The 61278-nt window shown below is 52.3% G+C and overlaps 2 protein-coding genes across 4 annotated transcripts; one reads left to right on the top strand and one right to left on the bottom strand.

The window, feature by feature from the left end:
• Positions 1–1280: 1280 nt before the first annotated feature.
• Positions 1281–9781, bottom strand: TMIE (transmembrane inner ear). The gene is made up of 4 exons (XM_052646130.1): positions 9686–9781; positions 6364–6481; positions 2690–2839; positions 1281–2386 (listed from the first exon to the last, which is right to left on the bottom strand). Exons 1-4 carry the CDS (start codon positions 9779–9781, stop codon positions 2289–2291), a joined length of 462 nt encoding a protein of 153 aa, XP_052502090.1. The 3' UTR covers positions 1281–2288.
• A 4753-nt stretch (positions 9782–14534) lies between these two features.
• On the top strand, positions 14535–37825 carry ALS2CL (ALS2 C-terminal like). Of its 3 annotated transcripts, none has more exons than XM_052658005.1 (27): positions 14535–14591; positions 18667–18791; positions 19857–20055; positions 20387–20452; positions 20907–21072; positions 21574–21705; positions 22408–22527; positions 22966–23024; positions 23168–23234; positions 23677–23873; positions 24867–24932; positions 25348–25446; positions 25535–25696; positions 26632–26743; positions 28041–28118; positions 28987–29117; positions 30259–30432; positions 30585–30681; positions 30810–30967; positions 31500–31568; positions 32461–32634; positions 34030–34072; positions 34871–34932; positions 35038–35187; positions 35480–35576; positions 35994–36479; positions 36876–37825. In XM_052658005.1, exons 2-26 carry the CDS (start codon positions 18689–18691, stop codon positions 36063–36065), a joined length of 2853 nt encoding a protein of 950 aa, XP_052513965.1. In that variant the 5' UTR covers positions 14535–14591; positions 18667–18688; the 3' UTR covers positions 36066–36479; positions 36876–37825. The 3 variants fall into 3 exon arrangements, with proteins under 3 accessions (XP_052513965.1, XP_052514046.1, XP_052514127.1); XM_052658086.1 differs by having other exon boundaries at positions 14545–14658; XM_052658167.1 differs by lacking the exons at positions 14535–14591; positions 18667–18791; positions 20907–21072 and having other exon boundaries at positions 19917–20055.
• The last annotated feature ends 23453 nt before the right edge of the window (positions 37826–61278 follow it).

Below are 61278 nucleotides of genomic sequence, written 5' to 3'. Positions count from 1 at the left end.
CCCAGCAGTTGACACTGCAAAGTGCAGAGCCCCAGCTCCATCCACGAGCTCGGGATGGCTCCCGCAGAAGGTGGAGGGAATGTGTGGGGATCATACTGGGGTCAGATGATTCAGGGCCTAGAATGTACTGCCCAGGCTGACGCTGGGGCTGCCAGGACCCAGTGTGAGGCTGGGCCTCAGGGTGCAGCTCTGGGCTGCAGAGGTGAGTGTGTTCTCCTCGGCTTTGGCTCATCTTCTCGCCTGTGGCTGGAACATACTCTGTCATTGCCCTGAAGCACTGTAGTAAACTTTGACCTTCCAACCCTGTCCCCTGCCTGGACTTGGGGCAGATGCCCACTGGGATCAGACATTATCCCCATGATCAGCAGATATGCCTGTCCTTAAATGGCTAGTGGAGACGCAAGTCAGAGGTCAGGGAGGCAGCTGGGGGGCGAGATGTGGCCCGGGCCTGGACTTACCCCAGGCATTACCAGCTGCTTCTCTGACTTCTAGTGGCCCCCGCTCCCCTGGGCCTCTGCTGCCCAGCCAACAGAAGGGTTCTGGCTTGTATCGGTAGAATGGTCTTTGCCAAAACCATATGTATGAGAAGCCCACAGGCTGGGCCCCTGGGCAGAGCCAGGGTTTCCACTTGGTGGCGCAGTGAGTACTCAGCTTCCACAGCAGGGCCTTCTGTAATCTCTGCCCCACCCCCCGCCGTGGCTCTAAGACCCTGTGCTCCTTCCTCCATGTCAGCCTGGTTCTCTCGCCTCGTGTAATAATGATTTGTGTCCAGGCTGGAATCCAGGCTTGACTCCTCTGTGTCTCAAGCACCCATCTATTGACACCAGGAAGTGGAGCAGAGCAAGCAGCTTCCTTCTTGGTCCTCTGATGCCCTGCCTCAGGGCTGAGCCCCACTGGCCACAGCTGACCCTCTGCCCCTCGGCCCACCACCTCTTCCTTCAGCTCATCTGAATTCAGAACGGGAGAAAAGTCAGGAAAGGGAACGACAGCCTGGCCTTCACCGCCTATCACTGATCACTGCATTGCCCTCCACTAAATGCTTCAGGGACGGGGTACCTGAGTGGTCATCTCAGGTCGCTCAAGTATGAGAAGGCATTCAGCTTTATTTACAAATCTCTGCAGGCTGCAGAGTCAGTGTTAGCTTTGCCAGCAGCTCCCCCCGGCTCGGAAACCTCCAGTATCTCCTAAGTCTCCAGGCCCAGGTCTGAGTTCTTCAGGTGATGTTGGCTGCCATCTAGATACCCCTCTCTGCATGTCCCCTCCCCAGGGATCCAGTCCGCAGGTCAAGTTTGAGCCTTCACTTCTGGTCACCAGTGCTGTTTCAAGAATCGTGGTTGAGAGCAGAAGAGGAAGCTGTGCTGTTATATTCAGCAGGTGGAAGGTTGGCTGCTACCTCCACCCTAACTGGCCCCTGTGGTGGTCTCCTGGGGCCCTGCCACCACAGCTAAGCCTAGAAAGGGCCCCAGAACAGCCTCAAGTCCCTGTTGGCTTCTCAAATATTCCCTGGATTCCCAAGTTGGGTCCCAGGTGCCAGCTGTCTTCTCTTCTCTCTCTGGTCCACTGGCCTCAGCCTTTTGTACCCCTGGAGCCCCCAATCCTGAGCCCTTGGGCCTCATGCTAGGCCCTCCAGCAGCCTCAGCTACATCACAGTAAGTAAGACAAGTGCGTCCACTGCCTGGAGCTTGGTATCTGCTAGGCTGGGGGTTCTGCCTCTGGTCCTTCTCTGCTCACTGCTCTGGGCCAGAACCCATGCCAGGCTTGGGACAGCCCCTCACCAGCAGGGCTACTATCCAGCCAAGTCTGAGAGCCTCCTGCTGCCCCTGCTTCCTCCAGTGACCCTCTCCCTCCTTGTGGACAGCTTAGTGTGGCCTCACATTGGCCCATCCAGGCTGGCCATCCCCTTCCAGAAGAAAACCCACATCCCGTCACCCCTTAGCCACAGCTGTTCCTGGCAGAAGAGGAGACAGAGGCATGTCTGGGTGGGTTGAGGCCACTTTGGATCTACAGAGGGACAGGGTCTACAGACCACCTCTGCTGGGTGGCCATGTGGACGGGGTGCAGGGAGTTGGCATCCAGGCCAGGAGGTGGCACACCTGGTAGTTTTGTCCTTGTTCCTATAGGCTCTAGGACAGGCTCCTGGGCCCCTGCAACTCCCTCTCTACAGGGACAGGGCTCTCTGCAACCTCTGGGGTCCATGTGTGAGCTTGGAGTCTAAGATGTCTGGACTCTGGCAGGACCATGAGCCCCAGGGCTGGCCAGCCCCAGCCGCCACCTCCAGAAAGCTCTCCTCATTTCTCTCCTTTCTTCTTCTTGGCCTCATTCTTCTCATCCTCCTCTACCTTGATGGCCACGGTATCCACACTGTCCTTCTTCTTCTTCTTATCCTCTGTGGAATAGAAGGAAGAGGGTTCAACAGGAGTGAAACAGCGTCCTGTGACCCACACCAGAGCCTCCCAGTCCAACCCTTCATTCCTTTTTCCTTCCAAACCACTCCTACCTGCAAAATAGCTTCTTGTTTTCCCTGCCTCACTCTGACCCATTCCTTTGCTCTGGTCTCCAGAAACAGGGATGAGTCCCCTCCCTGAACCAGGTGGAGGGGAGGAACAGGGCATTCTGGGTGGAAGGATCAAGGAAATGGCCAGCTTGGCAGGGTAGGGGGTTGGCGGGACTGGGGGCCAAGCCTGCTCACCTCCAGGGATTTCTGTGAGCTCGTTGAGGGGCGGCACAGTCTCCAGTTTGTCTGTGTACATCTTGGCTGCCTTTCGCTGCAGATACCGGGCTTCAATCTCCTTCCGGGTCCGTGGCACGCGACAGTTGAAGACACAGCAAAGGGTGATAACTACAGGGAGGACAGAGCAGGCTTGGCAAGGGCCAGAGCCCAGACTCCCCGGAATGGCGCCCGAGTTCCAGGCCTGGCTTCATCTGTCTATGTGTGTCTCACCCAAGAGTCTCTTTCAGGAGGTTCCACATTTTGACAAAACCTCTGTAGGCTCTGAGATTTTCAAAATGTCTTTGCAGGGCTGGCTTTAGGTAGTAGGCCTATTCTCAGAAAGGCCTTGTGCTTGGCGTAATACTCTGCCATCACTTTCTTGAAATTCTTAATAGTCTTTGGACAGGGATCTCATATTTTCATTTTCACTGGTCCCATAAATTATGTCAGTGGTCCTGGCTTGGCGGGGGGTGTCTCTCTGACTAGATTGAGAGGTCCTGGAGGGTAGGAAGTGGGCTACACCATGACTCAAGCTACAGCCTCCTGGAGGGTGTCCTGTACTTGCAGCCCAGGCCTCAGGGCTCCTGGTTCATCCTAGGTGTTCCTCCCCAGGCTCTTGAGAGGACCTCAGACACCAGAGGACAGGCTGCATCCTCCTCAACCTCCTTGAGGACAAGCTGAGGCTCCTTCAGGAGGACACAGACCTTGCCCTGGGGTGTTCACCTCAGACAGAGTTATTCCAGGAGTGGTTTTCTGGCTCAGGGCAGCTGTGCCCACGCAAGCTGGGCCAAGGCATGGAGCTGGCCTGTCCAGGGACGGGCAGGGCAGGGCTGCCAGGACCCGGCTGGACTGAGTTTATTTTTCTAAGGCCCCCAGTCTGACCACCTTGGCCCCAGCCTCAGGGGGAGGGGACAGAGCTGCTTCCTATTATAAATCAGATGACCAGACATAACTTCCTGACAGACTCCTAGAGGCAGGAGGGCCAGGCAGGACAAGCCAGGCCTCTTTTTGGGGAAGATAGATCAGACCTATATGGCCTGGGCAGGATCACTCCTTGGGGTCATCTTGTGCAACCTCGTCAGCCAGTATTGTGGCCCCATTGAGTCTTCCCCAGACTCACAGAATGAAAGAAAAAATGAATGAGATGGTTTCAAAGCTTTTGTGACTCAGGACAGGACTCCTGAATGCATGGACAGGGTGTCAATAGCATCCAGGAACACATGGTGGGGGACAGTCGTGTGAAGGCCCTAATAGTAGGTCTGACTGTGCACTGCTGCCCAGGGATGGGCCTGGGAAGACCTTTCTTACCCAAAGAGCTGGGCTCTGGTTGCCTCCAGACTCTTGTATGCCAGAGGTCCAGGGTCGGTCCCCCACCCCCACTCTACTGGCTTGAACCACCTCTTCCAGTTACCCCATCAGGTACCTTCTCAGGACCATGCCTGGGCTCTTAGCAAAGGCTGGTCCCAGTCCCTGGGAGGCCTGGACTTTAAAGGGAGCTCAACCACAGCTATTGGCAGCCAGAGCAGGATGGAGGCACTGCCCCTCACTCTGGACCTGTCCCATCCAGCCTGGCCTGCTTACTTCTCTTCAAAGAAGAGAAACAAAGTTTCTTGGATGGAGTTCCAAGCCCAGGAAGAGGCTGGGGATAGAAGTCCCCAGTCTGGCAGGGAACCAAAGAGGCACCCCATCCAACTCCATCCTCTCCACAAGGTTCTGGGGATGATGCTCCACTAACAGCTGTACCACCAAGACCCAAGCAGACAGAGAAGTGGGAAAAATGTTTCCTCGCCAGGACTCAGGGTCCCCAACTCCCTAGAGCCCTGCATAGAAGGTAACAAGTGCTGGCTTGTTGCTCAGAGGCCTTTGGGACTATCCTTTCTTTTTCAGGAAATAGGGTTAGGAATAGAAGTCAGTCTGTGTAGTTGAGGTCCAAGTGCCTCTTTGGGCCTGACACTGCAGCTTTCCCTATGTGGCCCTAGGCACTTCTACCATCTTGGGCCAAGCAGAGCCTGGGAGAAACCATTGTGTGTCTTAAGGCCCCATGGTGCCCTCAACCCTGCTCCTCGGGGTGCCCCTGAGCTGCTCTTTGGACCTGTACCCTGGACTTATCCTGTGGCCCCTGCAGGCAGATACCTCCCCTAAACCTGCTTCTTGGTACTGGGGAGTTGCTCTACCTTCTGAACACCTGGCTGGGGCTGCAGCCACACCTGTCTGTCCGTGGGGCCTCCACTCAGAAGCCTGACTGATAACAGCCTTGGAGCCTTGGCTAGGAAGAGAAGGCGGCCTCTTGCTCACCTCCTCCTCCCACTCTGTGAAAGTTGCTCAGTCGTTTCTGACTCTTTGCGACCCCATGGACTGTAGCCTGTGAGGCTCCTCTGTCCATGGAATTCTCCAGGCCAGGCTACTGGAGTGGGTAGCCGTTTCCTTCTCCAGGGGATCTTCCCAACCCAGGGATCGAACCCAGCTCTCCCGCATTGCAGGTGGATTCTTTACCGTCTGAGCCGCCAGCGAAGCTCTCCCACTCTAGCTGTGAAGAGAGTGGGGGTGGGGGTGGGGTGGAAGGGCACTTCCGGTGCTAGGAGAAGCACATGCAAGACTGATGTCCTTGTCTCCCTTGGAGCCCCTATATCTGGGCGGGCCCTTGTGGTCAGCCCCGACCCCTGGGGGACCTCAGCCCCGGATAGCTCCTGCTAGAACTTAAATGCCCTTGTAGCCTCTGAGCCAGGGTGCACTCAGCAAACGTCTTAGAAGGGTTATCTGAGACCTGTATGGAGGCCGTTTTCTCCCATTCCCACCCCCACTGTACCTCTCTCCAGAATGCCTTGCTAGCTGCCTGACACAAACCGTCATCCATCCTACCCATCTACAGCTTAGAGGACTCCTTCTCCACGAAGCCTTTACTGGGGGAGTGTGTTCTTTCCCTTTACTGCTGCGCCCCTCTCCTCCCTTTGGCCCGTGGGAACCTCTTTGTACCCTGGTGGCCTCTCCCATCCATTCGGCATTTCTCAGCCCCTCTTTTCTCAACTCTAGACCCCAACTCTGGAAGGACAGCTGAGAGGAGCATCCCAAACTGGCTTCTGTTGCAACTTCGCATCAAGCAACTCCCAGATCCAAGAGAGGAAGGGGGTGGGTCTCCTGTTCTTAACTGAGGTGGGTGTGAAGCATTCCAAGGAAATGGTATTTGACGATGCTGGGTTTGCAGCCTGGGAGCCACATCTGCTGGGCGTCTGGGGAGCTCTGGTGCTGAGCTGCAGCCAAGGGTGGCCTTGCTGGGGCCCCTGGGTGTGGGTGTTTTAAGCTGGCCAAGCTGCAGGAAAAGCACGAGGAGGCCAGCGATAGGGAAAAATGACACGTCTTCGTCCTGGTTCAGTGGAGTCCCCTGTAATTACTGTAATTGCCATGTGGCTGCATCCCCCGTCGGGCAGAATACTTCAGGTCACCACCAGCCTGTCAGCCCTCCACAGGGACTTTGTGTGGATTAGGAGGTGCCAGAAACCACAGAGGGCCTCCTGTGGGCGCCGGGCCTGCTTGCAGTGCCCGGAATTGCTGCTCTGAGCCCCTGGGGGGTGGTGCTGGGGGGGTAACGGGGTGCTGTGCTCCCGCTGTGGTGTGGCAGTGGCAGGGGGTAGTAGAGGCGGGCAGCTGCTACTTACTGATGGACAACACGAAAAGCGAGAAGATGCCCACCACGTGCCATAGACGCATGTCCCAGAACACCACCGTCTCCTTGGTCAGCGGGGGCGGCTTGGGCTTGGGCGGGGCTGTGCTGGGCTGTGGGTCGGGAGAGAGCAGAGTGAGCCAGGCAGAAGCCAAGGACTGGGACTGGGCTGAGGCAGGCCCAGGTCTCAGCGAGGACTCACTAAGTCCGAGCATTTCAGAATCTCCCAGGATCAAGGGTCTTAGACATTCATAACCAATGCCTAAGACCTTGGGACGTTCCAGCCTTTGAGCCAGAGAAGAGGGCAGAACCCAGAACCATGGAGCTGGGAACTTGGGAGTGTGAGGGTGGTTAGTGTTTGGGGAAACCGAACCCAAGGGGCAAATGTCGATGGTTTGTTTCAGTCAGGTTCAAGGCCCTTTCTCCTCCTGCTCCAGGCTTGGGCCCCACACAGGCAGATGGGGTCTCAGGACCAAGGCCAGAGACAAGGCGAGTCCTGTACTGCCTCATGGTATTTTTTTTTCATGTCCCCCCTGCGTGGGATAGGGTGTGGAACTGCAGTCAGGGCTTCATGACCCTCTTACTTGACCAGGATCCCCACCAAGTGGCTTCAGCAGTTGCCTGTCCTACCTGAGTCACCTCCTCTGACCAGAAAGCAAGGCCAGAATCCTCACCAAGAAAAGGGACTAGCTAATTTGTCTGAAATGCAGTAGCGACACCTGGAGGCCAAAAGTTGTAAGCACGGCTGGAGCGATCATGAGCACCGCACGCCACTTCCCACCTTCCCAGTGCCACACCTCCCTGTCCTGGGGTTCTGAGGAAGGAGACAGAGTCATATCCCTCTCAGCCCCCCAGGTCAGGGACACGGCCCTGCTCTGGAGGGTAGCAGCGAGACCTGTCCCTGACCTGTGGGGCTGAGAGGGATATGACCCTATCTCTGTCACCGAGCTTGGCTGAGGGGTATGGAAGGGTACTTGGAGGGAGAGGGGACCCCTCTGGGGCATCAGTGCAATGCCTTGCCCCTCGATTAACCAAGTAAGGACAGATGAGAGGAGTCTCTTCCAGGTCTCTGGAAAGGAAAGGCAACCTATAGCTCAACCGTCTGTCCAGTCTTTCCCCTGGTCTCTAAGCCTGGATGGAGCACCTACCAAAAGCCAGGTGCTTCTTCACCTTATAGACGCCACCCCTCAGCCTGTACTGGGGACACTTGGAAAGGACCAGCAACCTGTCCCAGGTAACCAAGAAGGTCTATGTGCCCAGGGCTGGTACATGAATCCCGGCTCCCTTCTCTTAACCAAGGTGAACTGGGGTAGGAGCCTTCTTTTCTTTAGTCCTCAGTTTCTCCATCTGTAACTTGAGTGGAATGGTTCCAGGGGTCTCTGAGAGGCTTCCTACACAACCTGAGTGGTAAAATGGACAAGTAGACACCCTTCCTCAGCATCATCCCGGGGGCCTGGACCCATCTGTGGGGTCAGACACGTGTGTGTGGGGTCTGGCATGTGTGTGTGGGGTTGGGGCTGGGCACTGTGGGTATAGTGCCCATGTGGCTGGAGGATGTGTGCATGTGGTCGGGCATGCATCTGTAGAGTCAGGGCCGAGGTCTGGGCAGTGGCAGGGTTCCGTGGTTCTGAGGTTCAGTGTGTTGACCCAACTGGTTGTAAGACTGGGATATTCTGGGGGCCATGGTAAAGATCTCAGACTCAGAGCTTGGGTAGCCAGGAGCTCACTTCTGACACATTCTTGTTCCAGCTTTGTTCAAGACACCCTGATAGGGCCTTGGGTAGGGGGAAACAGGTAATAGTCGGGCATCTGTTTGTGGTGGACACTACTGGGAGTCTGAACTCTGAAGCTTGGGGGCCTGGTCTCTATCAGAATTTCACAGGCTGATCGGAGGGTGATGCCTGTGGGTAGGGTGGGTGGTACCATGGACCCCAGCCCGGCTCATCTTTCTGGTACTTCCTTGGATCGCCTGGGCTCAGCCAGACCCTTGTTCAGGCTATAGGCGGATGGTAGGCAGAGGGACTCAAAATGCAATTTCCCTTGATGAACTGGGAGAAGACGTTTTCCTGGGGACTGAGGGAAGAGTCCTTGACTCAGACCTGAGTTGACCCCCTCTGTCAGGCTTCTCCTACACCCAGACCAGCTCAGTTTCTGCACCTGAGGCCTCAGGACAGCTGGCGGGGGCCTAAGTGCACTCCATGAGGCTCAAGCCAGCCCGACTCCCCTTACAGAGACACCAGAGCTGACATCTGACTCCAGCCCAGCCTTCTGATCACACCCCCTGGTCAGCAGCAGGCACAGACCAGCATGGGGGTGGCAGGGCTCTGTCCCCACATACATCACCCACTAGTTCAGGGGTGTGTCTCCTCAGGCCCCAGAGATAAGGCCTTGCCCTCCCCCTCCCATCCTGCTGCCCAGCACCTGCCTCTTGAGGGTCCTCCGCGGCGCTTGACTGTCTCGTGCACTCTGCTCTCTCCACTCTGCCCCTGCCTACACAGGCTCCTACCCTACTCTTCCCTGGCCCTACCTCTGGCCTTCTCCCTCTGGCTTGCTGCTCTAGAATCCTGGGTCCGGTCAGCCTCATCAGCTCCCCTTCCTGGCTCAGCAGGGACGGGGTACAGAGAGGCCAGCCAAGGGGGCTGCAGATGGCCCCCACCCTTCCCTTTCTGGTCAGCCCGTCAGCCATCCTTTTCACCTCGTCCTGGACCATCTCAGCAACTCCTTCCAGTTCTCCCAAGTATGGGCCCTCGTTTAATTTATTCTCCTTCCAGTCCAGGACTCATCCTGATTCTCCTCTGCTCAGACACCTGTGCTAGCTCCCAGTCATCACCAGGACCAAGTAAGACCCTGAGTCCCTGGGCCCTGCCCTGCCTGCCCCTCCCTGCAGTGTGGGGTCAAACAACACATGGCTGCTCTGCGAAGGCTATCCTTGTCCCCCTGCCTCCGCCCCTCATCTGCCCACCTCTGGACACCAAAGAGTAGAGTACAGGGGCTGAGTGTCCCCCATCAGACACTCGCTGATGCCAGGCTGTATCTCCAATCAGACTGGGAAGCCCTAAGGTCAGGGTGAGTCTCCCCCATCAGAATAATGTTCCCGAGATCGGGGGCTGTGCCCGCCCATCAGAGCAAGGACACTAAGGCTAGGGCTGAGTCTCCCTGCATCCTGGAAGCGCTTGGGATGGACTGTGTCTCCCCATTAAGTCAGCTCTCCTAGGGCAAAAGAAAGGGAAAAACCAGCTTCCCGTCAGAAAGGCACCGCCTGGCTCTGCCTGGACGGTGACAGCCACCCCGAACCCCTCCGCGCCGGCCCACCTCACCTCCACCAGCTGCCCGGCGACCCCTGCGAGGCAAACCCCCAGGGCGGCGCCGCCCAGCGCCCAGAGGAGCCCCGCGCCTCGCCGCGGCCCCGCCATCTTCGCGCGCGCCGCGCTGCTCCGCCGCAGGTCGCAGGTCGGGGGAGCCGAGGGACGCCGGCCGGACTGCCTTGGCTGGTTGACTGCCCCCTGGGCAGCCGGCGCTCGGCGCTGGCGATCTGGTCGCAGGCAGGCTGCGAGTGAGCATCATTTATTCATCGTCGGTGTCCGGTTCCCGGGCTGCCCGCCCCTGCATCACTCCGGGTGGAGGGCCCGCCCCCCTCTGGAGGTCACACTCCAGACTCCCCATTCCCCGAATCCGACCAAGACCGACATGGGGCAGGAGTGGGTGGGAGGGGGGCCAGGTTGGGGTCGGGTCCTTGGACAACAGGTTCCCCCCTTCCCTTCCCCACTCGGGCCTCAGTTTATTCATTTGGGACAAAGGGAGGGGCTGGAATCTGCTGATCTAGGAGGCCCTTCCCATTCTGACGTTCTGAATTTGAAAAACGGTACTGGACCCAGGTGGGGTGGGGGGTGGATGGCTTGGCAGGCAGGTTGCTATGGTGACAGGCGCTCAGGGATGTCCTGGGCTTTCTGGGCTGGCTTCTTGCCCAGAGGCAGCTCTGGTCACCCTGGACACCAGAGCAAGGGGGAGGGGGAGGGGGAACATGGGATTATACGGTCAGAGCAGCCAGCTGCGGGTGTGATAGAAGGTTCCTGAAGGAGCCAGCATCTGTGGCCCCACAGGACAGTGTGGGCTCCCCCTGAAAGGGCTGGAAGACCATGTTCTGTTTCTGATTGATCCTCAGCATCTGCCCCAGCCTGAGCTCTGACTCTCACTCCCATCAGAGCCATGACCCTGACTTCACACTGAACCTGGCCCACACTGCACTCTGGTCCTAACCTCAGAATGAGCCTGACAACCCAGGGATTCAAGGAGGACTGGAGGAGCTGTGGAGACCTGGGGAGGACTTTGGAAGAGCAGTGGGGAGGCCTGTGACAGGGAGAGTCCTCTGGTCCATCCTCCTCCTTCTCTCTTTCCTTCTTTCATGTTTTTATTAATCTCCCTGCTGAGCACTAGAGAAGCAGCCAGGTGTTAGATCCTTGCATTCCTCATCCCCAAGGACACCAGTGGAGACCTGTGCAGGCTGCGGTGCTTTGGGCCTTGGGCCTGCTGTTAGAACTGGAAACCCTGTAGATCCAGAGCCTTTTATGGCTCCTGCCTGTGGTGCAATGTAGATGGGCAAGGACCAAGGCAGGCTGCAGCAGAGAGGAGAGGGCCAGCTGTAGATACCTCCAGGCCTCAGGGCTGGGACATGCAGGGCAGGCAGGGAAGTGGGAAAGCAAGCAGCGAACCATGAGGGCTGTCCCGAGGGGTCCATCGAGAAGACCCTTGACAGTGGCTGGCAAAGTCTGGGGACTGAGTAGGCCGGGTCACCTCATCCTCCCTGGGTTTTGCCCTGATCAAGCAAACAGAAACTTCACTGAAGCCCAAACCACTTGCTGTAGCTCTCTGCCCACCATTTTGACCAGCTAAGGAGGTTACCCTTGGGACATGAAGTCAGAGAAGCCTTGGTTGGATTGGACTGAGGTTAGTGAGCCTAACAGTGGCCTTGGGTAAACCGTTACTCCTCTCTGCTTCGATGTCCTCATCTAAGGAATGGAGAGAGCAAAACTCTCATCCCAGGGCTGATGGGAGGATTTTATGATCTAACAATTGTGGGAGTGATGAGTACAATCTGGCTTGCCTTGATGGGATGGCTCAGCCCAGGAGGGAAGGGTGTCATTGCTTCTTTCCATCCAAAAAGTAGGGAAAGCCCAATGAAGAAATCTGAAAGGGAATACAATCATGTGTGTCCCTGAGATGGCCACTGCTCCAAGTGGGCTCTACCTCTCCTCAGGCTGTTGAATACAGCTGAAATCTCACTGTATGCCATTTATCAATATACCTTTTTTCCCAGAGGTTGTTCCCAGTACAACATTTTAGATCCCCACCTTCCCTAAACGCAGTGTCAGTACTGTCATGCAGGTTTTGAGTCAAACGGACTTAAAATGACAATGTGGACCCGAAGGGTTAGTGTAGTTTTAAGCTTTAATAACCTCAGAAGTATAAAGCTATAAACTTACAAGAGACTCCATTTGAAAGTTTACTTAAAGTTCCTTTTCTGCCTCTGAAGATGACAAAACATGACCAAAAATTAGTTATCCAAAGTTCACGATGAAATCAGTTTAAAGAAGATATAAGTGATGAAACTTTCAAATTGTTTTTTATAAGTTTGAGCTTTATATGTTATAACTTCTGAAGTTATTAAAGCTTGAAATGAACACTTCTGGGTCAGACTTCTGGGTCATGTTCCTATTGACAGCTGGGAGCCTTCAGTGGGTTAGCGAATCTCTCTAAGCTGCAACCCTTCATCTGTAAAGTGGGTATAACTGCAGTATCGTGGCAACCACACATTACAGACCTTCAGTAAATGTAAGTCATTATCATATGGCTATCGTTGTTAAAGGCAGTCTGAAATTACACTGTATAAAACCCATCTCGAGGGAATTCCCTGGTGGTCTCTGTGCTTCCACTGCAGGATGCACACATTCAATCTCTGTGGTGCAGGCAAAAAAACAAAACCCAAAACCAAACAAAAATCCTCAGCTATACTTTATTCAGTCAGTTCCCTGTTCTCGAATACTTGTGCGTTTCCAGTTCTCCAATGTCAAACACCATGGTGAGAGGAACATCCTGAAAGTTAAAGCCTTTTCCACTTTTTTACTCCTCTCCTCTGCTTACTTGTGAGAATTGAACCCCAGGGAGAGGTTGTCTCCTACCTAAGGTCACTCAGGAACTGGGGCCTCAAACTCAGTTTTCAGCTTGTAATCCAGTGAGCTCTGCTCACTGTTCAGTACTGTTTCTACTTCTTCTGAGGGGCCACACATACTCCTATGCTCCACTCCCAGTTGGGCCCATCAGATCTGGGGAAACAGAGCTCTGGGCCCCTAAGCTTTCCAGCTTGGCTCCCCTGAAAGATAGTGTCCCCCTATACATGGTGGCAAGAATGCTGGCCTGCAGAAACCTATTTGTCCCTTGCGTATTATTTTTAGCTCCTGTGGGTTTCCTGTAGGGATCCAGTCCAGCCTCTAGGGCCTCTGGGTTGGAAGCTGTGGGCAGTCATTTGGCAGTGGTCAGGGGACCCTGCAGACATTCTCTTCTGGAGTCTGAAACCGCAGAGTTCAAAGTTCAGCTCCAGGGAAGCAGCAGGTAGGAAGGGAGGATCCCTCTAGTCACAGAGCCAGGCTGAGATCCAGTGCGTCTTGGACTCAGCCTAGGCTGGTGTGGGGGCTGGGTGGCTGAGGCCTGTGACACAGTGGCTGGGGCCTGTTGGGAGCTGGCAGCCTCTGACCTTGTTGGCCTTGGGCCTGGCCCAAAATAGCTCTGGGGCTGAGCCGGGCCTGGGTGAGATCTGTGTGTTCATCAGCATTTACTTGTGTCCAGGGGCTCTCGAGTACATGGGAGTACACAAGTACTCTACACTGACCTCTCTGCGTGCATGGGTCTGAGTCTCAGTGTGTGTTCCGTGGAGCAGTGTATGAGTCTGCACACATGTTCCATGGACAGAGCTGCCACCCAAGTTGTGCAACACAGAAGCCCTGCCAGTGGATTCAATAGCAGATGGGTCAATGGGACACAAGTGAATGTACTGTGGAATCGTGCGTGTAGAGGGGGAGAAGTTCAGGTGGGTATGTGCACATCTGTGATGGGATTGGGTAAGCGCCTTGGGCTGTACTGCAGGCGGCAAAGAGCAGGTGGACCCAGTGGAAGCCGTCTTTGGGGCACTACCAGGGCACTTCAAATTACCCACGACCCTGGAAGGAAGGCTGGGCAGATCTTGCCCCATTTATGAGACAGTAAACCTGGGCTTGGGAATGCCTGTGATGTTATCCAATGAGTGCGGAGTGAGTGAGGGAAGACTAGCCGGCATCCTTTCTTCATTTCCACTTCCTGTCTCTGGAGGGGGGCCTCTTGACCTCAGTTTTGTCAGTAACACGGTTATCCCCTAGAATCCTCATGCCGCAGGAAGTGATTGGAGGACCCAGAGGAAGACAGCGGGCTACTTTGTTACAGGCTTGAACCGTGGGTCCTCCCCCTCCCAGGAGGTCCTCCAGGACAAGGCTGCTGGCTGCCTTTGCCAAGGTCTCAGGCCCTGGCGCGCAGACAACCGCTGGCTGACTTCACGGTCTACCGGGCTATGTTAAGAGTCGGGAGTGGGGGCAGGAGACTTCCCCAAGGTCATTCAGACACGAGTGGAGGCTGGCCAAGGACATCCTGCCCACCAGGAGCAGCCTCGGTTTACCCTCCTCTCGGCCACAGGTTTCAGGAACCCATCCGGTGCACCTAGGTCCGTAGGGCGTCAGAATGGCGGGGCAGTGGGGCTGGACGCAGATGCGTGGAACAGGGAAAGACCCCTCCAGGATGTTTCCTAAGGCGTAGCTGGCCTCTCCTGAGCGTGTGTGTGCGCGCGCGGGCGCGTGTGTGTTGGCTGGGGCGGGCAATCAAGTTCCCACCTTCTTTCCTCCTCCTCCCACCCCGACTGCGTCCCAGACCCTAGAGGACGCCAAACTGAGACCTCAGGAGAGGCCTCGTGCGAGGGGCAGACTGACGCCACTTCCCGCCTCCTCCCTGCGGATCCTTGTCCTGGACCACGAGCAACATCCCAAGGCGGGTTGGAGGTAGGGGAGGCGGAGTTGCCTTCGGGGGCGGGGGCGGGGGCGGGTAGGAGGGGGCGGGGCCGGCGAGGGGGCGGGGCCGGCGGGGGGCGGGCGTCCGCGAGCAAGCAACCGCAGCGCGCTCCCCCGCGTGGGTTCCCGCGCCTCACAGGTAAGGGCGGGGTGGACGTCGCGCGTCTGGGGCAGAGCCCTTTTGCTGTCCCGTCTCCTCGCTCCAGGTGAGACTTTCGTCTCCGCGGCCCCTCGGGCCGCCGCGCGCCGCCCCTCCACTACTGCTCGGTCCCCAGCAGCTCTCACGCTCGCTCGGGGCCGTCAGAGTTTGTCCGAAGGCCCCTCCCTCCCAGCGGGGTTCAGCTTCGTCCTCCCTGCCCCTTGGTCACCCTGTCACCATGGGACAGCCTCCCTGGTCCCGTGCCTGACAAGAGGGCAGTGCCCAGGGGCTTGGCCTGGGCTGTGGGGCGACCTCGTGGGCAGCACCCAGCTTGAGGGACTTGGCGCCAGGAGGTGACGCAGTCTAGTGTTGCCACAGGGAGAATGGCATGGGCAAACGCCTGGTGACTGGAACAAGAGCCCATGTTTGGGAAATTCCAGTGACTGCGTGTGCCTGGCCAGGGAGAGGAAGGAAGGCTGTGAAAAAATGCCACCAGGGAGATCGGGAGGGTGAGGGGTGGGGTCTAGGACAAGGTGCCTGGAGCCACTGAGGCCCAGAGGAAGGGTGTGGGGGTGAGGCCCAGGTGGAGACTGGGACCTGTCAGTTGTGACAGCTCAGCGCCCCCTCCCTCAGGCAGCTCCTCCCTCCTCTCTCTGTCTACCGCCCCAGCTTGCTGGATAATCAAGGGGGTTCCAAGGCAGCCCAGGAAAAAGCCTCCGCAGCAGGCAGCACTTGCTTGCTGACCAAGAAATCATAGACAGGGTGTGGCCAAGGGGCCTGAGGGGCCAGGCCTTGGAGAAGGTAGGGGAGAAAGGGACCCAGCATGGACAGAGGCCAAGAATGCGAGAGAGAGAGAGAGAGAGAGAGAGAGAGAGAGAGAGAGCCAGAGAGTGAGCTAGCAGGTCTGGCTGCTGGTTAGATAGCTGCAAGGACCGGCAGCTGACTCACCTGGGCATGCCAAGACTAGCCAGTCTGCCCTCACCCTGCCCCACGGTGACCATGAAAGCCGCCTCGGGAGCCTAGGTATTTGCTGTGTGCCCTGAGGTGAGTCACCCAGCCTTTCTGAACCGCCTAGCTCAAGTGAGCTTCATGGGACTGGGAGCTGGAGGCCTGGGTCTGAGCCGTGTATGTGCTCTATAGTTAGTGTCTTTGGGCCCTCCCATTCCTTCCTGGGCCTCAGTTTCCCCATATGTACCTCCTGTGCAGACTCCTGAGGAACCTTAGAACTGGATGGAGTGAGAGGGTAAGAAGGCCATGCCCTTAACCAGCGAGCCGTAGCCTGGTGATGGGACTGCTGTTTGAGGGAGGAGACTCCTGCTGGGTCCCTGTGGTGTTAGGTTCAGCACCTCTTTCTCCTTCCTCGTACACACTTATGCACACTCATACCTGGCCTGGGTCCTGCCCTCACATTTCATTGCCCCTGGGATGAAGCCTGGGAGCTTCCTAGCCTGGGAGCAGAGGCTCTCAGGACTACCAGACCAGATGCTTAGCCCCAAATGCAGTTTTCTCCCCACCCACCACCTCACCAACAATGCTTAGCCTCTGGCCTTTCCTTTGGGCAGTGTGACTCAAAGGTAGGAGATCCTTCTGGGGCCACAGACCTGGAAGGGTCCCAGAATAGTGTTGCCAGTCTGGGCCTGTAATACTTAGCTCCAGGGGCCCCAGGCTGCACTAAGAGGTAAGGGAAGCTGAGAAACAGCTCCCCATACGCAGAGGAGCTCCCTCCCGTCAGTTTATCCTTTCTGAAAGTGTTGGTCACTCGGTCATGTCTGATTCTTTGCAACTCCATGGACTGTATCCTGCCAGGCTCCTCTGTTCATGGAATTCTCCAGGGAAGAATACTGGGGTGGGTTGCCATTCACTTCTCCGGGGGATCTTCCCGACCAAGGGACTGAACCTGGGTCTCCTGCATTGCAGGCAGATTCTTTACTGTCTGAGCTACCAGGGAAGCTCCTTTATCCTTTCTAGGGAAGACTAACAAAGCTGTGATTTAGTCAGAATAAAAAGCTATAATTTAGTCTTCTCCATTTCATAGAGAAGGTGATTGAGGCCCAGAGATGAGCAAGGCTCTGGATAAGCTGGGAAATGGCCAAGACTGGGCAGAGGTCAGAAGGGGGCCTGTGGGAGTTGCTGAGGTGTGAGCCACGCATCCAGGGCTGGGTAGCAACTGCCAGCCCCATGTGGCAAGGGGAGGAAACCGAGGGGGAGAGGAGCATCTCAAATGTGGTGTTGGCTGGGGTGGGCCCCAAATAGTATCTGAGATCTGGTGTTCAAGGCCTCCCAACAGTGGCTTACTTGCTGCAGGTCCCCAGCTCACCCTGATCTGGTCTCTAGTCGGTTCCTCCTATCTTAACCACACCTTCCTCCCTTCACTTTTAGCCAGTGTCCTCACCTGCCAGCTCTGACCCTGACAGACTGCCAGCTAAGGTTGGAAAGGTCACCTTCCAAAGGGTCTTTCCGTTCCACCAGTTTCTGGAGATGTGGGTGAGAGTCAGATGGGCCCAGGCGACACTTGCTGCACCTCTGACTCCTAGGCTGGGGTCGCTTGGTCTGTCTGAGTTGATTTGGAGCAACCTTCCCCTAGTCCTCCAAAGCAGGCTGGGGCTGCTGCAGGGCCAGCAGAAAGAGAAGAAGGCTGCAGCTCGGTGTCCAGTCATTTCTCCTTCCTGCCTCTCCCTCCCAAGGCCTCACCCTCCTGAAACAACAACAGCAGGAAAGGTGGGGCAGGAATGCCTGGGCCCGTGGCCAGAGTTCTGAGACACTTGCCTCACTTTGTTGCCTCAGAGCCAATTCCTGGGAATCATAGGCTCTGCCAGGGGCCTGGAATACCCTTCAGTGTCTTTGGGGTGGGTGGGGGGTGGAGGTGATGAGACCCAGACCCTTTCCCGTTTGGTCTTTTGGGTCTGCCAGCATTGCCTCAAATTATGTCTCTAGTTCCACCCGGGTCAACCAACTCAGAGTGTCAGAGTTGGAGAGAGGCTGAGTCTGAGAGTCTGGGGTTAAAAGAGTATTTAATTTTCAATCCTAAGATGTATAGTCATGAAATCTGGGCACATGACCTCATTTGCCAGGTCTGGTAGGAGAGGGCTGTGTCTGATTGGAGGCTGCAGCCTGGCTATGGCGGTGGGTTTGAACCTAGGCCCTTTGCTTCCTCTCTCTCCAGTCAGGAGGCTCCTTTCTCAGGTGATCCTGCCTTGGTGGGTCCCTCTCTCCAGAGCAGGAGGTACAAAAACCTGCTCATCCCCAAAGCCCCCACATGTGGAGTAGGACCCGTCCTGCAGGATCAGCCAGGTGGGGAGCCTGGAGGGGCTGGCTCCTGCCCACACTGACCTCACCCTCTCACTGCTTGGCATCTTCTTGTCTGTAGCTGTTACCAAGTCTGTGTCCCCAAGTCTGACGTTGAATATCACCACTCCCCTACTCTGAGCCCCTCCATGGCTCCTCTGTCAGCCACTTAGGCAGCTCTTGGTGGGCCCCCTGCCGAGCCTGGGTCTTCATGCTATCGAGCCTTTGCGCTCATGGTTCCCTCACCTGCATGCCTTGTCCTCTCTGCCTCTTTTATTTCCTGTTCATCCTTCATGCTCCAGCAGGCAGTTCCCTACATCCCCCAGACCTCTTCTTGTTTATAAGGCAAGACAGGGGGTCCTGAGTCATGACCTTGAGAAAAAAGCTGTGTCCTTCTGACAATATCCTTGTTTCCAGAGACTCTGTGGAGAGGGGGCTAGGTCAGATCACTACTAGATGTTACTCTGAGCCCTTGGGAGCCATGGTGGGTGTTTGAGCAGGGGAATGAACAAGCCAGAGGGCTTAAGGAACATCTGCCTTTTGGGTAAAAAAAGATGTTTCTTTTGGTAATTCTGAGCCCTCTCTACTACTCTTTCAGGCTCCCCTCAACTGGGTCCAAGTAGATCATAAGCAGGAGTCACTGGTCTGTTTAGAACTCCCCTTTGGGGTGACCTGGGCTCCCTGCTCAGTTCTGAGGCGGGGTGGTCATGGGCCTTGCTTTCGGGCATCTGGCCTGAGAGGAGCACTGACTGCGCTCTCACAGCTGCTCTAATCTGTGCTCTGTCCACAGGCCTGAGTCTGGCACCCTGGCCATGTGCAGCCCAGAGGAGGCGGCCCTGCTGCGGCTGGAGGAGGTTTTCTCAGCAACCCTTGCCCGCATCAACAGCCTTGTCCTCCAGCCCCTTCTTGAGGCTGGTGAGTTGAGGCTCTCCAGTGAAAAAGGTGGGGGCCACAGGAACCATCCTCCTAGGGACAGGAGTCCTCCCTGGTTGGATCTTCTGAGCTACAGCTTTCTCAACTGCAGATGGGAGCGGTGGGATTTGAAGTGGGTGGCTTTCGATGAGTCCAGGGTTCTCACGCTCAACTGTTGGCTGCTTCCTTCTCAAAGGGACCCCGGGGAGCTAGGCTCTGAACCCCATTCTAACCTAGGTCTGCTGTGCATGGAAACGAAATCCCATCTCTCCCAGGGCACAGGTCTGGATTCTCTGCCCAAATTCTCATCTTGCTCTCACCCAGGGCGTGACTGGAAGGCAGGATGCCCAGTCTGTGAAGTGACCTTAGGCAGGTGTCTTCATCTCAGGAGCTTTATCGGCGTGTCTGTAAATGGCAGGGGACCACTGCACATTCTGGACCTGAGGATGTTCTAAAACTTGGGGAATGTGTGTACTTGGTGGCCATAGGTCATCAGGTCATAGGCCATAGGTCATTGCCTTCTCCCCTATGCGGAGAAGGGAATGGCACCCCACTCCAGTACTCTTGCCTGGAAAATCCCATGGACGGAGGAGCCTGGTGGGCTGCAGTCCATGCGGTCGCTAAGAGTCGGACACGACTGAGCGACTTCACTTTCACTTTTCACTTTCCACTTTCATGCATTGGAGAAGGAAATGGCAACCCACTCCAGTGTTCTTGCCTGGAGAATCCCAGGGACGGGGGAGCCTGGTGGGCTGCCGTCTATGGGGTCGCACAGAGTCAGACACGACTGAAGCGACTTAGCAGCAGCAGCAGCAGCTGCTGCTGCCCCTATGTAGCGAGGAGGTGGACATGTGCCCCTGTTTAATCCACAAGGGTGCCCCCCACTACTGCAGCCTGCCTGTGCCTTGCTGAGCTCCAGGGGGCATGTGGGCTTCCAGTCCTGTCCCAAGGACCTCCAGGGCTCGTGGGGCTGCTGCCCCTCGGGTGACCAGCCAGGGCCTGTGTGTGCTCCCTGGACGGTGTAGCGGCCCTGTTCCGCCTCACGCGGTGCTTGTGCTCCTGCCCCAGCTCCAGAGGCCTCAGACCCCTGGGTCCGAGAGTGCCTGCAACTCCTGCAGCAGCTGCATAGGAGCTCCCAGCAGCTGTGGGACGTGACGGAGGAAAGCCTGCACTCGCTGCGGGAGAGGCTGCGCCACCCTGAAGCCGTCGGCCTGGAGTCCCTGCTGCTGCTGCAGAGCGCGGACCGTGTCCTGCAGGTCCACCTGGAGTAAGACAGCCCTGGTGGGCTGGGGGCTGGCGCTGGGACTCACTTGGCTCAGGGCTTCGGCAAAGGTTTGCACTCAGCCCTGGGGTTGGGTGTTAGCCTGGGGGCAGGCTCAGACACCCCAGATCTGAGCCTGGTGACCTCCCAGGGAAGAAAGACTCTGAGTTAGAATTGTCCAGTTGAGTCAGTGAGGACTCAAGATCAGCAGTGCCCAGAGCCAGGCCCTCAGGGCTGTAGCCACTCAGCGGGTAGGATCTAGGAACCCCAGAAGGGCAGGCCCTTGGGTCTGGAGCTGAGGGTGGGGCCTGCAGGGTATCCCTGGTGCTGCCTACAGGTACATCGAGTCCTACACATGCTGCGTGGCACTGCAGGCCTTTCAGAAGGCAGCGAAGAGGAGGAGGTGAGCACACGGACGTTGCGGAGGGCCTCTGAGAGGGGCGTGTCTGGGAGGGAGGGCGTGGGGAAGCCAGGACCCCAGAGCAGTGAGTGTGACAGCCTGGGACTCATCCTGAGCACTCCTGGCTCTGGCAACCCCACGCTGATCCACACCCCGGCAGAGGGTCAGGGAAGCCTCGGAAGGCTGTGAGCAGAAGCCAGAGACATCAACTAGTGGGAGTGACCCTGGGGCAGGGGAGCATTCCTAATTCCTACTCAGGGAGGGCTGCTATAATCAGTGATCCCTTCAGTCTCTGAGATGCTGCTCCCAAACCTCAGCCACTGTTCTCATGAGAGAGCTTTGGGGTCTGGGATTGGTCCTGGGATCTGAGGGACTAGCCAGGGCAAGGAGGCAATGGTGGTGGGTGCGGGAACAGAGGAGGGGAGAGTGATGGGGCACTGGCCCTCCCTCCACTCAGTGAGTACTGGCGGGGCCAGCGGAAGGCGCTGCGGCAAGTCCTGTTGGGCGTGAGCTCCGAGGGCTCGGTGGGCACGGCCCTGCTCCAGGCCCTCCGCCAGCCACTTGCCCATCACGTGCAGCAGTACGTGCTCCTCCTGCTGAGCCTCGGGGACACCATTGGGGAGGTAGGTAGCAGGGGTGCCGGGGGCAGGGGGCTAGGGCGGTATTGATGCTTACCAGACCTGCCTCTGTGAGGAAGCTGACGGACGGGAGAAATGGGCCTCTGGCTCAGGGAACCTGCCTTACTCAGGAACCCCTTGTTTGAAAAGGACCTGGCCTGCCTTGGGGACATCATCTTGTTCTGGGGGTTTGAAGGCCCATGTCCTTGCCCTGGGGTATCTGAGTTACATGGACCTGCCCCGGCAGAGCCAGCAGAGACCCAGAGAGCAGATGTAGACTCATGTGCTGGGTGTGAGGACACGTGGCCCAGGCCCAGCTGCGGCATCATCAGATGGTCCTGAATCCCCCGGATGCATCCTCCTGCTGACCTCTCCTCGGAGGAAGAGCCAGCAGGGAGAAAAGAACAAACTCCTGACCCACTGGGCCAGGGCAGGGCTGGGGCTGTCATCCCCAAGTGGGGGAAGGTTCTGATGAGCCCCCGCCCTGGTGGCCCTGTCCCCCTACAGTGTCACTCCACCCGGGAGCTGGTGATACATGCTGCCGGCCTCTTTGGGGACTTGCAGTCGTTCATGAGGCAGGAGCTGGACCAGGCCATGACCACGCAGGCCCTCTGGCCCACGCTGAGTAGCCGGCTGAGGGTGAGTTCCACACCTGAAGGGCGCTCTGAGAAGACTCCCCCCCCGCCATCCAGCGGGGCCCCCCTGGGTGGCTCGAGCTGCCTGTTGCATTCTCCATGCTTCATTTTCCCCACCCAAATGGGGCAGTGGCTAAAGCAAGTGTCTGTGACGTTTCTCTGTCCGGCCATCTTCACGCATTTGTTGAGCACCTCTTGGGCTGGGATGTGAGCTGCTGGCTCTGGAAGAGCGGTCACAGAACCGACCCTCTCTTCTGGGATGTCACTGAATGATTGCACCCTTGAGCCACTGCCTATACTGCCCCTACAGGGGGAAAATCCCCTGTGCTCTGAGGAGGCATGACAGGCTTGGGGCTCAGAGCAGAGAATTAGGAGGACAAATGAAGGGGATAAGAATTGCCAGAGAGAGGCAGGGATTGTAGAACCCTGGGTGAGAGTTGATGGGGGCTTGGCTGTGGCCATGGCCTGGGATGGGGTGGAGGAGGACAAAGCGGGGCTTCAAGAGAGGTTGTGACGTCTTGCCGGGAGTAGCCAGGAATGAAGCCCCACCAGCTCAGAGCCCCAGTGCCCATCACTGACCCGGGGGCCTCCAGGAGACGCTCAGAGTGTGGGTGGAGGTGCCTGGCAGAGGCGGGCAGTGGAGTGACTGGTGCAGTGTCAAGGATGGGGGTCCCTGAGCTTTGCAGTTCTCTCCTCACCTCGCCAGGATGTGCTCTGCACCCCTGCTCGCCGACTCTTGCAAGACAGCCAGGACGTCCCCGTGACAGTCACCCCACTGCGGGCAGAGCGCGTGCTGCTCTTTGATGATGCCCTCGTCCTGCTGCAGGTGGGCTGGGGCAGGCCAGAGGTCTTGGGAGTGGTTGAGAAAAGGAGGAAAGAGACAAGTGGCTGGGGGAGATGAGGGGGCTGTGACGTGGAAAGGGTGCTACTTGCCTATCCAAACCTATGTCTCCTGAAGCCTGGTTTGGGGGTTTTGATGCAGTTTGTTTTCCTCCATCCCCGACTTCCCCCTCTGTGCTCCAGGTACAGTGACAAGACACTCACTAAAAGTCAGGGAGACTGACCCTGCGTCTTGGGTGGGAAGGGAGGTGGAGGGGCTGCCCTAGAGATGGGAACAGGCAGGCTTGGTGGGGGACTCAGCGCTGGGCATGGTGAACCAAGCAACCTGGGGACACCCAGGGGCGTGCTGAGCTGGTGCTTGGGAGCAAGGCCAAACCAGAGAATAGGTGAGCATCTTGCCCACCTATGTCCCATCTTCTTTCAGGGCCACAACATCCACACCTTTGATCTGAAGCTGGTGTGGGTGGAACCTGGGCAGGACAGGTGAGCGCCCCTCTCCAGTGACAGCTCAGGCCTTCCCTCCCTCTACCCCATGAAATCTGCCCACCCCAGGGCTCTGACTTGGACCTGCCCCCAGCTCCCTTCTGAATGAAACTGGGGCCTACTCATCACCTCCATCTGTCTAGGTGCACGTTTCACCTCCTCACACCCGAGGAAGAGTTCTCCTTTTGTTCCAAGGACCCGCAGGGCCTGGTGAGTGTGGGTGGACTGTGAACTCGGGGACTAGGATTGGGGGAGTAAAGGAAGGCGACAGGAGGGTAGGGGAGGGCATAAGTATACTGCCCTGGAGGCTCCTTGGGAATGTCAAGCCTCTGGAGCCATGGCCAGAGTGAATCAGGCGTCTGCCTGGACTCAGGCCTAAGACTGCCATAGAGAGCAGGTATTTTTCTCTGTGAAGCCAGGGATGAGGCCCGCTTGATTGTTTTGTTTGGCCTCTCTGGGCAGGCCCAAAACTGCAAGTAAGTATCTCAGGTCTGGATGAGGCCCTAGGGAGCAGTGTGGAACTGTTGGAGGTTCCCCCAGGTGACAGAATGGGGTATGAGGGGGTGGTACCTGGAGCCACCCCAGGAGGCTTCCTAGAGGTGCCGCCTCCAGCAGCAGTGACTTGTCCTGTGTTTTCCCTGTCCTCCCCCAGGTGGTCTGGCAATGGAAGGTTACTCAGGCTGTGTGCCAGGCCTTGCGTGGGAAGAAGGACTTCCCTGTGCTGGGAGCGGGCCTGGAGCCTTCTGAACCCCCCACCTGCCGCTGTGGAGCATACACCTTCCGTGCAGAGGGCCGCTTCTGCCAGGCCACCTATGAGGGCGAGTGGTACTGGGGCAGACCCCATGGCAAGTGAGTGACCGAGGCTCTGGGCCAAGCAAGGCAAGGGTCCTCTTGGGAGTCTGGGGGGCGCATAGGACCCAGATGGACCTTATTGCCTCAGGGCATGAACCAGAGGCTGTTACCCTCTCTGGTCAGTTCTGTCAATTCTTAAGTTCTCTTGGACAGCACTGGTTCATAGTAGGTTTGTGCCAAATAGTCTTGATGTCGGTGAGGCTGGAGAGCTCGGGACAGGCATCAGGAGACCCGACTGCAGGGCCCGCAGTTACTGTTCTGTTCTCAAGGCGGGTAACTGGTGTCTGTGTAGCATTTTCTGGTGGCCCTTACAAGAATGGCCTGAGGAAGTGTTAGCATGCCCTTTGTAGATGCAGAAACCATGACTCTCCAGGCCTCAGGGTAGGGGGAGCCTGGCCTCAACTGCAGATCTATACGACTCTACAGGCAGATAGGCTTTTGAAGAATGTGGCCCTAATTTTTGCCACAGCTGATGAAACCAAGGCCCAGAAAGCAGAAGGGACTCAGCAAGTTTTCGCTGGCAAGCATTCCACTCATTTCTGATACCCTGCCTACTTCCAGAAAGGGCTTCAGGAAGCCTATGAACAAAAACACAGAAAAACAATGCCGTGTCAGAAGAGGAGATGAGGATGGTAGAAACCCCACTGACTCTTAGTGCTTGGCTTGAACTTGAAGGTTAGCTCTGAGCTTCCTGTTGGTCAAGGGAACAAGGCAACCTGGATGCTTCCAGAACTTTCCCTGCTGGTGTAGAATGCCCTCCGTGAGGCTGCAGGGGCAGCTGTGCCAGGAGTAGGGAAGGGCTGAGAGCCCATGCAGGTCTTAGAACTCAGGGAAGAGGCCCAGTGGGAGCAGAGAGTCCAGTCCAAAGGCGATCGAGGCTTCTGAGAGAGTGTACGGTGGAGGCCGACTGGGGAACTTGTGTATGCTGAAGGATGGTCTGGTGGGCCTGACACCCATGGACCTGATGACTGTGGACTTCGACTGTTCCAGGGGAACCCTGAAGTGGCCAGATGGGCGGAATCACGTGGGGGATTTCTGCCAGGGCCTGGAGCACGGGTAAGGCTGGGGCTGACACGGGGCTGCATGGCAGGGGTTCCCACCCCCATCACTGTCACCAGCCTGGCGCCACCCTAAATTCCCAAACCTCCAGCAGAAACTTGGAGGCCATCTGGTCCAGCTCCACTCATTGTCCTAAAGGGGAAACTAGGCTCTGAGGAGAGGGCAGGTCATGGAGGGAGTGGTCTAGGGCCAGAAGGCCCTCTCAGGGTGCATGGGGGTAGGGTGGAGGTGGGGTATCCTGAGGGGCCCTTAGGAAGAAGAGGGACCTGATCACCTGTAAGATTCTTCTTATTGTCTGCAAAGGCCCCTCGGGAGCAGGGACACTCTTGGGCACGGAGAGGGTGTGACAGGTGTTTGGGGCAGGGCCGTGGCCCCAGTGCTGACCTCCTTCCCTGCCCACCCACCCTGGCAGCTTTGGCATCCGCCTGGTGCCCCAGGCCTCCGAGGATAAGTTTGACTGTTACAAGTGCCACTGGCGGGAAGGCAGCATGTGCGGCTATGGCATCTGTGAGTAAGTGACCGTTACCTGACAAGGGGCAGCCTTGTGGGCTGGGCACATCCTCTGGGAGGCAGGGCCAGCCATTGGTGACCCTCCTCAGGTACAGCACCAGCGAGGTGTACAAGGGCTACTTCCAGGAGGGCCTGCGCCATGGATTTGGGGTCCTCGAGAGCGCCCCACAGGCCCCTCGGCCCCTGCGGTACACGGGCCACTGGGAGAGGGGCCAGCGGAGTGGCTACGGTGTCGAGGAGGACAGCGACAGGTGAGTGCTCTGCAGCCGCCCCAGCAGGACTGAGGGGAGACAGGACCCTCACAGACCAAATGCCTCTAGGCGTGGGTTCCCTGTCATCAGTGGGTCCATTCTGTCTGTCTCCCAGAGTCTTTCTGAAGCCCCTCACTTCTGCTCCACGCCCTGCTGAGGCTCAGGTTGAGGGACCCTGACCTTGACTGCAGATGCGCGGCAACCCCCCAACTCCAGCCCTTCGCTCTGTCAGAGAAGAGTTTGTGCCCCCAAGATCTGGTCCCATCAAAGGGTCACACCCCTTCCAGGTTCTCTGGGCTGAGACAAAGCCCAGTGTCCTTGGCCTGGCGTCCGAGGCCTTGCCTGCTCCTCTGAACTCATCCGTGCCATGACACCTGTGTACCCCCCTAGCCTTCTAGACCACTGAAGTGAAGCGAAGTGAAAGTTGCTCAGTTGTGTCCGACTCTGCGACCCCATGGACTGTACAGTCCATAGAATTCTCCAGGCCAGAATACTGGAGTGGGTAGCCGTCCCCTTCTCCAGGGGATCTTCCCGACCCTGGGACCGAGCATCAGCAGGCAGATTCTTTACCCGCGGAGCCACTGGGAAGCCCTCTAGACCACGAGTGTCCCCGCATATCTGACGTGCGCTGCTACCCCATGGCTGTGGGTGCGTCACAGTGGCGCTCCCTGCCTCTGCCTTTCCCGCCACCTCTCCCAAGAAGTCTGCCAGGATGCCCTCCCCCAGGCAGGCTTCCTTTCTCTTCTACCCTCTGTTCCTCTTGTCGGTCCTAATCTCACCTCCCCATGTTTGACTTGAGTGAATTCATGTCCTGGCTCTTTTTCTGCCCCTTGCCCCCCGACCCCTGGTCCCATGCCAGCAGAGCACACAGAAGGTGCATGGGAACAATTCTGATCCAACTCCGGCCATCTTCTCTCCCCGCCCCCACCCTCCAGGGGTGAGCGCTATATTGGCATGTGGCAGACTGACCAGCGCCATGGCCCAGGGGTCATGGTTACCCAGGCGGGTGTCTGCTACCAGGGCACCTTCCAGGCAGACAAGATGGTGGTGAGTACGGTGACCCATGTGTTCTGAGCCACCCTGTCCCTGCTGTGGGGCCCCAGAGCTGAACTGGGGCAGGAATCAGGGTTCTGATATGCTAGAGCAAGCCCAACCCTGGGCCAGAATCCAGTTCTGCCGCCTGCCTACCCTGGCCTTGGCCGAGTCTCTGCCCCTCCCAGCCTCAGTTTTCCCTTCAGCAGCTCAGGTTACCTACGTATTATAATGACTCACTGGAATAGCAATAATGAAGTGAATGGTAATGAGAATGCCAGCAGCCTCCTCTGCCCACATTGATAGACCACTAACTGGGTGCCTGAAAAAAAAGAAAGTGGGAGTGTTAGTCACTCAGTCATGTCTGACTTTTGTGACCCCATGGACTATAGCCCTCCAGGCTCCTCTGTCTTGTCTGGAATTCTCCGGGCAAGAATGCTGGAGTGGGTTGCCATTCCCTTCTCCAGGGGATCTTCCTGACCCAGGGATTGAACCCAGGTCTCCTGCATTGCAGGCAGATTCTTTACCATCTGAGCCGCCAGGGAAACCCTGGTGCCTAGCTCTGGGCTAGGCCTCCCAGCGTGGTCTCGTGGGATCCTCCCAGTAGCCCTGGGGTTTGTGTCATCATCCCTAGTGTACAAGTGACAAATATGAGGCTCAGAGAGGTCAGAGAACCTGCCTAGTGTCACATTCTGTTGAGTGACAGAAATGAGTCTCAAGCCCAGATATCCTGAGCATGGGCATATCAACCCCCATCTTCTGTCTCACCCACACCCTGCCAGGTGGTTGGCATATAGTATGGCTTGGCCTGATGGCTGTTATTGATATTGTGGCTTGTTTGTTTAGCTACACTTTGTTCTGGAAGGAGTTGAAGGAGGAAGAAAAGATAAGAATAGGCATATAAAATAGATTTAAAAATAAGAACACAATTTGTATCCCATTTGGCTCTGAAACTTCCTGGCAGCCAGAGCCGCAAGGGAGCCTGATGAACTCCACTGCCCCTGGCATCAGTGACAGGAAAGTGGAGATGGTTCAGGAAAAGCCCAGCACTTCCTGAGCTGTAGGTGGGAAGGAAGGGTCCCCCAGAAAAGTTCCTGAGAGAGGCCGCTGGAGGGGAGAAGCCAGGTCTGGGGGTGTCAGTCAGAGTAACCCAGGATTGAGGTGCATGGGGTTTGTGCAGTCCAAGGGCTGGCATCCCACCTGGGCACAGTCCTAGGAGGTGTGCCAGGGCTCAGGACCCTTCTCCTCTCCCTATCCCCAGCCTTCTGGCCCTTCTAACCCACTGCTCCTACCCTCCCCACTCCTCCTCTAGGGCCCAGGGATCCTTCTCTCTGATGATGACTCCTTATATGAGGGCACTTTTACCAGGGACCTGACCCTCGTGGGGAAGGTGAGAGCCACTGAGACCCTACTCCACTCTGCGCAGTGACCTTGGCCAGAATCTATAATCTCCCTGCTTAGACCCAGGACTGAGGGTGGGTGGAGACGGTACGGGGGCCTCTCCCATCTCCACTATATCTAGGGGGCATGTGCAGCGACCTTTCTCTGCTACAAAGGTGCAGTTTGATCGGATATGAGTCAAGAGGGCATAGGCAGGCTTGCCTTGGGTGCAGAGGGTCTGGTGGTCTGGTGTTTCCCCCGCTGGCTCCAGAGTTAGGGATCCACCCCCTCTACCACCACCTTGAGCGGGGTCCCCTGAAGGCATTGTCCTTCAGGAAGTTTCTGCCCGAGCTGACCCAGGAGAAGGCAGTTGTATCCCTCCTGGACCCTTTGGACATGTGGGGGCTGTTTTCTCTTTGTAATGACTGGAGGGTACTGTGGCATCTAATGGATAGAGACCAAGAATGCTGTGAATGGGACAGTCCCATGCAGTAAGGAATTGCCCCTTCTTGGGGCCAGTAATACCTCACGCCCTCCCTAAGGCCACTGCCTACTTCTGGACTTATTCCCCGCTCCCAGCCTCTGTGGTGGTCCCCCTACTCTGACCTCTGAGTCCCTACTCTGACTCCCTTGCCATCTTCTACCTCAGAGACAAGCCCCTTAGTGGTGGGCATGGCTCTTGGTCAGAGCTCCTACAGGGGTGAAGGATTATGAGCCCCTTGGGGTGGGGCAGATTGAATGGATGGTGGGAAGGCCACCCGTCTGTTTCCAGCCTTTGTAACCCAGAATGACGGCCATGAGGCCTGTTATGATTGGGTGGAAGGGCAGCTGGACAGACAGATGGACAGACATACCTGCATTCCTCTCCCGGCTTCCAGGGCAAGGTCACCTTCCCCAATGGCTTCACCCTGGAGGGCTCTTTCGGCAGCGTGTCAGGGAGAGGACTGCATACCCAGGGTGTGCTGGACACAGCTGCCCTCCCTCCAGATCCAAGCAGTACCTGCAAGAGGTGAGAGCCTGACCGTCTGGCCTGTGCATTCTGGAGCCTTTCTGGGGGTTGTGCTTGTGGGTGCCTATGTTTCTACCCCAAAGACAGGTCTCGTTAGAAGGGCTTTTCTGTACCTCCTCTTAGCTCTTTGGAGAGTTCAGAAAGCTCAGGTCACACAACCCTTATCAGAGACTCTGGGAATCAAGGGTTATGTGGTGATAACTCCACATGCCACAGAACTGAAGAAAAATGCTATGTATAGCCTTTGCTTAGACTCTGGTTTTTTTCTAGGAAGGTACAAGGTAGTCAAGCAAATGAGAATAAAATAGACAACTAAAGTATGAGTTGAGCTTAAAAGAAAAGGAGGTGCAGATAGGCACTATAATTGAGCATTAGCCTGACTCTGAGTTCCCTGGCAGCCAGGGTGAAAAGGGAAACTTGGAAGTAGATTCACACTCCTTATCATGGGGTATTTGAGAAGTGGATAGACTTCTTCCTTATCGGGACAGAGTTCTTACTTGGAAAGGCAGGTGTTCAAGTGGTGACTCTTGTAATGTCTGTTGAGATGTGGTTGGTGGTTCTAATGGTGCCAGTCAGCATTTCAGAAGTTGATTTACCGGACACATCTTTTTCTCTGATAGCAGGAGCTAGAAGTGGATGGCAAATCCTAGGGGCATGAGCCCGGGTCAGGTGCAGGTGTAGGGATATCTGTCAGTGTGACAGGGGAGGGCAGTGCTCACCAGACACACACACGGCCAGACACTTGGGTCTAACAACCGAGACAGGATCAACCTCAGGAAGGAACCAGGTGTAGGAGGAGGGAGAGTCGGGGCACCCTGGGCTTTGGGCCCTCACCTTTCTTAGGCCAAGACCCCAGTCTCTGGACTTGGCCTCCAGCTCTCCAGATCTTTCTGTTTCCTTTCCAGGGCTCTGTGTGCCCCTGTCTCTTTTCTCTACTGTGGAGTAGATTCTCTCTGACCCTTCTCTGCCTCCTGTTTCTCCTCCTGGAGTCTTGGAGGTCAGACCCCTCTGCATACCCCAGTCCATTCACCCTATTGGGGCCCTAACTCTGGCCAGGCTGGATATCCCCCCCTTTCCAAGGGCTGGACACGGTCCTACATGGCTCCCTCCCTGTCCACGTTTCCCACCACCTCCATCGCAGGCAGCTGGGTCAGGGCGTCTTCCCCGTGGAGAGCCGCTGGCAGGGTGTCTATGGCCCCTTCCGGGACTTTGTTCGTGCCGGCTGCCCTGGGGACCTGCGGGAGGCCCTGCTGGGCTTCCACGTGCAGAGCTCAAGGGAGCTGCGCAAGTCGCAGGAGTACCTGTGCTGTGAGAGGTGAGGCCCAGGCGTGTGGGGTGTGTGTACCCACGGGGTGTCCAGACCCAGTGCTGGGGGCAGTGGGCTCTGAGTGGGTGGGGGAGGGGCAAGAAGGCTTTCTGGAGGGGGCAGGACCGGGCATGGGTGAGACGTTGTGTGTGGTGCCCCAGGACCTGCCCCGAGGACCAGGCGGGCAGGATGGAGGACTTCCTGGAGGAGCTGGTGCAGCACCGGGAGCCCGAGGCCCTGCAGCAGTGCCTCAGGAAGGTGAGGCCGCAGGGGAGGGTGCTGACCGCAGGGGACAGGCCTTGCTGAGAGGCCGCGGTGCTCCTGTCTGAGAAGCGGGGTCTTGCCCTGTTGCTGAGCATCTCTTTGTGGCCGTCGCACCTGCCCAGGCTCTGAGCAACTCTCTGCATCCCCTGGGGAAGCTGCTCCGGATGCTGATGTTGACCTTCCAGGCCACATACGCAGGTATCGGGGCCAACAAGCATCTGCAGGGGCTGGCGCAGGAGGAGGTGAAGCAGCACGCCCAGGAGCTCTGGGCTGCCTACAGGTGAGCCCGGTGGCACCTGGGGACAGGCTCTGCCATTTCTAGGCCTCAGCTCTGCCTGCTGCCCTGGGTAGGAATGGTGCCTCTGCCTTGGGTCTGGAATGAGAGAGAAACAGAGGATGGGTTGTTTAGTGTGCCGCTGGTGAGCATATGAGTTGGATGGTGGGGAGGTGATAACAAGGCCTGATTGCAGCCAGAGTCCAGGCCCCAGCCAGGCTCTGGGCTGGCTCTAACCCCACTGCAGGCTGATCCTGACCTGGACTCACACCCCATCTTCTTTCCTGTCCTGGCTGAGCTGTGACCCCATCAAACATTATAAACTGAAACCTTCAATGCTGTAGTTCGTTCTGTCTGGGGTTCCAGGGCACTCACGTGGACATCCTGTACTCCCATCCCCCTCACTGCTGAGGTTCGGGCAGCTGGGCTCTGCAGGCCTCAAGCTTCATGGTTCTGGGAGCAGAACCCACCTGCCTGGGCTTGGGTGACTCGTTCTGTGGGAGATGGCAGCCACACCGCCCCTCTCTTTGGTTCACAGGGGTCTGCTGCAGGTTGCCTTACAGCGCAAGGGCCAGGCCCCAGAGGAGGATGAAGATGCAGAGACAAGGTGACTGCCCCCAGGAAGTCTGTGGGGTCTTCTCCCCTGGTGCAACCAGGCTCCAGTCCAGGGGATCCTTGTACCTTGCTCCTGGGAAAAGAGGTGTTTCTGAGGAAATGTTGGGGATTCATGCTATTGACCACACGCTGTTCATTGACCATTCAGGAATCATAAAGATCTGTGACCTCTGTTCCTTGAGCAGCCTGGAAAGGGACACTGTCACAGTGCATCAAATGCACCTTTGTTCTGAACATTATCCCAGCCTCATCTCTTAGGTGCCTGGGTGGTGAGCAGCTCCTTCAGGCACCTCCTTCTTCCTGTGCACAGATGGGGAAACTGAGGCCCAGCAGAGGCCGAGCCTGAGGTCACACAGAGCAGGAATTAAGTGGGTCATTAAATCTCTCAGCCCATTGCCCCCGAGACCAAACCTCACAACTTGCCTTCAGATCCCAGGCCCAGGGATCCTGATCAGAGGGGGATTTCTGTTACTGCATTGCAAGAGGCATGGGAAACAGGGTTAGACCTTAGGGAGAACTTCCGCTGAGTCCTAGCAAGCACAGAAAGCTAGGAGGCTGAACTGGACTAGCTTGGAATGACTGCTGACAGCTTTGCTGCAGGTCACTCGTCTATCAGGGCCGGGTTTTGCTTTCAGTCAAGTGCAGATCAAAACCCAACCTCACTTGCCATGTTGGTTCTCAATGAGAGCATGAGGTGGTCCAGATGTCCGTTGACTGTGAGATGACTGAGAACGGGGCTGGGAATGGTTTTATCAGGGATGGGGAAGGCTGGAGGCAGGCACGCTGAGGTGCAGTGCGGATTTCTGTGGGCTCTTGGGGGCAGCCCAAGTAGACCCCCACATGCGCCCTGCTGACCCTGAGCCGTCCTGGTGGCTCTCACTCAGGGACCTGCGGGTGCACGGCTTGGTGCTCCCCCTCGTGCTGCCCAGCTTCTACTCGGAGCTCTTCACCCTCTACCTGCTGCTTCATGAGAGAGAGGACAGCCTCTACAGCCAGGGCATCGTCCACCTGAGCCTCTTCCCTGACACCAGGCTGCTCGAGTTCCTGGACGTGCAGAAGTAAGCCTCCCCACCATGCCACCGTGGCCAGAGTTCTTATGTAGAAGAGGATGCAAACTCAACTCCAGTAGTCTTCAGAGAAAAAGGGAAGAGGTTAATTGGCTTATGTACCCATGAAGTTCTAGGGTGTGGCCAGTACGGCTAGGTTCAGGTATGACTGGATTTAGGTGTTCAGCTACATGAAAAAGGAAGCAACCCCTCTCTCTCTCTGTTGGTGTGCCTCTGGTTTCCCCGTGTGGTGACAAACAGCACCAGTCACTTGAGGTTTATACTCTCCCAGCTCAGTCCCCACAAGGAGTTGGAGTCTCCTTCCCAACAGCTCTAGCAGAGCCTCTAAAGTTCCTCCCTGGCATGGCTAGGTTCTTGAATGTGCCCCTGAATGCCGGCTGTGGCCCAGATGGGCCAGGCTTACCTCAGTATCTACTGCTGGGGCTGGGGTAATATCACCTGCTCCCAGCTCTTGGACTGAGAATGGGAGAGGGATGATCCTCAAGGGGGAAACCGAGGACTATTCTGGAAGCAGGTCAGGGCCTCCCTTCTACCCTCAGTAATCAGAACATCCTTTATCCTCCACGCCCCTTCGATCTGAGTGTTGAGGGTACGAATGCACTCCTGCCTCCCACACCTGGTCCCCCTTTCTCAAGGTAATGGTGCTTCCTACCCCCCCTTCCCCCAAAACCCTTGTTCCCCTTTCTGTTGTGGTGAATGTTTCCTGCATCTGACCCGTCATCAGCCCAGAGACCTGGTTGTCAACAGCTTCCCAGGGGTTTTTCCTCTGCCACCTCAGTGCCACCTCCTCCATGCTGGCCTCCCTGCTTCATTGGCTCTACTTCCCTTGTATGGCATCCCTACTTCTCACCAGCCTGTGCCAGCTTACCGAGCCCCTGGAGCAGTCTGCACAACTGAGCGCTCTGGATGGACCCCCCAGGACTTTGTGCAGGAGGGTCCCCTGGCCTGCAGCACCGTCCCTCTCTCTGCTCACTGTGTTTTGGGGCTGCATGGAGGGCTGCCCTCTCAGGGAATCCCTCCTGGCCTCCTATAGCCTGACATGAAGTGAAGTGAAGTGAAGTCGCTCAGTCGTGTCCTATTCTTCGCGACCCCATGGACTGTAGCCTACCAGGCTCCTCTGTCCATGGGATTTTCCAGGCAATAGTGCTGGAGTGGATTGCCATTTCCTTCTCCAGGGGATCTTTCCAACCCAGGGATCGAACCCGGTCTCCTGCATTGTAGACAGACGCTTTACCGTCTGAGCCACCAGGGAAGTCCCCAATTCCTCCCAGATGCCTTTGTGCATCCCCAGCTGCTTTCCCATGCTCAGCCCTCGTGAGGGACATGGGGATGCAGGGAATTCGCCCTCTGAGAGGGCAAAGCCTCCCATCTCCCGTCTTATTTCAGGCACCTGTGGCCCCTCAAGGACCTCACACTGACGACCAATCAGGTGAGAGGGTGGGCCGGTTACCTGCCTAGGAGAGGGGCCCCTGAGCTTCAGCTGGGCCCTGGGTTTGCACAGGTTTCCGAGCAGCTCCTCGTAGTCACGGTCTCAGGCCGCAGAAGCGGGTGAGGGAGAAGACGGCAGGCTTTCTGCACTGTTCTGGTTTTCCTTGTGGGTGAGTGTGCAGCCACAGTGACCAGCCTCAAGCGCAGGCTCCACCCCTTTTACTGGCTGTATGGCCATGGGCGGATACTTGATCTCTGTGCCTCAGTTTCCCCATCTGTGGAAGTAGCTACTGCTGCAGTACTAGTACTCCCTCGTGAGATTGTTGCGGGAGGAGGGGAGCAGGCTGGAACAGAGGAGGCACTGGTTGTCAGTGTGCTTGCTGGATTGGCAGCATCAGCGTTGCTGGGAACTAGTTAGAAAGGCCAGTTCTTGGACCCACGCCAAACCTACTGAGTCAGAAACTCAGGGAGGGAACTTGGAATTTGTGTTTCAACAAGCCCTGGGATTCAACAGCTGTTGACCAAGGCACTTAGAACTGGGCAGCACCCAGTGACCACTGGCTGTTACGATTCTTCTCTGTCCACCTTGATTCTCCCACCTCCTGGAGACCGTTTACCCCACTTTACAGTCAAGTAAACTTGACGCTTACAGTGGAGCTGTGACTTGCCCTGGGTTGCTCAGCCCTCTGGGCAGAGCTGTGCTGAAGCCAGTGATAAGGAAGGGGTGGGTGGTGAGGGGGGACCAGCCCCAACCCTGGGAAGGGGAGGCCTCATCTAACCCCCTCCCCCGACCACACAGAGATACTCCCTGGTCAGAGACAAGTGCTTCCTGTCGGCCACGGAGTGTCTGCAGAAGATGATGTGAGTCCGCAGCCTGGGGAGAGGGGCGTGGGAGGCAGGAGTGTGGGGACCCCGTTTGGGACTGAACCCGAGAGCCTTGATCTGGAGCCAGTTACCCTGCTGCAGCACCACGGTGGACCCCCGCGAGAAGCTGGAGGTGCTGGAGAGGACATACGGGGAAATCGAGGCCACCGTGTCGCGGGTGCTGGGCCGGGAGCACAAGCTACCCATGGACGACCTGCTGCCGCTGCTCATCTATGTGGTGTCTCGTGCCCAGTGAGCCCCAGCTGGGGGTGGGCCCAGGAGCTTCCCTTCCCACCCTGCCTGCCCCCAACCAAGGCATACTGCAAAGCCTTTGAACACTGCGCTCTATGGGCACAGCCTTTCTTGGGACAGATGGGGAAGCTGAGGCCCAGAAAGGCCCACCCAGGGTCCTATGGGTACCACTCACAGTGGGGACCACAGCCCAGGTGTCTAGCCACCCAGACCAGGGCTCCTTCCCAGCTGCTGGGCGCCTGTCCTGATGGGTCCCCTTTTCCCTCTCGTGGTGGCGGCGGTGGTGCTCCAGAATCCAGCACCTGGGAGCCGAGATCCACCTGATCCGTGACATGATGGACCCTCTCCACACAGGAGGCCTGTATGACTTCCTGCTCACAGCCCTGGAGGTGAGGGATGGAAGTGGTTGGCCCAGGCAGGAATGCCCTGGCCTCTGGGGCAGACCCCTTTTGCCCCAGACACCATCACGGGGATGTGCTCAAATTCACAGCTAGTGTGTGTCTCTGTGGGAGGGGTCCTCACACAGCCCCTGCTCCAGCCCTCGTTAAAAGGGGCTGGGTGGGGGAAAGCGGGCATAGCACATCCCGGCCCTCGGCTCCCCAGGGCTGAGTGTGTTCCAGGCTGCGTCCCTGAGCACAGGAGGAGAGGGAAGGACCCCTTTCCCTGCAGCCTGTGGCTGAGGGCTGAGTTGGAGACACAGTGGTCCAGACCTGGGAGTGGGTGCACCCGCGTTAGGCCCTAAAGCTTCTGCACGCAGCTGGGGGCTGGCAGGCCAGCTGGCTCCAGCCTTGCCTCTCTCCTGCCAGTCCTGCTACGAGCACATCCAGAAGGAGGACATGAGGCTGCCCAGCCGCTGGAGCTCCAGGGAGCCATGGTAGCTCGGCTTCTCCTGGACCCACTGCAGTGCTGAGAGGGCCGCTGTGGAATGCCCATGGCCCAGGCCTGGCCCAGCCTGGCCCAGGGGGCAGAAGGCAGGATGGGCCCTGGAGGTGACTCTGGCTCTTTGAGGAGATGAGGTCCAGTTTCTCCAGGGAGATGCTGCTGGAGTCCTGACTGGGATGAGGGTGACGGGTATGGCCCTGGAGCTGGTGGTCTGTCCCCCACCACTCTCCAGGCCAGCCTTGGATGACCTCCTCAATGCTGAGGCAAAGAGACCCTGACTTCTCCTTGCCTGAGCCTTGCCTTCACGTGACTGAGCCACTCTGGGCCTCAATGTTGCCATCTGTAAAATGGTGGACTAGGGGATCTGTAAAGAGCCTTCCATCCATCTTGCTGATTTCTGGCATCCTTCCGTAAGTCTGACTTTGGTCTGTTGGGCTGTAAGTGAAGTTCTTGCGTCATGGGGGGTGTCATTCCATTTCTCCTGTCCTGGTCAGAGGCTCCAAACTGCTAGTGACCTCTTCCTTTATTGGTTTTTATTTTTTTCCCCATGAGTCATCTTCCGTGGACCTGCTTCCTTCCCAGCTCTGCCCCAGGGTGGAGCTGGCCTCTCAGGGTCTCAGGGTGGGAACTGTTCCAGCTCCACCCTGCTGGGTGGCTTCTGGTGAGGCCCTCCCTTCATTGTGTATGCAATTGAGGGAGTGGGCTTGGGGGGGTCTCTGAACTGCAGTCCACATATAATGGCCATGCTGGAGCAGGCTGGAGGGAGAGGAGAAAGAAACTCACCTTGCTTGTCTCACTGTCAGCAGGTACCAAGGGAATTGGCCTCTGAACCTGCATGTGTGAAGGACAGCAGGGGCCCAAGTGTTCCGGCAGGGACTGTACCCAAGGATTCAGGGGGCCAGTCCAAGGACCCTCAGAGATACTAGGGAGCATTAAGCAGAGAGCCGCAGGTGCCTCCAGAAGAAGGGGCAAGGCTGAGCTTCCCTGACTGATTCCACCAAGTGAACAGCTGGAATGGAGAAAGGTTTTGGGCTCTAGTGTTTGCCAGACATGCCCGTGGTGTCCTCACAGAGGTCCCTGGAAGAGGACTGAACTGGTGAAGAATAGGGATCCCCAGGATGCCATGGGCACGCCCCTCACCCAGGACTGTGGAAGCTCTCTAGCAGCTGTCAGCCGGTTCTCGTCCTTTAACGGGTGACAGCAGCCTTGCCTGAGGGCAGCCCTGAGCTGGTGCGGTGCTGCAGCCTCACTCCCCGCACACTCCCTGGCTTCGTCAGCATCGGTGCCCACTCGCCACAGTTCAGATTCACCTGGGCCCTTTCACCCATCCTCTGGCTGGGCCTCACCCACACCTACTGAACTGGGCCCTCCCAACAGGGCTTCGGGAGATTCCCAGGGCAGCTCTGCTGTCAGACCCTTTCAGCACAACTGCAGAGCCAGCAGGGGCCTTCAGATTAGACAGCAGATTGACAGCTAAGGTCAGTGCTTCATTTACAGATGAGACGCCTGGAGCCAGGTGACCACCTGCCATGTAAGTCCCTTGGGGAGGCTGATGGAAATGGCCTGGGGCAGGCTTGTCCACCCTCAGTGATGGTGTCTCCCAGCTGCTGCGGGAGCCCTTTGGCTGCGGTAAGAGCACTGGTGTCCACTCTGTGAGTCTGGTTGGAAACCAGGGACTCTAGCACCTTGAGTGATCCTGTTGATGTGCAAAGTAGCCTCTGCCCCCCGTCTTTCTGGTCCCCATCTCCTCTCCAGAGTGAGGATTCTGCTTTCAGCAACAATCGCGAGGAAGTGGTAGAATTCTTCACAGTCTGTGTCGATCAAGACTCGTGATCACCAGGCCTGGAGAGGAGAGAGGCCAGGGGAGATGCTTCCCACTGATGGGGTTCTGACAGGCTCCGAAGGGCCACACTGGCCTTCAAGAGCCTGGACTTGGGGCTGAGAAAGAGACACCTGAGAGTTAGTAAATGGCATTTCAGTGAGCAGATGTGTCTGAGTCATACAACCCAACACCCCACTTTTCATTGCAGCCCTGACTGTGGAGATCCACCTTTGCCCTGGCCCTGCAGGCAGTCTCTTATGCAAGCTCTCAACTTCTGCTTCTGTCCCCCTGCCCCACCCCGACTACTTCCCTTCAGTAGTCAAACCTGTCTGCTGCCCTCCCTGCTCTCCAGCTCCTGCCCCTGTTCTCTCCCCTAGAAATGTCCTCCTCTGGTCCCACTGGGTCCCAGTCTGCGCCATCCTCACAGGCCCTGCTCCCATGAAGCCCTGTGTCCCAAGGCAGAAGTCTCCCTGCTCCCCAGCCCTCTCTAGGGCCCCCTCCCCTGCTCCGTCATGTTACTGGTGTGTGACAGGCGGGTGCCTGCTTTCCCCCAGCATCACTTCCCCCCATTGTTCAGGGACACTGCTCCCTCTGCTTGCTACGTACAGAGAAGGGGGAGCTGGACCTGAGTTCTGAGCAAGTGCCCCTGGCGGAGGCCTCCCCGGCTCAGGTCCAAGGAGGGTGGGTAAGAGACCAGGAGAGGGCGAGGTGGCCCCACCAGCAGGACCAGGTCGGGGCTAGCAATGACAGCCAGCAACCAGTTCAGTTCTGCAGGAAGCGCATGGGAGGGCTTTGCTTTCGTTTTGAAAGTAGAGAATAACCACAGGGCACCAGCCGTAATAAGGTGAAGCTAAGGGAGTTCATATCAGCATCTAGGAAATACTGTTTCTTCGTTTGGTGGAAGCCATTCTGCCTACCCAGTCAGTCCTCAGTTCAGAGTGTCCCAAGAGGGGTTGTCCAGGACTCAGATCGGAAGGCATGGCGACGGTCTGGGATGAGGTTGTCAAAGCATTCTGGGATGACAGGCTGGGCCAGGGGTCCTGCATGTGACAGCCAAGTCACTAACGCCGCCCACCCCCACCCCACAACATCTTTGACTTCCAGAGAGTCTGAGGTCTCCCCCCACCAGCAGAACAGCTGTCCTTCCATGGCCCCATGGTCAGTATCTGTATGACCTGTCCCTGCAGCACGGGAGTTTCAACCCTTTAAAAAATCCTCGCCGTTTCTTACTCTGGATGGATTCATCCCTGGGAGATTATACATGCATCTCAGATCCTGCTGGCCATGCTGGCGGGACCACCCTAGGAGCTGTCACCTTGTGCTTGTGCTCATTATGTCCCCAAGCTGCCTGGTCCCCAGCTCTGCTCGGCCTCGCACAGACCCTGTGGCCTGGGTTCCTGCAGGTGGGCACAGGAGGGGAAAATGGAGGTGGGAGAAGTCTCATTGTGTGGCTGGGGTCTCTTGCAGGCAGGGTGGGCCTTTTCTCATCCTCCATCCTAATTAAATAGTGTACTTAAGTGTTGGTACATTTCTGGAAAATTGCCACAATTAGGGTCCACTTATGATGTCCCCAGTTTTTAAAAAAGAGTCCGCTCCATCTTTTCACGGCTTCTATTGTCTGTGGGTGATACTGGGCGTGAAATGCCACAGTAATGCCAGATGTTGGCACTCGTGACCACGAGGGAGGCATCGCTGTCTGAGTGGATGTGTTCAGGGAATTCAGATATGCAGCGGCACGTTTAGGAGTTCTCAAACGGCATGTCCTGCATCTGTTCTGCAAGTGGGAATTGTGTGGCACCCAGAAAGGGGATCACTGTAGTTGACACCCAGTGGCACCCCTGGGGCAAGGGTAAGGGGTCTCCAGAGTCTGGGCGATGGATATACAGGTGGCTGTGGTCTTTACCTGTGTGATGCAGAACTGATCATTGCTTCCACTGATGTTCATTGCCAAAGGGTCCTTTTCCGTGGCTCATGAACAGAGCGTGTGAATCCTGAGCAGTCTGCTGCCACAGAGTTTGTCCCTAAGGGGTTGGGACTGTATCCAGGTTGTTGAGCTGTCAGGTGCCACAATTGATGGCTGTTGGCTACTGGCTGCAAGTTGCGGAAAATAGAACAAGGCGTGTTCAGGGGGTGTCTTACAGGACAAGCACCAGTCTGCATCTCTGTTCATGGGCAGAGTGTTTTTGTTTCCCCCCTACATGCTTTAGCTCTTTCCCAGGCATCCTCCAGGACAGTGGTATACTGAAGACCCCACATCGCAGGGCCACACTTCCACGCAGGTGGGAGAGTCCATTGATAGCTGGTTTACTCCTTTCTTGGATGTACTGTTTTCATTTAACAATAGGGGCTTGCTGGGCAGGGCCCACTTTATTCCATGACAGACATGCCAGGGAAGAACAACACAAGGGGAGCTAGTCTCTCACTGTCCATGAGTGCCCAGCGTTGAGCCAGTAATGGGCCCTCAAATGGGATAGGCTGAGCCACAACTGTCAGGCAACTGCTAATCAAAACACCAGGCGTCCTCTTTGCTGAGTGTCAGCTTCCTACTGCCCCAGGCTCCACGCTGTGTAATTCTCAGTCTCCCACACTTGTCATCATAAAGTCTCTTAGGACAAACTGGCCTGAGCAGGAGGCAGCCTGTGCAGCCTGCGGGTTGCTTTCTTTAAGCACTTCTGCGCCCACAGCTCTTCTGTTGATGTGCAGTGAGCTCCTTCCTCGTCCACCCTTGTCTTCTAAACTTCTCTACTGCTGCCATGTGACTGGGCCGGGGAGCCTGGAGAGCTCCTATTGGGCAGTTGCCCCCATGTCACTGTCCCAACCATGGCCTTTCCCCAACAGCATCACCCCTCCCAGTAAGAAGAGGTTCTCATCCTAAAACCTCTCTTTCCTGGCTGTGCAAACTGTCCTTCACAGGGAACAACACAGATTAGTTTCAGGGACACGGTAGGGTCGGTGTTGGTGGAAGCCACATCTTTGTACCCTAAAAAGGACAGGCTGGAGCCCTGGCCTTGCCTGGAGAGGAGCCGTCAGAGATCTGATCAGAAAGAGGCAGGGCTGTGGCCTCATGGAGTGTGGCTATTTTCCCTGTTAAGACAGCCTTCTGACTGGAGTTACAGATCCCACATACACTGATGGCTTCTGCCTCAGAAACACAATTTCTCCACTGTATGATGGATAGCAGTTTGAGGTTTATTATTTTTTTTCTTCTTCCTTTTCAATGTGTGGTAGACAGAGAAATTGTCCTCGGAAGATGTCTATTACCTAATCCCTGAAGCTGTGACTGTCACATCACTTTTGTCGATGTGATTAAGTTGACGACCTTGTGAAGGGGAGCTGATACTGGATTTTCTGGGTGGGTCCAATCTAAGCACAAGGGTCCTTAAAAGTTGAAGGGAGAGATGGGAGAGTATCAAAAGGAGATAACGACCGTGGAGGAATGACCCAGGAGATGCAGGGTTGGAGCACAAGACGTAAGAGCCTCTAGAAGCTGGAAAAGGCAAAGAAATGGATTCTGTCCTGGAGCTTCCAGGAAGGAACACAGCCCAGGAAGAGCCGTGTCAGACTTCTTACCTACAGAAACGAAAGAGAGCGCATTTGTGTTGTTTTAAAGCCACCAAATTTATGATCATTTGCTCTCATGGCAATAGAAAGCACATACACTGCTTCTATAATTCTCTTTGTTACTGTAACTGTTGAGGTTTCATCCTTCCCACCCTGGGCTAATGCAGAGACTCCCTCCAACTCCCTCACATCCTGAATGTTCCTGTCCCTCCAGATGGTGGGCAGTGTGAGCTCAGGGCAGACTCCACCTGTCCCATCTCTATCTCTTATGCTGACTGGCTCTGAATTGCAGGAATTTCTTCCGTCTGGTGCGCTTCTGTGTCTCTCTAATCTTGTGTGTCCTGTAACTGACCTCTGGGTGGCCCAGATCCCACAGGATTCCCAGGCTTCCAGGAAACTACGATTCTGTTCCCTCCTTGCTTGTGACATCTTCAGCTTATAAATTGGCCTGTCATCATATAGGGCCTCCCCAAAGTTGGGGCTTTGGGCCCCCAAATCTCTTCAGTCTTTCACTTTAGGCACTTGTGTTCGATAGACCTGACTCACTCAGTACAGATAGCAAACCACACACCCTCCAGTTCTCTCTCTTTAAGAAAAGGGATGGTGTAGCTTCCTTCACAAACCACAAAAACAAACACCAGATAAACTGAATAGTTAAAAGGTAAAAATAAAACTCTAAATATATTAGAAGAAGAAATAGGGGAATAAGTCCCCGTATTAGTGTGTGAAAAGCCATTTTATTTAGGGATGAGCATTAACTTCTATTGATGCTGCCTAAAGGTTTTTGGGACCAAATTAAAATATTAACAGTAGACCACCTGGTAGATTGTACCAACTCTCAGTGTCTTGGCTAGAAAATTCATTCAAGAACTGAAGGGTAAAATGAAGTTTTTGTTCCTGTAAATAGATAATAGGTAAATAGATAATAGGGATAATAGATTTAATTTTGAAAAGTGGAATATCCAAGATAACTTTGAAGTTTCAAGAACTGTTGACTGATCATAGCTGTGCCCCTGGTATACTAGAGAACATAGGAGAAAAACCCTCTGCTAACTGAGAAAGAGGTAAAATGATAAATTTGGTTTGGAATCACTAGCTCTATAAAAATGGTGATTTTTTTCATGTGTCTGCTACCTATCAGACATCTTATTTGAGAACCATAAGATCAATCTTTGAAATGTTTATTGACTCCAGGGCCTGTTTTACTCCTTAAATAGACCCTAAAATAAACCCTGCAAGGTATTCTCATCAGTACTCAGCAGAATATTGATGTAGCACTTGGGTGGCAAAGATGCAGCCTAGTAGTCCTGCACTGGAGGCCAAGAAGAAAAAGGTCTGCATGGTCACTATGGTGCTGTGATAGACAGGGAACGAGGTGACTCAGACACTGCAGGACACCAGCATGCTTGAACTTGACTTCACCGAAGGTGTCAGGTAGGTTCCTGACTGGGGAGTCCACAGCAGTGCTTCCCAGGGCCAAGGATCCCATGCATTCCAGGACACAGTGGAAGGCAGTGAGGGAGCCCTTAGTGCATCCAGCGATGATGTGTGTGTTCATTTCAGTGAAAAAAGGAGAGAGTCCCAACCTGATTCTAGATTCTGACTTGGATCAAGGCTTGATGGGAGGGACAGAGTCAGTGCTCCTGATATAAACCACTGTCTTATTCTTTTCCCTTTATCTTGAAAGCCAAAACCACAGTCATGATTTTAGCCTTAACAGTATAGAAATAACCACAGTAAACACAAATGTAAATGTCATTTGCTGAGCTATGCAGGTGCCTGTGTTGGGAGGGCTGATGGAGAGTAAGAACAGAGGAAACCCAGGAAGAGGAAGGTAAGCGGGATGTAGCTGAGAGTCAGTTGCTGGCCTTGATGATCGAGTGTCTCAGTGCTTCACAGAGACCCTGAGGAGCACAGCTGTGAGAACAGAATAGCATAGAGTGATGCTGTCCAGAGCCATCCTTAGTGGGTCTTGGGAGTCCAGGAAGGTCACTTTCCTTGGGAGGCAGTGGTCTTGAGAGTTTGAGAACTGATCAGTTACCTCACACATTGGTGTGTATCTAAAGAGGAGAGAAAAGATGTACTGTGTCTCCAGTTCAGGGACTCCTACTGATACCCAAGGAAAAGAGTCCCCTTTGGGAACTTTGAACATCCTCTTCACCTTGATGCACACTCAGACAATAGCAATGAAATTTACAAGTTTCTGTTGATGCTGTCTAAAACTTTTTTGAACAAAATGAAAATTTCTGTCACTTTTTTCCCTTGTGTAAGGGAGCTATTTTGGTTCCTTCCACAGGGAAACTATTATAGCGTCTTAGATATATAAATATAATATCTTCAGGTTCTCTCCCAGATTACAATGTTTCTCCAACTGTAGGTTGAGTAATTTATTCTCAAGAAATATGATTTTTACTGAGTATTAGATAAGTTTAAGGAATGACTACTGGTTTTGTTAGGTGTGATAGTTTTATACTAGTTATGTGGGAAAATGTCATATTTTCAGAGAAAATTTCAGAGAAACCTGAAGAGTGAAATGTCAATGTATCTGTAATTTATTTTCAAAAACATTTGCGGAACAGTTATAGGTAAAGCTTACATGGCAAAATGCCAGGAGTTGTTAAATTTTGATTACATATATATGCATATTCATTATACGTTAAATCTGAAAATGCTTATAACATAAAGATCAGAAGAGGAAAGAAAAAAAGCCTCATCTGGGGAAAATTCTCCTAAGTTACAAAACGTAATTAAGTTTAATTTTAGTGGAAAATTGTTAATTCATTCCAGAGCCCCAAATTTAAGCACTAAGTTAAAATAACACAAAATTCCTTTAAAGTCGGCACAGAAGACTTCCCTAGAGGTCCAATGGTTAAGACTCTGTGCTTCCAAGGCAGGGGGTGCAAGTTCGATCCCTGGTCGGGGGACTAAGATCCCTCATGCCATGTGGTGTGACCAAAGAGGGGGGGAGAAAAGCACGTACAGTTATTCCAGTTTTTAGTGTTATCTATTGTAATCTGACATACTAAGATTGGCTCATTTTGTTAATTTATTTCATGTTTGTCTACCTACACTGCTTCAGGTTCTTTGTGCCTTTTGCATATTATATACCTAAAATTTGTATAAATTATGCACTTGACTATCAGTGCATGTTACTTGAGTCTTTCATCCAAGAATCAATCAGAAAGCACAGGATAGAATTTAAAAGTCTACAAAAATAATGTCAGTGAAGCACCAAGATCGCCACCATAGGAAACCAGCAAACCAGGAGTAAATCAATGAGACATGATACTGATTCTCCCATCCCCCTAGGTCCTCAGTGCAGCTCCTTTTTTTTGGAAGTTTAGTACTGATTTTTTTTTTTTCTTAATTTTTTTTTAAATTAATTAATTTTTTTTTTAATTTTAAAATCTTTAATTCTTACATGCGTTCCCAAACATGAACCCCCCTCCCACCTAAGGAGTAAGATTCTTGGGGCAGAGGCCAGAGATCTTTATTTCCCCCTGAGAAATCAAAGGCCGTACACGTGTCTTCAAGTATGCTGGGGAAACTCAGAGAAGGGAAGGACTCAGGGCTTTGCTTCATGGCTCACGCCTCTGTTGGATACAGACAGCTGTCTCCATCGTGTCAGGGCCACAGGTGACTAGTACCTTGGGGTTGTCATAAGAGACCTTTGAGCGCTTAACCACCGGCAGCTCCTGTAGCCCTGACAACTGCTGTGTGTGTGTGCATGCTAAGTTGTTTCAGTTGTGTCAACTTGTTGTGATGCTCTGAACTTTGGTCAGCCAGTCTCGCTTGTCCATGGGATTCTCCAGGCAAGAATACTGGAGTGGGTTGCCATGCCTTCCTCCAGGGGATCTTCCTGACCCAGGGATCAAACCCATGCCTCTTAAGTCTCTTGCATTGCTGGCAGGGCCTTTACCAGTCGTGCCACCTGGGAAGCCCCTGACAATTGTTGAGATCTCTTCAAAATAAGGTTACCATTGTTTGCTCAGACTCACTATGTATGTGGACCCTGAGGGCACTTTTCCATCCAATGGGAATCATCCAGTTAGGAAAGGTGATGTGAAAACTTGTCCTTGATTTCAGCTGAAGTGATCAATGCCCCTTGATCACTGCCACCACCTCAGCTCTGGAAGGTGTTCAGGGCAGCCTCAGCTCGCGGGCTGGGGTGTTACAGATGATAGAACCTCCCTAGAGTCAGACTGAAGCGTGATCCTAATACACACTGTGTACCTGTATAAATGCCTTGGGCCAAGAGGAAAGGTCAGCATAGAGGCTTAAGGAGAAAGCCCCTTGGCTTTCTAAAGTACACATCATCAGGGTTGATGGGATTTGTTTGGCTGATGGGTCCTGAACCCTGGGGGATGAGGTTGAATCAGTTCTGTCAGAGGGTTTCATCCTGAAACTTGAGGTCTTGTTCAGTCAGCTATATACCTGCTGTATGAGTCCAACAAAATACATTTGGCTGGCCTGTCAGTGAGATGTATCAGATCAGGAATCAATTTTTCTAAACGCTTTGCAGGATTCTTTCCAAAAAACTGTACTATCTCTCATACATGGATTTTACTTCCTTTGGTTTGTTCTCTGCCTCTTTTTACCCTTCCCTCTTCTTGTCCCAAGTTCTCACTAGACTCCAGAGCTGTCCTCCAAGGGCGCCTTCTGGGGGTAGAAGGATCTGAATTGGGCCGCTGTCATGAACAAGGAACAGGGACCACCCATCGCTAAAGCCACTCAGGGCTTATATATACCATTATCTTTAACAGGAAGAAAGTACCAGCCAAGAAGCCACAGGGCACACCCAGAGGTGGGCCCAGGCCTGGCAAAACTGGACTGGACCCATGTGAAAAAGTTCTAGGAGCACCACGCCGCTGTAATGCCCTTCATTTTTTAGGCTGAATGGAATCAATTGAACAGTTATGAAATAATGAAATCTTCCTGGTCAGGAAGTACCCTTGTAAAAAGGAGAAGCCCCTGAAGCTTAGCCACTGACATCAGCCTGTTTTATGTGAACTAATTCAGACAAGCTGAGTGAGTTCTCTGCTGAAAGGGGGAGGAAATAGGCCCGAGGTGACAACCGTTCAGCCTCCTCAACCCTACTGTGAATGGGGTGTTGTTGAGGAGTTTCTCATAGAGCAATGTGCTTGTGTGACCACTCCATTCATTCATCCAACAGGTAAGTTGTATGTCTCATAACCAATTACGAGTGTTGTTCCAGACCCTAGGGCTGTACTGGATGCCAAGGGAGCCAAGGTTTCCGCTTTCACATTCAGCCTCAGAGCCCCCTGAGGTGGGCCCTGGGTCTTCCTGGCCCCAACTTATCTTACCCTTTCCCCACAGCCAGACCATGTAGCTGGAACCTTCCTTTCCTGGTCTTCTCCCACTGTGTCTCTCAAGTTCTCCCAAAGCTGGTCTGCAACCTGGTAGATGCATTATCCTGGTGACCTCTCCACAGATTAGAGAAAAGGAAGCAGTGTCTGCTCTTTTCCAAAGAGCAACATGTAGGACTGTTCAGATCTCTGAGAGGACACAAGCCAAAGGGACAGAATGGCCTGGGAGCTGAGCTTCAGGGCCTGATTCATCCCTTAAGTCTCCTTCTTGACCTCAGACAAACTAATCCTATGCCATACAGGTATTATTTTCAAGCACCATACAAGATTCCATAAACATGTTTTTTCCTAGAAGAGAATTCCAGTGGAACTTTAAAAATGATAAGTAACATCCACATAGGTGAACATGACAAGCTGATTTTACGATCAGTCCTAAAAGAAGAATTTCATCCTACTTGTATTCACATGCATCACAAAAAACTAAACTAAAACATACCAATCAATAAAAATCTCTTTGGGACATGTTCAGCCTGGGAATAGGTTAGGGCCCCACCCAGTCAGCAATGCTGGGATATTTCCAAAGAGAGACATCCCTTTTTAATTCTCAGAGATGTGACAAGCTGTTCCACCTGCCAGCACACCCATAAAACCTATCCCCCTAGAGATGGGATCTCCAAGTCCAAGACCTTCCCATTCATCAGCTCCTTGACTGTGAATTCATCATTCTCTCTGATGGGTCATAGCCTTGTGCTGGAGACCAGCATGGAACTAGCCAAGACTTCTGCCGAGTCTCTATGCCCCGTTTAGGAGACCAGGTAGACACTGAAACAGAAGGTCCTAAGATACCCATTTTTACAGATATCTAAAAAGTGTCCTGAGGAGGTAGTGCTCCTGAATATCTGAGCAGGGGCCTGGAAATAGAATTCTTTTTCTCTGTTTCACACTCTATTTAAAAAGTACCACTTCCATCAAGCTTCCTGAGGGACCTACAGCTCACCAACCCAACTCCCTTGCACCCATCCTAAGTGAATCATCATCACTCATGGAAAGGGGGCAGCACTTCCCAAAGAAGGTGTCCTTGGGGGGAGTGGGTGGCTCTGACCTTCTCTTATAAATTAGGCAGTATAAAGATGATAACTTTTAATTGTGTTAAAGTTACTGTCACCTTTGAACTAGGGTGTAGTGGTCTCATTCTAAACCTTATGAACTTAGGAACCTTGTGAATTTTGAAGGTAGAACTGGCAGGATTTGTGAGTAGTTTAGATGGAAGGCTTAAGAGAGAGAGAAGAGCCAGGGTGACTAGATTTTAATCTGAGTAACAGGGTGACTGGGGCACTATTTATGGAGATAATGCGATTGGGGGTGGTGGAATATGGGAGTGGGAGAGGAGAAACTTTCCGGGAAAATCTTAGAAGAAAGAATACTTTGATCTTGAGCATTTAAATGTGGGAACAGCCTTTAACAGCACTCACTTGAAGCCTATTTATAACTCTAGAAATTACCATTCTTAGAAGTTTAGCAATCTATTCAGTTGCTTTACACCTCCATTTGCACCATCTATTTGCCTACCATAACTTACGATATGTCAGGCACTGTAGTTTACTTAAGAAGAAAGTAATTTTTAATTGTATTATTATAAAGATGAGGAAACTGAAGCTCATAAATAAGGTCATCTAGCTAGAATTATATATAGTAGAATTCTCTTTCTGTACGTTTAATATATTATACAGAAAGTTAGCCCAACATGAATGATCAGGTGCTTTGTGGCTTCAGAACAAACAGCACCAGCTCTCTGGGCCCTGTGGAATACATGCTGCCCTGTCCGGTAACTTCTGATCACTAATTCCTTTATCCAGTGCATGCATAGTACTTACTTGCTGAGCCAAGAGAATCTACGAGAGATGTCTTTGAAAAATCCTTGGAATCTTGTTGGAGTATATTTATGGTGACCACATTTCTTCACCAAAAATGGTGACACAGGAGCAGATATTGGCAACACATTTGAAATCGGGACTGCTCTGGAGAACCCACGGTATTTAGGCTGCCCTTGAGATAGAACTGGGAGAGGTTTGTTTGCAGAATTTAGTCCATGAGTTGAGTGGACTCTGGGTGTTCTCCCAGTAAGCAACCTAGCACCCAACTTCTGAGACTGACTCTTTCCCTTATAGAAGTATAACTTGGCATTCTAGACCACTGTGCACATCTGGGGCCTCAGGTCCCAGCAGACTTCACGGCTGATGTGGGAGGCCAGATCTCTGCAGGACAGCCCCACGCCCTGATCCAGACTCTGAAATCTCCTTTAAATATATATATATTTATATACATTTTTGACTGCACTTGGGTTTTCGCTGCTGGGCTTGGGCTTTCTCTAGTTCTGGCGAATGGCGGCTACTCTTTTTTGTGGTGCTCAGGCTTCTCCTTGCGGTGGCTTCCCTTGTTGTGGAACACGGGCTCTAGAACAGGCCCAGTAGTTGTGGCACAAAGGATTAGTTGCTCCGCGGCATGTGGGATCCTCCCAGACTGGGGATAGAAACTGTGTCCCCTGCATTGGCAGGTGGATTCTTAACCACTGGACCACCAGGGAACTCCTGAAATCTCCTTTAATTCATATTGTTTGTAACTTTGTGAATAAGGGAAATGTGTTTTGAAAAGGGAATTTATTATACGGATGCGTCAGTACCTCATGGAGCCCAAGTTAGGTAAGCAGTCAGACCCTGGGAAGGATGAGAACTGGGAATGAAAGGCTGCCGAGAACCCTGGAGGACACTTTTTTTACCCCTTTGTTTTTCTCCAGGCATCTGCTTCCCTCTTATTTCCAAGCAGCTAGACTTCTCCACTTTACAGTCTGAGGCCATGGTGGCCCCTGGAGCTCTCAGATTTCCATGGTATTCATTCAGATGCTCAGAAGGAAATGGATTCTTCCTTGATCCACCCCACCTCACCCTGGGGAAATGTCTGCTGGGTCTGCACCATGCTCTTTTCTGAACCCAAGTCAGGACAGAACTCTGTGGTATAAGCCTGGCTGCTGTGGGAACCACAGATTTGGAAAGGAAAGCCAGAAATGAACTTCTCTGAGTTTAGCTCTGAGCAGATGCTGCTCAGAACAGCTAAGGGTGGGAATGTGACCACAGATCTATTGAGGTCCTGTGGGTGTTGGCCATTTGGTCATGGTCCCCTTGGATCTATGGGGACAAATTATTTTCTGCTTATTACACTTTCCACTTTTTATTTGAGGAAACTGCTCCTTCCCCATTCCATGCAAGCCTGGTGGAATACAGTATTTGTTCCTTCATGACTAGCTTATTCCACTTAGCCCAATGTCCTCAGGGTTTATCCATGTTGTACCATGTGTCAGACCTTCCTTCCTATTTAAAGCTCCATAGTGTTCCATTATATGGCTATGCCATATTTTGCTTATCCATTTGTTCCTTGATGGATACTTGGGTTGCTTCTACATTTTGGCTACTGTGGATAATGCTGCTCTGCTCATAAGCGTATAAACACCACCTTAAGATCCTGCTTTCAATTCTTTTGAGTATATATGCAGTAGAATTGCTGGCCCATGTGATAATTCTTCATTTAATTTTTTGAGGAACTGATATACTGTTTTTCACAATTGTACTATTTTTACATTCCCACTAACAGACAGGATTTCAATTTCTCCACATCCTCCCCAATACTAATTTTCTGTTTTTTGGATAGGTGTGAGGGTGGGTGTGAGGTAGTATCTTATTGTAATTTTGATTTGCGTCTCCCTAATGATTTAAGGATGTTGAGCATATTTTCATGGGCTCATTGGCCACTTGCATATTTTCTTCAGAGATTTCTGTTGAATTTCCACTTAAATATAGCTACTCAACTACATTACCCATTTTTGAATTAGGTAGTTTGTGTTTTGTTGTTGAGTTCTAGTTCTTCATATGTTCTGGCTGTGAAACCCTTGTCAGATACATGATTTGTATATATTTTCACCCATTCCATGGGTTGCCTTTTCACTCTATTGATTGTGTCCTTTTATGTACAGAAGTTTTTAATGTTGATGTAGTCCAACTGATCTATTTTTTCTTTTGTCATCATATCCAAGTCAAATTAAGAAATTATTGTCAAATTCAATGTCATAAAGTCACCCCCATGTTTTCTTCTAAGAGTTTTATAGTTTTGGCCCTTATATTTAGGTCTTTGATCCATTCTGAGTTTATTTTTGTAAATGGTATAATAAGTGTACGACTTCATTCTTTTCCATGTCAATATTCAGTTTTCCCAGCACCATTTGCTGAAATGATTATCCTTTCCCTATTGAATGGTTTTGCCACCCTTGTTGAAAATCATCCGACCACATATGCAAGAGTTTATTTTTTGGCTCTCTATGTTAATTCATTGGCCTATGTGTCTGTCTTTATGCCAGTACCACATTGTTTTGATTACTTTAGCTTTGTAGAAAGTTTTGAAATCAGCAACTATGAGACCTCCAACTTTCTTCTTTTTCAAGATTGTTTTTGGTTATTTGGAGTTCGTTGAATTTTGAATTTTACAGCAGATTTTTCCTATTACTGTAAAAATCACCTTTGAGATTTTGATGAGATTGCATTGAATCTATAGATTGCTTTGGATAATACTGACATCTTAACTATATTAATTTTTCCAGTCCATAAACATGAGATGTCTTTTCATTTGTTTGTATCTTTTAAATTTCTTTCAGCAATATTTTGTACTTTTAAGTGTACAGAACTTTTTGCCTCTTTAGTTAATTTAATTCCTAAGTATATTATTCTTTTTGATGCTATTACAAGTAGAATTGTTTTTGTAATCTTTTTCACATAGTTCATTTTTGGTGTATTAGAAATATCACTGATTTTTGAGTATATTTTATATTCTTCAGCTTTTCTGAATTCACTTATTATTAGTTCTGACAGTTTATTTTGTATTTGTGTGTAATATTTAGGGTTATCCTGATATAAGATCATGTCATATAAGAACAAAGATAAACCTTTTATTTTCTTTTTCTTGGCTAGTTGCTCTCACTAGATGTCTAGTAGTATGGTGAATAGAAGTGGTGAAAGTGGGCACCCTCTCCTCTTGGGACTCCAGTGATACAAATTTTATATCTTTTGCTATTGTCCCATAGGTCCTGATACTCTGCTACTTTTTTTTTTTTTTTTGAGAAAACTATATTCAGGACTTCCCTGGTAATCCAATGGTTAAGGCAGGGGGAGTGGGTTCAATCCCTGGTTGAGGAACAAAGATCCCACAAGCCATGTGGCACTGCCAAAAAATAAAAATAAAAAAAAAATAATAAAACTGTTTTCTCTTTCTTATTCAAATTAAATAATTTTATCAACTATCTGAAACTTCACTGATCCTTTTCTCTATATTTTCCTTTCTACGCTTGAGCTCATCCAGTGTTATTTTTGTTGTTTGTTTGCCTTGGTTGTGAAAGCTTTCATTTCTAAAAGTTCCATTTGGTTCTTCTACATATCTATTGTTCCTTTGCTGATAGTTTTTTACTTTTTCCATTTGCCTAAAGAGTTCTTATAATTGCTTGTTGAAGTGTTTATGTAACCGTTTTAAAATCCTTGTCAGATAATTTCAACCTCTATGTCATCTCAGTACTAAGTGTCTGTTGATTATCTTTTCCCATTTGAGTTGAGATTTTCTTGGCTCTTGGTATGAGTAATTTTGGACTGTATCCTGGACATTTTGAGTACAAGGTTAGGAGACTCTGTTTTTCATATAACTATTTTAATAGGCAGTCAATCTATTTATGTTAAGAATGCATGTCCTGGCCCACTTTTGTGGGCTGTGTTTTAAATATCAATTACTTTTCAAAGCCTTTGCAGTGCTTTTGTGGTCGTTGCTTGTGTGCTACCCAGAGGTCAGTTTGAAAGCTATGCCATTCCATGCTGTAGTTCAGTTATCAAAGTTTTTGCTGTTTGATCCTGATCAGTTTGATAAATGTGCTGTGTCCAGGACTTCATACACAGATTGAAAGCATCCCACTCTGCTATGGACTGCAGTGTCCTCCCTATCCCCGAAATCCTACTCCTTCCCAAATTCATATCCTGAAGCCCTAACCCTTCATAAAGACAGGTATTTAGAAATGAGGCCTTTGGGGGGTTATTAGGTTTAGATAAGGTCATGCAGGTGGGGCCCTCATGGTGGGATTAGTGTCCTTGTAAGAAGAGACACTGGGCTTTCCTCGGTGGCCAATGCAGGAGACACAGGTTCGATCCTTGGGAAGATCTCCTGGAGAAGCAAATGGCAACCCAATCCAGTATTCTTGCCTGGGAAATCCCATGGACAGATGAACCTGGCAGGCCACAGTCCACGGAGTCACAGAGTCGGACACGACTTAGCTACTAAACAACAAGAAGAGACACCTGAGAGCTTGTTCTCTCCCTCCCTCTCTCACCCTCTCTCTCTCCCTTTCTCTCTCCTTATGCCATGTGAGGACACGGTGAGAAGTGGCCATTTATAAGAGAGCAAAGAGCTATCATCAGAAACTAACCATGCTGCCACTTTGATCTTGGACTTCAAGCCTCTAGTACTGTGAGAAAAGGCACTCATGCTTCTCTCCCCATCTCTTTCCCTGCAGTCGCTGCTGCCAGGGCACTGAGGACTTCGTGTGGTCTTTCTTGCCTCTTGAGAGGCATCTGCAGAAGCTCTTGGCTTTCCTTCCCAGCTTTGTCCTGCCATCTTTCTGTGCAAAGTAATCCTCCTGAACCATGTCCATTGTGGCACTCCCCTGGCCAACACCCTTCAGTGGCACCCTTCAGTGGCTGGCCCTTGGGAAAAGCTCAGATGCTCAGCCAGCAAGGCCCTGAATGCTGATTTCTTCAGATTCGGCTCTTGCTACATTTTCTCCTCACTTCCATTCTAGCTTAGCTAAATGTATTCCCTCAAGACACCCAAGACCTGAGTCCTGAATTTCGCCTTCACTGGATCATGCTCAGCTGGGCTTAACTAGCCTGTTTTTAAGCCTTCTTTCAGCCAGAATGGGTCCCCGTATCAGGTGGGCACCTTTGCTGCTGTGGCTCCCAGTGTTATTTAGTTTTTTACACTTATTACCTTGGCTTTTCTGCTATCTTCTTCCCTAGACTTGTAGCCTCCAGAGCCATCACTTCTGTTTTTTTTTTTCTGCTGTATTTATAGCACAGTGCTGGGCATATGATGAGTCAGAAAATCCACAACAAATTTTCACCTGCATTTTCTGCCTCACTTGATTGCATTTACATTCCAGCAGCAGCACTTTGCAGTTTGTGATGGTAGGCCTTTGCTTCTAAGAGCCTCTCAGACAGAGCCTGCAAGTTCTGTCTTTTCTTCTCCTTCTTTTTACCTTCTATTTCCCTCTTAGGGGCTTCCCTGGTGGCTCAGACAATAAAGAATGTACCTGCAAGGCAGTAGACCCAGGTTCAATCCCTGGGTCAGGAAGATCCCCTGGAGAAGGGAATGGTACCCACTCCAGTATTATTGCTTGGAGAATTCCATGTACAGAGGAGCCTGGTGGGCTATAGTCCATGGAGTTACAAAGAGACATGACTAAGTGACTAACACTTTCCCTTTCCCTCTTATATCCAACAAAAATTCCTCTTTCATCAGAATGCTCTCAACGATCCCAACTGAGATTCGTGGTTTATTCATTGAATTGAATCCCAAGTTGAATGAGAGACCATAACAGGGAGACGGGCTCTGAGCCCTGATTCCTGGATCATATAAGTGAATCTGAGGAAGTGCTCCCCTAACTCTTCTTGCTTCCCAGTGAGATGGTGATTCCCATCTGGGCCCTCTGGGGATGTTAATGGAAGCACTTTGTGGTATATCAGGGCAGTTAGAGGACTGGAACACCTCACTTTCTCTGTTCTGAATTGCCTTGCCTTGTTCTCTGTGTCTCCTGGTAGCACTGCTGCTTGAATATGTAAGACTTTGCAGGTGCTAGCTACCTACAACCATCAAGTACTTTACAACATACATCTATCTCTCTGCTCCTTTGCCCTGTTTGGGAAGTGCACCAGGCCTAGTTATAATTTTCACTTTAAGAAGCAGCAACCCTGTAAGGGGAATCTGAGAGATAGCGGGGCAGTGACAATGATATTTCAAAGTCCAGAATCTATGTGACAGACACTTTGTTGGGGTGGCAAGATACACCTTAGCTGCCAGCATGTGGAGATTTAAAGCAAGAAATTGAAGCGCACATGGGACTTCCCTAGTAGTCCAGTGATTAAGACTTCTCACTTGTCGGGGGCGTGGGTTTGATCCTAGTCAGGAGAACTAAGATCCTGCATGCCTGAATGGCCCAAACAAGGAGCACCCATGCCAGCAATGGCATGGCAACCAAGTTATATTAAAATTATCCTAATCTTATTGAGTGGTTCCAGGTGAACGTGTTTTTGAATAAGCCAATTAAATTCATGTGAAGAAAACATGGTATTAGATCAGTTAACTTATGAACCTTGTGCTAATGACTGTTTACAACATTTTTATTGCTGCAGATAGGTGCACTTCTCTTATTAAAAGAACACAAGAGAAAGGATTATGTTTCTTAGGAGAGATGTAGAGCAACAGCACTGTGCAAATGTTTAAAGTCTTGGGTTGGCCAAAAGTTCATTTGAGTTTTTCCATACGATGTTATCAAAACGCCTGAGTGAACTTCTTGGTCAACCCAGTATGACTGTAAAAATCGTCACCGCCCCCCCCCCCCACCTCGTGTGCTTAGAATTTCAATATTGGGATTTCAAAATTAGAAGATAATACGGAAATAAAGTAAGCTACATAGAGCTTTGATGTTAGATAATTCCATCTTTAGGGGTACTGGGAATAATATTCTGGCTCCCATGAAGAGAGGACTGTCTTGGCTAATAATTCCCACTCAGCACTGGGGAAGGATCCACAGGTAAACCCCTCACAGGTGGGGGAAACAATAGTATGGGATATGTATGGTGTAGCAAAGGGACTAAGGGATTTGCACTGGCTTGTCCTGGCAGAATAACCTCAGTGCTTTGTATCCTCTTGTGTCAATGCAGCTCTTGGCCAACGTTAGCCTGCTTTTCTGTCTCATCTGGATTGTTGCGTAGTCTCAGCTTTGTTTCCACTTTCTGCTTCCATTCTTCCCTGAGCCTGAAAATAGAAACAAAATATACAAATGGAGCATTCCTCTCCATGACTTTTGGTTCAGGGACGCTCTTTTCCCTTTTATTCTGAAGGTGTTTTAAGTATGCTTGTGTGTGCTTTTGTGTGTTTGGGCTTTAAAAGGTATGCAGAGGACTTGCAAATTTAAATATATACATATTTGAAATCTCATTTCTATTTGAGCCCTGGTGGCTCGGATGGTAAAGCATCTGCCTACAATGTGGGAGACCCAGGTTTGATCCCTGGGTTGGGAAGATACCCTGGAGAAGGAAATAGCAACGCACTCCAGTACTTTTGCCTGGAAAATCCCATGGACAGAGGAGTCTGGTAGGCTACAGTCCATGGGGTCACAAAGAGTCGGACATGGCTGAATGACTTCACTTGCTTTCTTTCTTTCTATTTGAGTACTATTTTAGTCTTAATTTCTAAAATTTCCTTTGAAAGTGCAATATCTTTAAAGTTTAAGAGGAGGGAAAAGCCCTGCCAATCTAGAATTGTTTACCCAGCAAAGCTATCTTTCAAAAATCAGAGGTGAGATAAAATTGTATTATATGATTGCAAGGTTCTTACCCTCTACAGGAAATGATGTATCACTTGAAGGTAGACTGTGATAAGTATATAAATCCTAAAGCAACCGCTAGAATAACACACAGAGATATAGCTAAAAAGCCAATAGAGGAGATAAAATGGCTAGCATACACATGCCCCACAGCCCCTGGCTACTCACTAGCTGTGGTCTTGGTGAACAGACAGCAACTGAACTGTTCCCTCTGAGGGAACAGACAAGCTGGCCTGTCCTTTCCTGTGGCCTGTAGATGACTCCCTGCAGTCATCAAGAGGCTGTATGTGTGAGGGTGGTGAAGGGCCACTGTTTCCAGAGACAGCAACCCAGGTCTGTTCGCATGAGTCACTGCTCTCCACTCGACTTCTTTGGCTAGAACAGGGTTGCATACCAGAGGGCCAAGAGCCTCCCAGAACCACACAGGACATCCTGTGTCATTATCCAAATGAGCACCGACCATTAGCTGATCACTGTCTCCTTTGTTTGATTGTTCTTCATGGATACATCTGTTGACATGCTCCACAAATTTAGTATAACCCTCACACACTAGAAATGCTGACAGAGAGGAGAGATTTTTCTGGTTATAAAGATGAGAGCTGTGTACACTTGTTAACTTGGAAGAATTTCTTAAATTATTGCCCATAACCATAAATGGTGGCAGGACTACATGCAAAAATTAAAATAATTGCATCCTTTAGGATTGGCATTTTTCTGGGGAAATAAATTTTGCTTTCAAAAAACACAGAAGCAAAGGTCATTATGATGTGTCCATGTAGGTTCATGAATTGTAACAGAGTACCCTCTGGTGGGGCATGTTGCTGGTGGGAGAGGCTGTGTGATGGAGTTTTGCTGTGAACCTAAAACCACCCTAAAAGTCAGTTTATTTTTAAAAATTAATAATAAAAAAGTAGATAAGGCACGTACTTTCTCAGTGCACTTCTTCCCAGGCGATGTTCTTCTGATTCTCGATAGTAAGTCTGTTTGCCAATTTCCCTTTCCCAGAAGCGTTTGAGCTCGTGACAGGTGTTCCGGCAGAAGACCTCCCGGCGGACGTACTGATTGCTCATCCCCTGAAAAAGAAAATATCGACTGAACCTCCACAGAACATGCTCCCTTGTACTCTGGAAGGTACAGATCCTGCTGTTTAACTCTTGAGGGAGACCCCAATCCGGCACAAAACCTCGTGATAGGGACACACTGGTTTATTGGTGAGATCCAGGGATGTGACTGCAGAAGCTCCCCGCTGAAGCATGTCACAAGTGAAGTGAAAGTTGCTCAGTCTGACTCTTTGCGACCCCATAGACTATATATAGTCCATGGAATTATCCAGGCCAGAATACTGGAGTGTGTAGCCTTTCCCTTCTCCAGGGGATCTTCCCAACCCAGGGATCAAACCCAGGTCTCCCACATTGCAGGAGGATTCTATACCAGCTGAGCCACAAGGGAAGCCCAAGACTACTGGAGTGGGTAGCCTATCCCTTCTCCAGCATCTGACAAATACCTCTGTCCTTCCTTCCCCCTCACAAATGAATGACTTCTCAGCTTTTTATCAGCAGGAAGTATTTTATGCTACTTATGCTATTGGCATTTTATGCTATTGGTCCCTTTAGTTATCATATCTCCATGAGTCAATATCCCCTTCCTCATATTCTAGGCGAGACATTTGAGAAGTGATTAAATTTGCTCGAGGTCTCATGGCTGTAACAGGCAGAAGGCAGGCTGCACACCTCGGAACATTTTCAGGCTCTTTACTAAAGAGATTTGTCACAGAAAATAGTCCCAACATCTGACACAACAGAGCAAGCAGCTCAGTGTGCACATGCATGTGTGTACACGCATGTGTGTATATGCACACGTTTGTGGAATCATACATATCAGATACTCAATAATGCTCACTTTTTACATGAAGAGACCACTGCCCAACTCCCAGACCTTGGTGGGTCCAGCAGACAGGTCAAAACAGGGGCTGAGGGGTGAGAGTGGGTGCAGGGAAAGGAGTTAATGGGCCACTGGAAATGTCCAGGGAGGCAGAGGCAAGGGTAATGGAGGCATTCTGAAGAGGTCAATTCCACGTGGTGAACCAAAGTGAGGTGTGTCAGTGGAGCTGCCCAGGCCATGCTTGTGCAAAGACAGGCAACCAGAGAAAAAGCATTGTGCAGAGCAACCCTGAGCAATGTTGGACAGAGTTTGAGTTGTTTGGGCACTAACATCCAAGGGAACTCTTGAAGGGGTGTGTGGATACTCAGTCTAGAATCAGCATGAAGTTCTGGATCACAGCTCTCCCAGAGGGATGGGCAAGGACACTAGGGCAGGATGGAAGTGAGACAGGTTTGAAACCAGACATTTACTCCAGACCTATCAACTTGATGCACCTTCTGTCAGCCAATAATTCTCCAGGTCTCAGTCTCCTCATCTTTAAAATTTCTCTGAAGATTAAATTTGATCATAAATGTAAAAGTGTTTTGCAGTTTATGAGTTCTGATCTCAATATACATAGCCTTTTGTAATTCTAAAACCTCAAATTGTACAGGATATAGGACAATAATTAGCAATAAGTAATCATCACAACCTCCCCCCAACTTTCTTTTTATAGACATGAAATAATTATACTTCTCTTTTCTTTCTGAATCAGTGTCTGTTGACCTTCACTGAACTTGGAGTCACTTGGGGAGCTTTACAAAAAATGGATTCCAGGGATTCCTCCTTAAGGAGTCTAATTTCATCAGCCTTGAAAATGTAATGGGTGTCAGGATTTTTAAAAGTTCCTCCTGTGATTCTAATGTGCAAGTGAAGGTGAGAACTCAGTCTTTGATCCTGTCCTCTTGTGTGTTGGTCATGTCTGTGTCCAGAGCTGGCTCCAGGGAAGCTAAGGTAGGGAAGGCTGGGCCTAGGTAGGTCTCAGCAACAGCTGTCTTTCAGGGTAGACACTATTTTGCAGGTAAGGAAGCTGAGTAGCAATCTGACCTTATCATTGTAATATAGCTGGTTAAGGGGGCAGCTGTCGTACTCAGGGCCCAAGCCCCATCCCCTGCCCCCAACTGTCCCCTAAGAAGGAGGAGAGTGACTTTCTTATCTCCTGGAAATGCTCAGTGATCTCACAATTTCCTGGCAAAAGAGCAGAAATCCAACTGACCTTGCAGAAAGCTCCCAGAGCTTTTAGGAAATGAGATTATCCTATGTTTTACTTAAATATATTAAAGTGTGTACTGGTGCTCAATAAATATTTGTTGAATTGAATAAATGCCCCCCACCTCCAAGTTATCTTTATCCTGAAGGTCTGTCCAGGAAGTGGCAGTGGTCCCTGTGGCAGTGCTTCAGGCATTGAGGGTCAGTCTGTGGGGCCAGTAAGGGGCACCCTGAGGTCACCTGGCCTGGCCTGAGGGCCTCAAGGTGATTCCTAAGGGCAGGGACATGCAGGATGAGTGGGTAGGAGTACCCATGGTGTGGGAAGTGGACTCTGCAGAGGCCTATGGTGAGAGCCCTGCAGAAACAGAGGGACAGAAGCAGATGGGGTGGGTGGCCTGGTAACATTTTCGGGTTGTGGAAATGTTTTATATCTTGTTTCTCATCATGGTGACACAGCTGTATACAATGAAACTTAACAAACTGTACACCTAAAACAGGTGAATTTTATTACACTTAAGTTATGTCTCAATAAATAGAGAAAAACTGTCTTCTATCTCTGGACTAGAGATTCATCCAAGTTCCCCAGTTCTAACCTCCTTGGAGATTCAGCATCTTATTAGCCCATTCCCTCACAGATAATACACATTTCCGGGAACATTTGTGTTTTCTGGCTTCTGAAATGAGGACAACTACTCTAGCTTGCAGAAAGGTGACAAGGAAGATATCAGTAGAAGGAAAGTCCTTTGAAAATGTGGAAGACTGTCCTCAATGAATAAATGACTATTCATCTGTATCTGCTCAACAATGCCAACAATACTATCCACCAGACTGCATTCCCAGGTGGCACAGTGGTAAAGAATCTCCCTGCCAATGCAGGAGACGTAAGAGACACAGGTTCAATCCCTGGGTCAGGAAGATCCCTGGGAGGAGAAAATAAGGCAACCCATTCCAGTATTCTTGCCTGGAAAATTCCATGAACAGAGGAGCCGGCAGGCCACAGTTCTTGGGGTCGCAAAGAGTCAGACATGACTGAGACTCTGAACAACTGAGCACATAGCGCAAAGCATTCCTGCTGAGAGACTCAATAGTATTCCTTCCAGTCAATCACCACCAACTCAGGAAAGCCATAACTTCAATGACAATTATAAACTTTACCTCACAAAATTAATGCATGCCTAAAGAGAACAGCAGCATGTAACACCTTCATAGAATTCAGTTAAACAAAGTGTGTTGAATTTTTCACCATCCGCGAGGCATCAGTACTGCCCTGGGGGCCAATTGACCTTAGTGAGTCAGCTGAGACAAAGGCACATTTGCCCATTGTGAGTGCTAATTGCTGTGCCAATCATTTAACTTCCCAAGTCTCTGGTTACTCAGAGTATTAAACCCAAATTGAGGGATGTGAGAGTTATCTTCATAAGCATCCTATGACTCTCGGCTAGTTGTGGTTCACTGTGTCCCAGCTGACCAAGGAAATTCCAATACATACACATTGCTGAGCTTGGCAGCAGCAATGGAATGGACCAGCAGCAGGGCTTGCAGAGATGCACAACCCACCAGCTCTGATAGGAGGAGCTGTGGTCCCATTGGGTGGAGTAGACGCTCACTACTTTTCTCTGTCTTCTCAGCGTGCTTTATTGACTATGCCAAAGCCTTTGACTGTGTGGATCACAACAAACTGGAAAATT

The sequence above is a fragment of the Budorcas taxicolor genome, chromosome 1 (genome assembly GCF_023091745.1).
Source record: "Budorcas taxicolor isolate Tak-1 chromosome 1, Takin1.1, whole genome shotgun sequence".
In the NCBI taxonomy this organism is placed as follows: Eukaryota; Metazoa; Chordata; class Mammalia; order Artiodactyla; family Bovidae; genus Budorcas; species Budorcas taxicolor.
The sequence above is the reverse complement of the archived record's forward strand: the minus strand, read 5'-3'. Positions and strand labels throughout refer to the sequence as shown.

What these genes read in the sequence shown, in the direction of transcription:
- TMIE (XM_052646130.1), bottom strand. Translation starts at nt 9,781, where the DNA reads ATGGCGGGGCCGCGGCGAGGCGCGGGGCTCCTCTGGGCGCTGGGCGGC. An exon ending in TCGCCGGGCAGCTGGTGGAG is followed by an intron (nt 6,482 to 9,685) that starts GTGAGGTGGGCC and finishes CCCGACCCACAG; the next exon opens with CCCAGCACAGCCCCGCCCAA. An exon ending in GCTCACAGAAATCCCTGGAG is followed by an intron (nt 2,387 to 2,689) that starts GTGAGCAGGCTT and finishes TCTATTCCACAG; the next exon opens with AGGATAAGAAGAAGAAGAAG.
- ALS2CL (XM_052658005.1), top strand. Translation starts at nt 18,689, where the DNA reads ATGTGCAGCCCAGAGGAGGCGGCCCTGCTGCGGCTGGAGGAGGTTTTC. An exon ending in GTCGAGGAGGACAGCGACAG is followed by an intron (nt 25,697 to 26,631) that starts GTGAGTGCTCTG and finishes CCCACCCTCCAG; the next exon opens with GGGTGAGCGCTATATTGGCA. An exon ending in GAGCTCTGGGCTGCCTACAG is followed by an intron (nt 30,968 to 31,499) that starts GTGAGCCCGGTG and finishes TTTGGTTCACAG; the next exon opens with GGGTCTGCTGCAGGTTGCCT.